The 72,089-nt window shown below is 45.1% G+C and overlaps 1 protein-coding gene across 1 annotated transcript; it reads right to left on the reverse strand.

The window, feature by feature from the left end:
- Positions 1-6,967: 6,967 nt before the first annotated feature.
- Positions 6,968-59,836, reverse strand: LIN28A (lin-28 homolog A). The gene is made up of 4 exons (XM_054999731.1): positions 59,806-59,836; positions 58,791-58,981; positions 10,077-10,261; positions 6,968-7,181 (listed from the first exon to the last, which is right to left on the reverse strand). Exons 1-4 carry the CDS (start codon positions 59,834-59,836, stop codon positions 6,968-6,970), a joined length of 621 nt encoding a protein of 206 aa, XP_054855706.1.
- Positions 59,837-72,089: the final 12,253 nt, after the last annotated feature.

Here is a 72,089-nt window from a genome sequence, read left to right on the forward strand (position 1 = left end):
TACTCAATGCGAGATCACAATTCATTGCCAGTGCAAAATGCTGCATATTCCCAGGAACACTGCTTTTCACGCATACAGCGGAGGCTGAGTTTATTCAGAACAAAGCTGACATGAACAGGCAAAAGTCCACTAGAGTCCTTCAAAGCAGTTTGCCTAGGTCTGAGGATATCCTGTCTTGGAACTACTCTAAATTCCAGCACTCAGAGATTATACCAAACATGCAGTGGATTTTCTGAAGGTTCCAGCCGTCGGTGACGGGGATCTGCCAAAGGAGAAGAGATTTGGACCCAAGCAAAGGGGAGAGGGGAAATGAGTGCACTATCCAGAGAGCCAGTTTGGTGTAGAGGTTCAGAGTGCGGGATTCTAATCTGGAGAACCAGGTTTAATTCCCCACTCCTCTGCTTGAAGCCAGCTGGGTGACCTTGGGTCAGTCACAGCTTCTAGGAACTCTCTCTGCCCCACCCACCTCCAAGGGTGTTTGTTGTGGGGATAACAACAACATACTTTGTAAACTGCTCTGAATGGGCATTAAATTGTCCTGAAGGGCTGTATATAAATTGAATGTTGTTGTTGTCATCTCAGCATCAGTTCTGACATTTATCTCATTATAGAAATAAAACAGAACAAGTTGAGGGACCCACAAAAAATCACTGGCTAGAAGACATCATTTCCCCCTTGATGTCAGTTCTATCTTCTTTCACATTGCCAATTGCCATCTTTCTCCTGCAAGCTGCCTCCATTGTCATCTCATTCTGGTGGCCTTCTCACTGTCAGCAGCAGTTTTCACACTGCATTATGAATCTGTGGAGTAATTTAAGAGGGCAAATGTTGCCCCTTAAGTATTTTGGGGAGGGGTTTACCCCCAAATTAGTAATTTTTTAAAGGCAAGCAGATGTTCCTACAAGCCTGGAGGCCCCACCAGGTTTACAAAACCCTGCATTCTAGTTATGGCTGGCCACTCAGTGTGGATTTTATTAAGCTCATTTGGATGTTGGACAGTGATATTTTGCTTTCAAGACTCATGGGTTTCTCTCAAAGTACACATAAGTAATAAGAAAGAGAAGAAATAGTTTATAGTCTTATATTATATCGTTTGCTCTTTACTCTTATGTAACTGATTTTCATTTTGTTTGTATTACTCTGTGCACTGTTTATTATTCTCTTGTTTATCATCCGTAATAATGTAAAATCATACATGGTTTACTATTCTTAAGGTTACTACAATATTGTCCACTATCTCTTCTCCTTTTAATAAAATTTAAATTAAAAAAAAGACTCACAGGTTTCTCTCAGAAAGTTGTTCCAAGCTGTGTTGTGTGTCAGGTCAAAGAAACTAATTCTGAGCCCCAAGAAAGCACACTCACTCAATTCAATTCACACAGATGCACGTTTTGCTAGGAGATTAAACAACAGACCATTCCCCCCCCCTTCAAATGGTACCACTCCCCTCTGCAACTGGAGGCATAGTGACTCCTCTGGTCTAATGGTCAGATCAGCTTTGTGTTCCTCTTCGACTCCACCAACCTTCATGGTTCCCAAAACTCATCACCTGAGATAAGTGTCTCCCCTCACAGCCACTATCTGTCCACCGATGGACAATGTTTGCACAACTTGGTCCCTAAAGCTACCAATTCAATTCATGGCTGAGCAAAAGTCTAAGACCATGGCTTGGATTCTGCCTAGAATTTCCATTGGTTCAAACAGAGGGAGCTTTTTTTTTACTGATTCCGCCCTACCATGGCAGCCCACAATGCCCCCCCAAAAGCTGCTTCTGGGGGATGGGACCTTTTGGTATAGTTTTGGGGGAATCAAAAAAAGTTTCCTGTGGAATAGGGAAATCAACACAAAAAAATCACTGCTTCTTCCTTGCACCGGTGAAAATGCCAAGCAAGACTCAAGCCCAGGTCCCAGTCCTTCATTTAGTGGCCCCATATGCCCTCTTGGCCTCAAGGAACACTTTGAAGAAAGGAAGGAGAAGCATAAGAAGCCATTATTCATAATCTTTATTAAGTTCCATCGTTTTCCATAACTGGTACAAGAATGAAAAATCAGGAGTTGGGGGAAGGAGAAACATACAGTGATTTTGGCCTCACCACATGACATAAATCAGCAGGAAAGCTGCTTGCAAGGACAAACGTCCAGCAGCCCAGACAAGACCCCTTTTATTCCCCCATACACACAGAGCACCACACAGACACCCCCTTATGCACCCCCCCTCCCAACCCTCTTCTTTAAAAAAAAAAACAAGAGTTTGACACAAAATCAAGCTTTGGTTGCTAGCAGTAAACATGGAGTTACATTCGTTTTGTCTCCTAATATACAATCATGCGGCCACTCAAGAAGTCCTTGTCCCCCCTCCCCCCAATACATTCAGTGCTTCCTAGCAGTCCACAGTGACCCTGAGTGCAGGCGGGGCGTCACACCCTGCCTGCAATTCACACTGTTTACCCCCAATGCATAGTGTCCACGGCTGGCAAAAAAAAAAAATGCCCGTTCCAAGCAGCGATTTATTTGCAAGAGCAAGCAGGCAAGAATTCTAGTCACCATCTGCAAGCCCTAGAATTACTGACCTAACAGTTACAAAGTCATTCTGCAAGCTTAGAGACGTTGCGCTCAACCTACCCTCGCCCCCGCTCACAGGAGGGCTAGGAAAATGCCCCTCCTGCCCCCATGGCGCCTTACTGATGTAGCTCTGCCTTTGGTCCTAGGAAGAAATGGGAAGGGGGCTTTTGAGAACATCACCAGTTTTCACTTAGCAAAGTTGCAAAGAGGTGAGGGGCAAAAAGGACTCCCCCCACCCCATGCAAATGCCATTTTTTAAAAAAGTTTGTAAACAATCATCAAGAGGAAGCCAGAAAGAAAGCAGAAAGATTCACGTTAAGATATTTACATGTACTAAGCTTCTAGATACGGGCTGGTGTCTGTGAGAAAATTCTACTTTATTCTTTAAAAGAGATTTAAAAAACTAAGAAGGGGCAATATTCTTTAGCTTTTGACATATACCCTGGGGGGGGAAATTAACCTTCCGATAGTAAACCAAGAAAAGCTATGTATGTGAATGCTTTCTATTGCATTTGGCCCCACTGACACAAAGAAGTTATCTTGAGGTAGATATATAGAGAATCCCACAGCAGTTTCAAAACGAACAGCCTGGATATGTCTCCTCGCCTGACTTCATTCTCTCCTCCTTCAAGGCAGGACACAAAGGGAGACAGCACTCTCCCCACAGGAGAAATGAGGATACCCCTTCTCAGATTTGATTGCTTGGCTCTGCAGCTCCCAACAATTTTGGATCCTGAGCCTGCAATCAAATGCAGCCCCTCCTTAGCAAAGCACTGGCAGTCCACACAGCAAGGGACAGCATATGGAACTCTTGATGGGAGCTAGGAAATATCCACGTGACTCTTTTTTTAAGAGAGAGCAGTGCACTAGATATTCAAAGGGGCTTGACCATACCGAGGGACATTTGGCCATACGGCAGTTGGCTAATGCATCATAAATCAAAGATGAACCAGAGATTTAAAGACCCACTTTTAAAAAAAGCATCTACTCAAGATCTTTTATTAAAGTCATCTCAACAGCTGTGGCGACGCTGATCACTCCAACCCCAGATCTGACTCCACCCTAACCTCAATTCTCCTCGGGTATGGAAAAGTCCAAATCGGCTCTCACTTTATCCTGAGCACCACAAAGCTTCTCAGACACTGAGATACCAGGAGCCTGCCCAACCACTCACAACAGGCATATGCAGCACTATCCATGATCTGCCCGATATGTGCGATAACCATGTTACGTGAAGGGGACAACATGCACATTTACCATGTGCATACAGCCTCAACATGCATCAATGCAACCCCTGAAAAATCCAGTGATCAGTTTGCATGCACCACGGCTGTACACACATGGTAACTATGTGCATTGCCCACTATTCACAGCACATGATGACCATGTGTATCAAGAAGGCCGCGAGTGGCTAGGGGGATCTTATCTGTTACTGTAAAATCTGAAAAGCCCTCATGTCAGCTATCATTTCCTACATCAAGCAGTTACCCTATACAGTGCTGAAGTTAACGCCTGCAATGCTACTGTGGTTCATCTGTCCCTTCCTGTTTGGGACTATGTACAGCTCCATAACTCTGAAGTACCCCTCATTGCCAGAAGCATCCAACAGTTCCTTCTAGTGTTTTTAGAAACGGAGACGCTATGCCTTCATTGGCTTTGCAAAGTCTCTCCCATTCCTCTCTCAACTCCATCTCCTAGGAGGACCCGAAGGACAAGTGAAGCTGACAAGCATCATGTGTCATTTGTATTAGGGGACCTGTAAAGGTAATTGTAAGGGTATCTAACTTTTGCTTCAGCTTCATTCCCACTGCAGCTGGTAGAAGAGATGGACGGAACCATCAGAAGGTCAAGGGAACATCTTCCCATTACCACCTGAAGGTTCTCATTAGGAGGAAACTCAACTGAGAGGGGACAACAAAATAAGTCTTGACTCACAATTCTCGGCCATAGCGGTGAGAATGAAAAGGAATGAACAAAAGCGATATGCCCCAAACCTGAAGCAGCTTAAGATTCAGAGGAACTGTTCATTGGTACATCTTTGGCTACAAGAATACACTACTCTTGAGATATTTTTAATGGTGTTTCACTACAAGAAAGCACCCAAAAACCCTTGGATTGCTCAGTTACTTGAGCACGAAAGAATGAAAGACAATGGGGTGATATGGAGAGGCAGCCCAAGACATTTTGGACCATGAAGGTAGAAGTCCAGATCACACACTAGTGAACATAGGACAAGTACAAATTCTCCAGTGCAAGGAAATGAGAGCTGAAAACTACCCTAGCCAATAGCTTTAATGACACTTGTGCTGGAGAACTTCCCCAATAGAGTGGGCCCGTATGTCTGAGAGCCTTTTTCTCACTCTGCCACCCTTCAGCGGGGACCCAGATTTGCTGCCCGATCTTGCCTTTCAGGAGGATCACGCTTGGGAAGAACTATCAGCAACACATTTTCAAGATTTCATGAGGGTAGAAGGATTGAGATGAGAGTATGGCATGGAAAAAGATGGGATGAAGATATGTCTACCCAGTGACGTGACAGCAAGAGAGATGTTAGAAGTCTTAAGAAGGGATGGATGTTTAGGAGGAGAGGAGACACTGTCAAGGAACAAACTCTGGTGCAGCATGGATGTCCAGGCTCTCAGGCCTGTCGGCTATGCATTTCTCCCTGCAGCAAGCAGATTTAATCTTTATCCACTGACAAGTCCAGGCAAACAAGCCAACAGGAAGAAGTCCTGCACAAGCCCCTTTGAAATGGACGAGGCTTTGAAATAACCACACAGGACAAAATTCCTACTGGATCCAACCTTAGCCCTCTAGTCTCCATGCAAATGCAGCAAGAGGGGAAAGAACAATCTGTTTAAAATACAGTGTCTAAAAAACATCAGGTAGATGTCAAGATGGAGGTACAATTTTAAAAACACCATCTTCTCATACTTTGTGCTGTTCAGCTTAACAATGCCCAACATTTAAAAACCATATGATTCCACTCTGTCCTGCCCCAGAAGCTACCGGGGTTCTTCCATCCCTGAGATGTTTGAGAATACCTGAGAATACATTGCAGTAATGTCCTTTTTTTTCTTCTTTTTTCTTCCTTTTTTTTAACTCTTAAAGATTAAAATATACAAAAATACAAAACAGAATATTTATATTTTAAAAAAATCCAACAAACATGAACGATAAAGAAAAACGAACCCAAAGATACGTCGTTCGCGCACGTCATAGTGCAGGTTTTACTTTGCGTTGGCTTCAGAGCAGGTAAGGATGCCCTCCCGTGTCTCGCACGGCAAGTCCAGCTGTCCGCGGGGAGCAAAATAAATTAAAGGCAGAGGCAGGGAGAGCAGGCACGGGACAGAAGCAGCAGCTTTTTTTAACCAAATGAGTTACAGTTTGGAAACAAAACCAAGGGAATACTCAAAACTCTCAGTCGTCGTGTTTACAATTGGTATTGTGGGTTGTGTGGACTAGAGAATTCTTGGAAGCAAACAACACCAAACAAACACGGAATTGCCCTGTTGACACTGGCATGCTTTTTTTTAAATTGTGGTCATGGAGGGGAGGGAGAACACCAAAGACTAGCAAAGTCGTGGGACACATCCTCAGGTCTGTTCTAGCAATGAGGCTAGGTTTCAGAGCCTGAGAAAGGAAGTGTTGGTAGGCCCAATACGTATGTTAGTTTCTGGAAAACTCTTTCGCAGCATATGCTCCAAAAAGCGGCCAGTTTCCTCAAAAGCCTCAGACATAACATGGACAAAATGAAATCCAGTTCAGGTTCAGAAGGAAGAGGATTTCATGGCCACATTTGGATGCAAAATGAAGACACACCAATACCACTTGCAGTCCCCAGAAGTGTGTGAACAGATACAGAAGTGTGTGAACGAAGTGTGTGAACAGATACAGTCCCAGTGGCCTCAAAACCCCTTAATTCCTCAGGGCTTGAAATTTCTTAAAGCTCTCCCAACTGTTTGAGTGGCCCGTTTTGTTACCAATTTTTAATAAATATCTTCCCTCTGACAGCCTCTGGAACCAACTGTGGCTTTGAGTATTTCCCTTTTGAAATGCAGCTGCAAAGGGCTGAGTGGTCCAGATTGGTTTAGCTTTGGTTTTTGTTCTTGGAACAGAAGGTGCTGCCACCCCACTCCCCACCCCCATCCTTGGATTTTTAGCCAGAGATTCACAGACCTCCTCTGAAGCAGAAAACAGACTGAGGACCAACATAACAATTTTGTCCGGACTCCCTGACCTTTTTCCCATGCCAAATTCTTAAGATATTCAAAAGCTGCTGCCCCCATGCCCAGTACCTGCCCTCCAAAACCTGGAGGCAGAAGCTATTCATTGCTCCCCCTTCTTTGCTGACTCGATGCCCTGAAGCCCCAGTGATCCAGTGGCTCCTACTGATTAGCAAACATCATTCCCTGGTTTCGGGAAGAAGGGGTGAGTTGTGCATTTCCTCATCCTCCCGGAAGTAGGCGGGCTTTCCCTGAGAACTGGGTGATTGCTGTGTTTTGATAGGGCAGTTGGCAACCATGTGGGTAATGCTTTGGCAGAAGTGGCATTTCTTTGGCTGAGGTGGGAGCTTGCATTCTTTGGCATGATGATCCAGGCCACCACAGTTGTAACATCTAGAAGGAAGACAACAAAGGTGGGAAAAGGTAAGGCTGCAGGAACCCTGTAACGATCTCTTTTGTAAATACAAGAAAACAATAAAAAAATAAAATTGAAATGCTAAATGTTTTGGAGGATTTCCTGTTCCTTAGCATGATGAGGTGAAGTCAATGATTTCCAAGAAGCAGGAAGCCTTTGGAGTAGAGGCACTCTCTGCATGGAACTTCTTGCCAAAAGGGCTAGTTTCCTTTTCGCAAAGACTTTATCAACTGTTACTTGAAGGACTGCCTTCTCCCATATGAATCCACCCATCAATTAAAATTGGCATCTGAACCCTTGTCTTTGAAATAAAGCAGATGGTCAGACACAGAGCCTTCTCTGTGGTGGCATCACAGTCGCTGAATATTCCTTCCACCCTCACAGGATTTTCACATCGAGTTTTTAAAGTTTTATTTGCTCAGATTTTTTAATGATTCCCTAGCATATCCAGGGCTTTTTTTTCAGCGGGAACGCGGTGGAACGGAGTTCCGGCACCTCTTAAAAATGGTCACATGGCTGGTGGCCCCACCCCCTGATCTCCAGACAGAGGGGAGTTTAGATTGCCCTCCGAGCTGCTCGAGGGCGTGGAGGGCAATCTAAACTCCCCTCTGTCTGGAGATCAGGGGGCGGGGCCACTGGCCATGTGACCATTTTCGCTGAGGGCAATTTAAACTTTAAAAAACTCCCCCCTTGTTCCAGCTGACCAAAAGTGATGTCATTGTGTGGTCTTGAGTTCCATCACTGAGTTTCACCACCTCTTTTCCCAGAAAAAAAGCCCTGAGCATATCTATGTTGTTTTTGCCCCTTTGTTATACAAATAGTTTGAATGACAGTTACCGAATTTATTTTAATAGAGTGCTTTTTAATAGAGTGCTTGTTCTTTTCCTGCTTCTAAAGCATTCTAATTTATTCATTCAACCTCCCCTTGACTTAAGTGGTTTGTAGTATGGTGCTTTCTGCTACTGGTTAACAATTTCATTTTTCTTGATTTTATTGCCTGATTGGGTTTAATATTTTTTTGTGCCATATGTTACTTTGGATGCTTGCTTTGGAGATTTTATTGTAATGCAAGTAATAAAGCAGATCAGGGAGGAGCTCGTGTGGGAATGCATAAATGCACCGTTTTCTCCCCAATCAACAAGACAATGTTTTTAGAATAGGTGGAAAGCACACAGCTACACCACCAGAGGGCAACCCTACTCTGCCATTATACTGTGAGCTGTTGGATCCTGGCTGTTAGAATCTGCTAAAGAAAGTCAAAAAACCTAATTTGGTCACTCTCATGTACTAGGGCTCTTTCTTCGTAAGGAGGGATCACAACCCAAGAGTACAGTGCATGCTTACATGCACTGGGATATATTCCCTGCCATAAGAAAAAATTTTGAATAGCAAATTTGGGTAAAGATGATGGACAGCCACTGGCAGTCATAGCAGACAATACTAGGCTAAGTCGGACAAATATTTTAATTCAGTTGACGGCATACACGGCTAGATCTCTCTAATACACACAGCTGCTAGAAGCGTCTCTTCTGAGCTGCATAATCTAGCTGCACAAAGGGATTTTTTTACTAGAGAAAACCTACCAACCAGCCATGTGGCTCCACCCTGCAGACACATGGCTCACAGAATGGGGGCACTGGTCCATGCTATTCAGCCCCGGGTATTCTGACCTCTGACCTTTCACTCTTGAATTTTTGGCTCTTTCCCTGGAAATTTGCATCTGTGCTTATTTTATAAAGGAAGCATTGGGCGCACAGAAAGGGCCGCTGCCTGATCATCGCCCATAGGAGGGAGCCATGGAAAATCTTGGCTGTACAGCAACCAAACTAAAGTAGAGTTGGTAATCTCTAGCTGCAGGGCAAGAAGACAGGGAACAGTCTTCCTGCCTGTGATCGTGCGAGCTCTAACCACAGAACTGCCAGGGTTCTGTTTGTGCCTGGGTGTAAATGCACACAGGGCCAATTACATCAGCCCAGCAAGAAATGTGGTAACTAGAGCTAAACCTGACATCTTGAGACTCTCGTTTCTTAGCTGGTGGGCAAGCCTGTAGTCAAAGGCAGTGCAATGTATCTTTTCACCTCATCAATTTGCCATATCATCCTTCTGCACATGTGAACCAGGCCTAAAACTTCACTGACAAAACAGAAGCCTCACCCATGACGGTTCGCCCTGACCTGGTGAGCCTGATCTCATCAGATCTCAGAAGCTAAGCAGGATCAGCCTGCTTAGTAATTGGATGGAAGACCTTGCAAACCACCTGTCTCCTGCCATGAAAACCCCACCAGGGGCCACCATAAGTAAGCTGTGACTTGAGGGCACTCTCCTCCACCACCACCCATGATGATTTAATACAGTGATTCCCAGTGTGGTGCCCATGGGTGCCATGGAGCTCACCAATATGTTTCCCAGTGCCCATGCTTATCCCACAACACATATCTTCCCTAAAGCAAAGAGCCGGTTCTGGCTGTCCTCCGGCCCCTTGGCACAAGTGGTGCTTCAAACAAAACCCCAGGGGGGTTGTGTCTGCAGAGAGCACCTATTCAGAAACACCTGCCTACACCATAAGAGGATTCTTGGCTTGGAACCACCTAACGTTTTGTGAAATCTTCCCATGTTTTGTGACAGGACTTAGTCCCCATGGCAGCCATCTTGTGATTGGTTCCTCCCACCCTATAAGAAGCCATTTTCTTGTGGTGCTCATGTCCCGCTCCCAAAATTCTAGAAGTGCCCCAAGAGGCTCTAAGAGGCTGGGGGCTTCTGGCCAAATATAACTGGTCCTCCAGCCTGAAAATCATGACCCATCTGTCTTCATTTCCTAGTAACTCACGTTCCTTTCCTTGAATTCTGAAACACGTGCCTGGCTCAAGCCTCACCTATCTCCTTTTGACCGGCGTTTCTGGAGGTTCTTGCCCTTCGGTCTCCTCTCACTGCCAATACAGAACACTCCTCCTGGACCGGTCACTCGGATGGACTCCAAACCCTTGGAGGATTTCTTGAAGGTGAACTCAACGGCTTCTCCTTCCTTCAGGCTACGAAAACCTTCCATGTGCAGCTTGCTCTGGAAACCAGAAAAAGAGGCGAGATTAACTGCAGCAGAAGTTATGAAGGAGAACATCAAGGTGTGTGTGCAGGGGGCGGAAGCATTGCAGTCTTGCCAGGACGAGGAAGGCAACTTCCAACAACCATCTAGGGGGTCACTAGAGGGAAGAAAGGAAGCAGAAAGAAAAACCTGCATCAAGCTTAGGTCAAAAGCACACTTCCATCGTTAGACTTGTTTGCTCTTAGAGAAGACCTTCAGGACTGTGGAGGGGACACCCACCAGCTTGTATGCCCACCATCTTGTATGTCCATGCATTACTAGTTTTGTGCATGGGGGAAGGGCAAGGTTTTGTAAGCTGCCTTGAAGGCCATATATAAAAGAATAAGGGGAGGGCATTTCTGGAACCAAATTAGAAACCAACGAGGGAAACCCTTCCGGAAGAAATCAACTAAACTATGTACAAGCACAAACAATATACAATTTTTAAACAAAATTTTAAATGTTTATAATTATGTAATCTATTATTAAAGTGCAAGGTGCTCCAAGTGTTGTGAATAAATAACCATTCTAATAAATACAAGAATAATATGGTTGGATTGCTGCACCAACTAGGTGATCATGAAAGAATAGGCCGTATGAGTCTTTGGATGTCTATTATATTGTTATGAGCCTGTGAAGAAGTGCTGGACGAAACAGGATTCTACAAGCTGGCCAAGCCCGTAGGCTCAGTTCTGTAGGTTTTGGACCAGTGTGACCTTCTTGTTCTGAGTTCCTATTGCTGGATATCCCAGGTTGTCAATATACATCCATATCTAGAAGAAATAACAAGTGATAGCAAAAATTACGACGCTGAATGATTGAACTGGTTTTTGTTCTACTTACCTGTTTAACTTCTTCCTCACCAGTTGGACTACGTTATACATTGCACCTATTGTGGATATTTTTGTAGACTGGAAGGACTGTGGACTGATTATTTTTGTATTTATTACTGTAATTATTATTGCACTTATTGGAATGGTTATTTATTCACAACACTTGGAGCACATTGCACTTTAATAATATATTATATAATTATAAAAATTTAAAATTTTGTTTAAAAATTGTATATTGTTTGTGCTTGTACATAGATTAGTTGATTTCTTTCGGAAGAGCTTCCCTCGTTGGTTTCTTGAAGGCCATATATAGCAAAGGCCAGAAACTCTTGGGAACATCCCTGTCAACTGCATAAGATCTGGGCTCACCTGGGCTGACTCACTGTTTTCCTTCCTGTGACGGGTATTTAACCTTGGGTGTGGTCAGAGGTGTATAGCCACAGGCCTTTACAATCAATCATAAGCAGGGTTTTTTTTCAGCAGGAACGTGGTGGAACGGAGTTCCAGCAGCTCTTAAAAATGGTCACATGGCTGGTGGCCTCGCCCCCTGGCCATGTGACCATTTTCGCAGAGGGCAATTTAAACTTTAAAAAACTCTCCCCTTGTTCCAGCCGACTCAAAATGACCTCAGTGTGCAGTCTTGAGTTCCACCACTGAGTTCCACCACCTCTTTCCCCAGAAAAAAAAGCCCTGATCATAAGGAATATAAAACATCATTAATAACATCATTAAAAGAACCAGCTCTAAACACACTTATATTGCTAAAACATATCACCCTTCAGTTACAACTTCAGCCCATATTTTCTTGGCTGCCAAGGCAGACGACAACACTTTGAATAAGATGAGTGAGTCTGCACCAGAGAGAAAAAAATTAGCTCCTCTGCTTCTGAGGAAGAGTTTAAGCCCTTCAAGCGTGCTACAAGAAATTTGGTTCTAGGCTCTGTGTGAAGAGGGCAGGACAGACTATAATGAGGCAAATCTTCCAGAATTGGGGCTGCACAGAATACATAAATGTGAAGCAAACAGTGATGGGAAGGAGCAACCATCAGGCCAAGCTGTTGGCATGGTCTGGACCTGAACGGATGTAAAGGGTTCTTCTGAGAGTATGAAAGGTGATGCTGGACAGATAGGAGGCTCTGATGTGGTCCCTTTGAATCAATTTAAACCAGAGATAAAATTTCAGAGCTGGAGACTGGCTGTGAGTACAGTGGATCCAGAACTAGACCAGGCTGTTGTTTATTTGTACTTTAGGAAGCTACTTTGGGTTCCCACTGGGACCCTAATTAGCTATATAAATAAATACATGGTGGGAAAGGAAGGCAGGGTTTAAAAAAAACACTTTGAAAGAAGACAGACTCATGCTTTTTACTAGGTTCTTCTATGGAAGTATGACAGCCAACCTTTTGAAAATAGACAAAAATAAGATGTAGCACTTTGGTAGCCCTCTGTGCATGCATACAAATCCAAATGCCTGCAATAACTTCCACCAGTATGAACCATATTATCTTTCACAATCCACAACAATGAAGTGCACTTTTTAAAAATGGAATTTCAGAGTGGGAAGGGGTCAGGGAGGGAGAAAAACCAGCCATCTCATGTCCTTTGCGGAGTTTTTGCTTATGGGCTATACAAGCTAAGCTTGACTGAGAGGCAGCTGCAATGTGCCTCTAACCAGGAATCCAGGTTATTGTTTCTGTAGATTCCCTGCTTTGAAAAATGGAATTCTTGCAAGAAAGCCAAAGACGTTTTGCTGTCTAATGCAAAATATTCCAACTTCTCCCATTGCCTAATCACAGGGCCATAATAAACCCTGGAGCTCATGAAATAATATATATATATATTTAAAAATCAAGGCATGCAGTCTGTTCTGCGAGATGGTAAATACAGAAGGGGGGATGAGGAATATAGCTTGTCATAGAGACCTCATCCACAGTTCTAACACCTCAAAACACATTATCTTGAGGCTTTATGGCTTTGATTGTGAAGACAGTTTTTAAATCACTGTTTAAATTCTCAACAAGGCAAGAAACTTACAGGACAGTGAATATCTTGCATAACACATATAAGCACTGAAACAGAGACCACCCTGCCTCTTCTTTATATGGTACAATAAGAGCACACTTTTGCTCAGCTACAACATCCACAGTATACAGTGAGTGGTGGGTCCATCCCAAAGAAACACCTCTTGCAGGATTCTTTGTAAAGCTGCCTTTTATAAAATCAAACTTGTGGTCCATCTAATTAAATACTCTTTTTTATAACTGGCAGTGGTTCCAAAAGTATTTGGCAGAGCTGTCTTGCTCCCAGATATTTTTTTTAAAGAAGATGTCAGCAGAGAAGGAATGAGCTACAACCAGGGCTTTTTTTCTGGGAAAAGAGGTGGTGGAACTCTGTGGGTTGCCCTCGGAGAAAATGGTCACATGGCTGGTGGCCCCGCCCCCTGATCTCCAGACAGAGGGGAGTTGAGATTGGCCTCCATGCTGCTCAGTGGCGCGGAGGGCAATCTCAACTCCCCTCTGTCTGGAGATCAGGGGGCGGGGCCACCAGCCATGTGACCATTTTCAAGAGGTTCCGGAACTCCGTTCCCCCGCATTCCCCCTGAAAAGAAAGCCCTGGCTGCAACCTTCTCCTAACATGCAATTCCAAGAAAAATTCTGATGTGTTGATGAACCATCGCCGATGAAAAACTACAGGAAGAACTCTCCTATCGTTCAGTGGCATCGCAGATGCAATCTTTTGCAGTCAAGTTAATTCACACACACAATGAGAGATCAAGCAAGGGAAATATGCACCGGAGCCAGTCCACTCTGTTATGCACACGCATGTGGTGAAGAAGGAAGGGGGGATTGTCCCAGGAGGCTACTGAGCTGGAACACATTGGCAGATCTGACACAGTTTCATCAGGCCTTAATCATGATGGAAGGCTGTTCTTTAACCATTATGAACAGTAATTATGTGTTGGCATGCAAATCCAGCCCCAGCTAGAGATGTGAGAACCTGGGGGTAGGGTAGGGAACACTCAACCCAGGAATTGTTTTTCAGTGTTTTCAATGGAAAATTCTGGAAATCAGGGAAAGCACAGGAAAAAACCTCCAATGATGTTTTTCTTTTTGACTGCGTGGAATTTGATAACATAGGGTGCAGAAGTTTGTAGCACTCTCTTGCTTTGCCATTGGGTGTATTTTCAATTTCTGCTTGTAGAAAACTAAAGCATTTATACCTCTCAATTCCAAAAATACTCCAACACACACCATTTTTATGCTAACTAAATTATAGATGCTTTGATGTTATTTAAAACAGCAAAAGAGGTTTCGGTTTGATAGATATTTCAGAAATCAAGATTTCTTTTTTTTTTTCTTGGAGAAAGATGATTTTTCCCTATGGCTCCAAAGTCTCCAGAAATTTTACATCTCTTGCTCCAACTAACAATGACAAAGAGTACTTTATGGTTTAATCTTTTACTTTAGATGACCAATGCAATTATGATCTCTCTTATACCAGTCCAGAACATATTCACTCTTCTATTTAAACTCTCATCTCTGAAAATAGTGTCTTTCCCATACTGGGCCCACATTAAATTGCACACGCATGCACACACCTACCTCTCTATTGTCTACTGTATGCCTTGGATCAAAGAGGTTCTTGTCATAAAAAGGGTCTTTTGGATATCATAAAATTCTTCACTGCTGCTTGACCACACTCTTCCAGAAATCAAGGGACAGTAACTCAGAATTCCATTAATAGAGTCCATTTGAAGAACGCAAGCAGAATAGCACGCATGCGTGCACACACACTTTAACTAATTAAAACCGAGTACGCTTCATTGAACACTCTCATTGAACAGCCGTATCTGTAACATCTGTGAGGTGTCCGGATCAGGTCTCTAAGGGCCATTTCCTAACGCTTCCTCCGATCCATTTCTAAGCAATAAAAACGAATCAATGAATTTTTGCTGCCCCAGGGCATTCAGTCCACCAATGTGACCCAACCTCCCGCCTCTATTTTTAAAATTTATTTATATTTATATAGAGCTTAGTATCACAACAGTTTTACCTGTGCTGTTCACTCACTGGTTTTGCAAAAAAAGAAAAAAAACATGCAGGCCAAAAAACAAAACAAAATTGTATCCAAATCTTTTTACTTATACATCTCGAGAATTAGAACCGAAATTCTGTAACATTTAAACTTCTTTCTACTATCTTTGGGACGCTGCTCTTGAAAATCTTTTCCTTTCCTTAGAACCCCACAGAAGCATTCAGCTACTCTAGATGACCCAAGGTGACCCAATGAGCAGCATGCAGTGTGGCATTCAAACCTGGGTCTCCCAGACCATAGTCCAACTCTCAGACCACTACACCACACAGGTATAGTAAGGCCCCTAGACAGAAATTCCTTTTCAAGTTATTAGAAGGCAGAGGTCATTGTGCTAGCTTGCAACATCTTAGTTACTTTTTGATAGCAATTGGGAGATTAGACTGGAAATATATGACTTTAGTAGGACATGTCAAATGTTGCTGCTATCTCTATTCTTATCTCCTATGGAGAAATAAAGACATTTGGGAAACTAGCATGGTAGAGGGGATAGAGCTCTGGACTAGGGTTTGAGAGACTGGGGTTTGAAATCCCACTCTGCTATGCCATTCTCCTCTCCTCCATTTTTTTCTCACAAAAGCCCTCTGAGGTAAAAAAAGCTGAGGGAATGATGTAAGTCGCTTAGGAGAAAGGTGGGGTATAAATGAGATAAAAGTAAATAGGCTTAAAAGGTGTAACTCTGCTGGTGATAAACTTACAACATGCTAGATCCTGCAGAAGAATTTCTACTAATTGAAACTTTGTAAACTTTTTTGTAAGTTTACAAGAAAAATTGGCGTTTCTGAACACTGACAGGAAATATCAATAGGATGAAAAACTCAGAAATTCATTAAAACCACTACTGAGCTAATTAGCCAAAAGCATCAAGTGCTCTATGTTCCTTTATACAATATTAAACAAGTCCTGATATATACAATCACATTTTGTAAACTTGACTGAAAAGCGTGCAAGTTAAAAATGTTTTAGACAGTTAGGATTTTCCTTCATTTATATAAAAAATAAACACAATACTAAAAAAAGAACATGTTCCTAATATTGCCATTAAATGTTCACTTGGACATTGTATTGTCGAAGGCTTTCACGGCCGGAGAACGATGGTTGTTGTGGGTTTTCCGGGCTGTATTGCCAAGACCACGGCAATACAGCCCGGAAAACCCACAACAACCACTTGGACGTTATTTTAAGGTGATCAGTTCAAGACATTAGTTCATTAAATGACTACCTTTAATGGGCACATTTAAATGCACTTACATACCTTTTGTTCCCTTTCTTAACCTCAAAACTCAACATTTATTTTTATCTTTTTCCATTTCTCAGTGCCTTTCCTCCTCACTGGCCAAGTATAGAGCAGTAGGGGGCAGCAGCTGGCAGGGACTAGGGAATCACCTAGTCCCAGCAAGGAACCTGGCAATCCTAGGTGGAGCCCAGCACAAAATGGCTGCCACGGGAGGTGGAGCCCAGCACAAAATGGCTGCCACGGGAGGTGGAGCCAAGCACACACACACACACAGAAGACGAAGGGGGACGAGGTATATAAAACACAACACACACACACACACACACACACACACACACAGAAGAAACCCAAAAGAGAAGAGAGAATAACATGCACTCAGAAGAAGACAATCAATTGTGAGAAACGGAGGATAAAACCCAGAAAGAGAGACGATGGCCAAAGGGGGAAAGGGGTACTCCACTGCTCTGGTGCTCCTGAGGCCCCACTACCTCACAGCTGATCTGCTGACTGATGAGAAGGAACCTTTATTTGTAGGAAGGCACCTAGTCACTGATTCTGCCTTCACAACAGCCTGCCTGCTTTCCTGAAGCATTATGGCACCAACAGGCACTACCGTGTTGGAGAACCCAGTCTTCATGCTTCCACTCAGTTTCCCAGATACAAGTATGCAATAGATCTCAATGGTCTGACCTGATCCTGTTAATGCCTTGAAACTTGTTTCAGATTATGATTCACAGCTAAGTGTGGAAAAGAAGCTGCGCCAAGTTCCTATCTTGCGTGCACCTCACCACACACACACACACACACAAACACACACACAAAATCATTTCAGCCCCATGTAAAAAAATCAGCTTTGGTCAACTTTGCCACATAACGCAATTTTTAAAGTTGGCTCATAGAGGTTTCAGCTTGACAAATGAAATATTAACAAATAGTACTCCATCATCACTGCATTTAGCACTTGTACCAATAGTAAGTAATAATGCTAGCATTTATATAGCACTTTATCTCAACAATCCATACAAAATAATCCTATAAAATTAGGTTCATTTATTATTCCCTGACATTAAAGCCGGGGGTGAAACAAAATGACAGAACGTTGACACTTAATGAATTTGTGGTTGAAAATAGATTTAAAAGGGGGTGGGGCAAGCCCAGTACACAAATTTAACATGCCAACTCTACAAAAACTGCAGTCAGCTCAACTAGGAGCTAAAAATAATATTCTAATCACATTATTGGCCAGAGGAGTGACAGAGCACTGTTAAAATGGAGCTTGTGGTCACTCATAATCTGGTTTGGAACTGCAGAAGGAATAAATTTTTGCCTCTTGTGGGTTAACAATTTCCAAGCTCTGCTAAAGCAATTCCTTCTATCACTTCCTTTGCTCAGCCGGGCCATCTGCTGTACACAGCAGTTCCTTAGAATAGAATCCTCTTTTTTCTGAATGGAGCATGCCCACCATTCATGAGTTACTCAGTAACCTGAGTCATGTGACCACTCTTTGCTTCCCTCTAATGCAATTGTGGGGAATGTCACTTTAAAAATTCTGTCTACACTTTCCTAGTACTGCAATTCTGCGCTAACTGCTTCCATTCCATCTACCAGGACTGACCCTAGCTCCTAAATGATACTCGCCAAGGAAAGCATATACCGACTACAGATTTTTTGTTTGTTTGCAAGTTAAAGCAAAATGTAGACATGTTCAGTTAAACTATGTCAAATGTAGGCTAAAAATATTATTTCCAAGCACAGAAAATGTGGCATATATTCATAAAAAAGACAAATGCCCCCATCACAGCTCAGTTTTAAACTCTCTCTCTCTCTCTCTCTCTCTCTCTCTGTATATATATATATATATATATATATATATATATATATATATATATATATATATATATATATAAGCTTTCTTTAATCAAGTGAGGGCTCTTTAAAAAAAAAGCAAGTTCCTAGCCCTTATTATTATGAATATGTTAGAATAGGTAAGCCAAAGCCCACTGATATCTTGGAAGCCAAAGGAAGATTGACTAGGATTTCCTATCATCAGAAGGGCAGGTCTTCAATGTCCTATTTATTATGGAAAGTAGAATCAAGTATGCAAATCCTAGAGATGCATTATCTATACAGGTCAACAAGTCTGGCTTTTCATGGCGCAGTAGTTTTTATTTTCAAAGTACAGCCTTGCCTTCAAAATAAGAAATAAAGGGTACCTCTGAGCGTGCACATTATGTATCTTTCCCCCACCTATATAGTAGCCAAAACTTTGCCCCTGGAATGGGGCTTTCAGATCAGCAGACACTACTCAAGTTCCAAAAAAACCCCTGCTTAAATACATACATCCCCCAAACATATGTTTTGCAGCCATTTTTTTCTCTCCAACTAAACTCAGCAAAACCCATTGCAGAACCAAGCAGTTCAGTGGGCGGATCCTATGAGGTCAGCAGTGGTCATTGCAGACTAGAGGAAGAGCATGGTAGGAAAATGCAAGAACATATACGTGGGATTTTCAGCCTGTTAATGTTTATGAACAACTTTTAAATGATTGCTTGAATATACACAAATGCACACACAGGGACCCATGAGACTGAGGGCCAAACTACAAGTGATGAATGACACAGGTTGGACACTTGTCAGCTTCCCTCAAGTTTTGATGGGAAATGTAGGCATCCTGGTCTTGCAGCTTGGCTCTCCGACTGCTGTCCAATGGACGTTCCAACTGTCACTTGTCCAACATTCCACCAAGCTGCCTGCATTTCCCATCAAAACTTGAGGGAAGCTGGCAAGTTTCCAACCTGTGTCATTCATCACTTGTAGTTTGGCCCTCAGTGGGGAAGCCCACTCTTGTTCCCTGCCCTCTGGATAGGGTTCCCAGGTGCTGACCTGTGGCGGGCAAACTCCCAGGGATTTGCCCCCTTGTCCTTTGATCGCCTAGTGATCGGCAGGAGGGGGCAAGCTCCCGGAGGTTGCCCACCACCGGCAGGCACCTCAGGAGCGTGAACTGTGCGCATGCTCCCAACCAGCACCATGACGTCACATCATTGTGCCACCTGCCTGTTGAGCAGCCAAGAAAATATAAAAGAAATATGATTATTTATTGCACAGTGCATAAATGATTACAATCATGGAACAAAGTTAAAAACCTAGAGACCTGGTAACAACAGTTACACAGAATCACAAAATTGTTGGCACATATAGATAAGCCAAGTCACACAACTGATTGCACATATACAGAAACCAAATGTGTTTCAGCCCTCTGGGCCTTCCTCAGTGGTGTAATTTGTTATTACATACACATATAAAAATTATGGCTCATAAATATAAAATGTTGCTGGTTCAGGCCAGGTAGTTAAAATATGGAACATTTATAACCCTCAATATAAGTCACTTATTGTTAATCTATTTGGGTGGCCTAAAAGACAAATAAGTGGGTACTAGATCAAAACAAGCCTGAATTCTCCCTAGAAGCTAAAATGTCAAGATTAAGGCTATCATACTTTGGTCACATCATGAGAAGGCAAGATTCTCTGGAAAAGTCAATAATGCTAGGAAAAGTGGAAGGCAGCAGGAAAAGAGGAAGACTTAAAACGAGACGGCTTGACTCAATCAAAGAAGCCACGTCCTCCAGTTTGCAGGATCTGGGCAAGCCTGTTAATGATAGGATGTTTTGGAGGTCTTTCATTCATAGGGTCGCTGTAAGGCAGAGGGGACTTGACGGCACATAACACACACACACAGAAGTGGTGCTGAAACAGCATTTGGTCCTGAGCCAGGGTTGCCTTCCAAGTGTGTGTTCTGTTTTACATGGGGGAAGGTGGCAATCCTGTGACCAAAGAGGAATTTGAACCCAAGCCTCCCAGTTCTTACATCCCACACCATATCCACTATATCATACTGGTTCTCAGCGGCATACATGGTTTCCTTTCTACATTTTACCCTAACAACAGCCATGTGATGTCGGAAGGCTGAGAGAGAGAATATGAACAATGGGCCCAAGGCCACCCAATGAGCTTCATACAGTGGGGCTCTGAATCCAGGCTCCCAGGTCCCAGCACTCTAGCCACTACATCTCACAAGCTATTCAAGGGTAATGGAAAGTGAGGGTGTGTGTGTGTGTGAAGCCCCCAGGGGCCAGGCTGTGCTCCCTGGAAGCGCCCATCTTTCCTCTGTGGGGTCAGGGACCAGGCAATACGTGAGCACTGGGGAGGCTGCACTTTTAATGGCTGGTTTCCTTTACATTGCCAGCTCCAGCAGATAACTGCCCCCTGTGGCCCGGCCAGTGCCCAGCTCTTCACCTCCCACCTGCTGCTCGTGCTGCTTTTACCAGTCTGGATCCTTCTCCCGGCTCCTTAGGCTCTTGTCCTGGCCACTGCACCCTTCATGCCAAGTTAAGTCTGAGGTTAGTCTGCCTGCCTGGGTCCAGTGGAGAAAACGCCTCTTGACTTCCCTTGCAGCCAGGGATGCCAACTGCTGAGGCTTCAGGAGGCACTGTACCTTCCTACCTACAAAGGCTTCCAATCTGCCTGCCCACAGCCTTCAGCCAGCTGCCAGCTTACCTCCTCCAGGCCAAGGGTTGCCAGCCTCCAGGTGGTGGCTGGAGATCTCCAGGTGATAAGAGATCAGTTCCCCTGTACAAAATGGCTGCCTTGAAAGATAGACTCTATGGCATTGTACCCAACTGAGGCCCCTCTCCAACCCCTGACCTCCTCAGGTTCTACCACCAAAATCTCCAGGAATTTCCCAACCTGAAGCTGGCAACCCTACCAGTGGGGGCATTTTCTCTTTCTTCCTCTGGCCACCCCTAGTTTCCAATTCTTAGCTCTTACTCTTGAGCAGGGGTCATTTTGTAGAAAAAGAGCTGGAGGAACTCATTAGCATAACTCATTAGCATATGCCATGCCCCTTGACATCACCAGAAGCGTGTCATTAGCATAACTGATTTGCATATGCCACACCCCTTGACATCATCTATCCTGGCTGTTTTGGACCCAATCCTGGCCATTTAGAGCCGAAATTGGGCCCAAAATGGCAAAAGGGGGCAGAAAATGGCTGAAAAGGGGCCCAAAATGGCCAGGATTGGGCCACTGCTGAGTGGGAGAGTGATCCACCACCCATCAGAGGCCCGATCCTGGCTGTTTCGGCCCCAATCCAGGCTGAAACGGGCCCAAAATGGCTGAGAGTCAGATGAATGGGGTCGCCTGACGTGACCTCTTTGGGGAACTGCGTTCCTGTGCGTTCCCCCTCGAAATGAGCCCTGCTCTTGAGCAAGTCTTTCTCTAGGGGAGGCCTTTACCCCCACAGGAGTTCTCTGTCCCACAGGGAGCTAGCACCAGTGGGCCTTCCTTCTGGCTGCCCCACCTGTCTCTCTTCCCAGCTCTGACACTGAGCAGCTGCCCACCTTAGGCCATGCTCCCACTCCACCTCACCCCTCTCCCAGAGGTAGGGTGCCCTGGGCTGTGAAAAGGTGTCTGGGATTATTTTCTGTGCTATCATTACAAAAATAGCTGTCCAGAAAAACAATAGCTGAAACAGGCAATGTTCACAAAGGTCCTCCTTGGATTAAACAGCTTTCAAAGAAATCATCAACACACGGTTGGTTTCAAGAGCCTCAATGAGGAATCATTGTTAGTATACTGGATCTGGGAAGCCCTGGGTTGTGTCAGGTCCAGTGTATATCTAAACTGTACTGACTCCATTTTCTAATGCTTCTAGTGTTTAAGTGCTTTCTTCCCAGGTGCACCAGTTCCCAGGCAGCACCGGAGGCGACTGTTTTGTCTAACACCGTTCCACCAAGCATTGGCCTTGAAGGAGAGCAGCTTCCCAGGACTGAGAGATGTTGTTTTGAGAACTGTGGGGGGAGGCAAATCCAGATGGGTATTGTTACTTTGTACCTCATGCTTTGCCCTTCATTGGTAACAATGACTGTGTACCATCCTGAGTCTCCTATTCAGGACAGTGGACTATAATGGACCTTTTCTGCAGTAAAGTTTCCTTGTTCAATCAATGGACTCCTGTTTGCTTTTGAAAGGGAACCTGTAGGAAGAGCCTTATCTAGCCACAAGCTGACATTTTGTTACCAATCATGCCTGAGTCGGGCCCAGCGGAATCCAAGGTAGTCCCGGACAGGGATCCTTTGTTTGATCCGTATGCGTCCCCCGACAGTCAAACAGTGCAACCCCAAGAATCTCATGTGCCAGCCGGGGCTGGAGCTTCGACGTCTACACCGCCTCTCATCGACCTCAGCAGTGAAGGGACAAGGCCGACGGCTACCGCTCTCCCCTTGATCTCGCTACCCACCCCGTCGGAGTGGGGAGCCAGACCCCGAGAAACGCGAGAGCGCAGGGCCGGAGGGCTTCATCCAAGAGTTTCGATGGACGGACGCCGAAGCCTAGAGACTGTCCCTGAGCTGGATAGCAGCCAACCGTGGCTGTTTTGGAACAGGACGGCCGAACAGACGGACGGGAACACATCTCGCCGCGGCGCCCTGAGTTGGGATTATTCGGAACTTGCCCCATGGAAAGAGCCAACGGAAGTTCCTGAGCATAGTTGGGTGCAAATGCAAAGTCGCACCCATGCTGTAGATTCCGGCATCTCGGCAGTGACGGGCCTAGCCAAAGGAATTCTAGCAGCGAGATCACGAGTCGATCAAGGAGATCCTCCGCCTTGGGGGCCGTTTTCCCCGGTGAGTACAACCGAAGGAGGTTCCGTGATGGGGCAACCGGGTCCTAGCCGAATGCAACAGTTGGAAGCTAGGCTGATTGATATGGAGGAAAGTTTGGCTCATGCCATTCACCTAATCTCAGCGATGGGGGCAGGGGAGAGAATCTCACCTGAAGAAATGGCGGTACAAATCGCCACCCTCCAAAGTGTCATGTCCTATCCAGTGGAGGACGCCCCGCAGCAGCCGCTGCCTTCGGGAGAGGAGGAATACTATCCTGGAGAACCGGGAGAGTCGCCCGCGGAACTCCCTAGAAAAGATGAAACCCCGCCGCACGGGGATACTCCAGCTGAGGTACCTGGAGAGACTCCGACGGAAACCCCTAAATCGGACGGGGATCCATCTCCCAAGGAGACTCCAGCGGAGGAGCCTAGAGAGGAGGAAGAAGGGCCAACCCGTCCAACCGAAACGACGGTGATACCCCCTCCCGCTTCTCCAACGACAGTTCGGCCGGATCAGACGGAAGAGCCTCCGGCCCCTTCTGAGGAGGAATTACCGCAACGACCGCTAGAAGTGGTTCCCATTCAACAAACCCCGAGCGCCCCGACGCCACAAGACCAGCCTTTGCGTCCCAGAGACACGACGCCGAGAGGGGCAAGCCCGCGCGGCCCACAACCCATCAGGCCTTCGCCGCTGCGGCCCCTTCCGCTTCGACCGCAACTAACTCCTTCGCAGCAACCGATACGTTTGCCACTTGAGCAGCCCGTAATACCACCTCCGAATCAACCGGTGGGGCCTACACCACTACGACCCCACCAACCCGTCCCTCAGCGGCCGGTCATTACTCAGCCGCACCGGCCACCTCCACCTCAACCGCTACTGCCAGCACCTCCTGTATTGCCACCACCAGCCCGACTGAGATTGCAGCCGCCTGTCCGACCACGACTGCAGCCACCGGCCCAGCCGAGAGCACCACCGCCAGCCCAGCCGAGAGCACCACCGCCAGCCCAGCCGAGGCCGCCACCCCCGGCTCAACCGGTGATGCCGCCGCCAGCGCAACCAGCACCGCTACCACAACCGGGTCCCCCCATACCTCAAGTGCCATTGATGCTTCCGACGGACTTCTACCCAGCACCGGCTCCGAGGCAAGACCTCCCGATGGGTTGGGTGAAACTGGAAGCTACTTTTGATGGGGATCCCTCCAAACTGGGATTTTTCCTAGTGCAAGTCGTGCAATTCTTCAACCGGTGGGGACACCTCTTCGGCAGCGAGGCCAGTCAAATTGAACATCTCGGCTCCCGCTTACAAGGCAAAGCAGCGGACTGGTATGTAGGACTATACAATATCGGGGCCCCGGAACTTAATACTCTCCAGGGGTTGGTGGATGCTATTCGAGCGCAATATGAAGACCCCTTAGAGGAAACCAGGGCCCGAACAGAATTGCAAGCCATTAAACAGGGCAGCATGTCGGCGAGAGACTATATCACGAAATTCCGACAATTGGCCGCCAAATGCCCTAGGTGTGAGGAGTCCACCAAAATCATTCTGTTCAAGCAAGGACTAAACCCGAGACTTTTGGACAGAGCCCTCATGCAGGACAATCCCCCTACGTTGTTAGGTTGGATCCAACTTGCATGCGAAGTTGAGAATCGCATTTTGGAAGTCCGTTTGGTTGAACAACAACAACAAACGGGACAAAGAAGACCCTTGACTTTACAGAAGGGAGGACGGGGAGCTGGGTACGCCACCCGTGGAGCGAGAGATGCTAGATGGCAACAAGGGCTGTGTTTGCAATGCGGACAAGCCGGTCACTTTGCAGCACAATGCCCCTACCGGCCTGTGCAAAGACCTCCGCTTCAACTACGGCGCCCAACCCTTGCTCCATTTCCTACTCTCCAACGCCCGATTCCCGCGCCACGCGCGAACAGAGGCCGCGGCGCTTCCCAAAGGCCCGCCTCAGAGAGAGGACTGGAAGCGGAAGAAGTTATGGAATACGACCCCGCTTCCCCAAACGCAGAAGTCAATCCAGAAAGCCCCCAGTCGGGAAACGAGATGGATCTGTCGTAAAAGGGCCCAAACGACAGATCCGCCCCAAGCCCGTCCCTGCACGGAACCGGCCGCCTGGGTCCATCTTATTCATGCCAGTAACTCTAATCAACCCAGAGAGAAAAATGCACATCCGAGTGCAAGCCCTTATCGACTCGGGCTGTTCGAGAGACATCATCGCCCCAGCTCTAGTCAATGGACTAGTCTTACCAACTCGGGAATTACAAAATCCAGTAATCTTTGAACAAATGGATGGCACCAATATGAACCCTGTTACCACTGAGACCATCCCAGTGATCACAGGCATGGGACAACATTGGGAAAAGAGGTCTTTTGTCATCAGCTCCACTGCCAAATACCCGTTAATTCTAGGCAGCAAGTGGCTATGTGATCACAATCCCTACATAGACTGGGCACAAGGATGTATCACCTTCAGTCATGCCAACTGCAAAAATCACCGTTGGAACCAAAACTGGGGCAATGATCCAACTCATACTGAAAAGGCCCTTCTTACTCAAGAAGAAATCAACCAAATACCCGAACCGTATTGGCCTTTTCTAAACGCTTTTTCCGAGGAGGAAGCTGATACTCTACCCCCGCACCGACGAACGGACTGTGCGGTGGAAATTTTACCCGGAGCCTCACTGCCCAAAGGACGACTCTATCCCATGAGTCTCCATGAACGAGAAGAGCTCCGGAAATTCATCGACACCAACCTCCAACGAGGGTTCATCCGCCCAGCCAACAGCCCCCACGCCGCTCCGGTTCTCTTCGTGAAAAAGAAGGATGGGGGACTACGACTGTGCACGGACTTTCGAGGACTTAATGCAGTGTCCACCAACAACGCCTATCCTATACCACTCATCCGAGACCTTCTCAACGTCGTGGCCCAAGGTAAGATCTTTACAAAATTAGACTTAAAAGATGCTTACTTCCACGTCCGTATCAAGGCAGGGGATGAGTGGAAAACCGCATTTAATACGCCCCTCGGACAATATGAATACCTAGTTATGCCTTTTGGATTGACGGGAGCCCCGTCTGTATTTATGTCCATGATAAACGAAGTTCTGCACGAATTTCTGTACAAAGGGGTGGTGGTGTACCTTGATGATGTCTTAATTTATTCAGACACAGAGGAAGAACATATTCAAATGGTACAAAAGGTCCTGGCCACCTTGATGAATAATAAACTACCCATCAAGTTGTCCAAATGTGAATTCCATAAAACCGAACTCACTTACCTTGGGTATTGCATCTCCCAAGAGGGTTTAAAAATGGATCCAACCAAAATACAAGCGATTCAAGAATGGCAAACACCCACCACCCGTAAAGAACTACAATCCTTCCTGGGTTTTGCCAACTTCTATAGAGACTTTATAGCAAATTTCGCCCAAATCACGCTCCCCTTAACAGAATTGTTGAAAACAAAAGATAAAGGGGACCAAGCTAAAAAACCCTCCTCCAAACTACAATGGACCTCCGATTGCCAAACTGCTTTCGAATGCCTGAAAAAGCAATTTGTAACGGAACCCATCCTCTCCCACCCCAACGAACAGTCCCCTTTCGTAGTGCAAGTCGACGCCAGCGATACGGCAATAGGGGGAGTTTTACTGCAGAAGGGGGAGGATGGAAAGTTGCGGCCTTGTGCGTTCTTGTCTAGAAAATTTTCGGAGGCGGAAAGGAATTGGAATGTGTGGGAGAAGGAGGCTTTTGCAGTAAAAGCAGCCCTTACTAATTGGAGACATTGGCTGGAGGGGGCGCGATACCCCTTCGAGGTTTGGACAGATCATAAAAATCTGGAGGCCCTCCGAAGCCCACGCAGACTGAATGCCAAGCAATTGCGATGGGCGGAATTCTTTTCCAAATTCAACTTCACTCTAAATTATCTCCCGGGCAAGACTAACTTTTTGGCGGACGCCCTATCGCGCATGCCCCAACACAGGAGCAAACGGGAGGAGACTGTCGACACGGTCTTCTCGCCTACGCAACTTGGGGGCGTGGTGACTACTCGCAGTCGAGCCAAACAGCCCCTCCCGGCCAACCAGGAGTGGAAATCGAAACTTAAAACTGAGGTGGAAAAGGAGGGGGATAAGGCTCCGCGAAACAAACTGGTCCAATCCCCACAGGGGGATTGGCTAGCTGGGAGCAAGTTTTATGTCCCAGACAGCCTCCGGCTGGAGGTTTTGCAGCGCTGTCATGATGCTCCCACTGCTGGTCATTATGGGTATCTGAAAACATTGCATCTAATCCAAAGGCAGTTCTGGTGGCCGGGCATGCGCAAAGACATTTCCCAATATGTTAGTTCCTGCCCCGTTTGCCTCAGCGCCAAAACCAGAAAAGGAAAACCTCCGGGTCTCCTGCAACCATTGGAAACACCCAACAGACCTTGGGAAATAATATCTATGGACTTTATCACTGATCTACCTGTTTCAAAAGGACATAATTGCATTTTAGTCGTGGTAGATCTGTTCTCCAAACAAGCTCATTTTATTCCCTGTACTGCTATACCCACCGCTCGAAAACTAGCAGATTTATTTTTAAAACACATCGTAAAATTACATTCTTTTCCGTCCAAGGTGATTTCGGATCGCGGCGGACAATTCGTTGCCAACTTCTGGCGGGAGCTTTTGAGAATGTTGAATATTGAGCAAGGCATCAGCTCAAGCCACCACCCACAAACCGACGGACAATCCGAAAAAACAAACCAGATACTAGAACAGTTTCTTCGTTGCTACATTAATTTCCAACAAGATAATTGGGTAGACCTTCTCCCTCTGGCCGAATTCTCATATAACAACAGTGTACACGCTTCAACTGGAGAGGCCCCTTTCAAAATTGTCTATGGAGCTCACTTCAATCCCTTCCTGTTGGACGCTCCCCCTCTCCATTCCTCTAATTTGCCAGATGTATCTTCGTGGTGGGGGGAGGCGGCGCAACAATGGACTCTTATTAAGAAACATCTTGAAAAAGCCAAACTGGATTACAAAAAATACGCAGATCGCCATCGTGTGGCCGAATGGGATTTACAACCTGGAGATCATGTGTATATTTCCACAAAGAACCTGAAACTAGCTCAGACAAGCCGCAAACTCGCTCTGAAATTCCTGGGACCTTTCCCTGTGCGCAAAATAATAAATAAAGTGACTGTTGCTGTAACCTTGCCCAAGAACTTACGCCACGTACACGATACATTCCATGTCAGTCTTTTAAAAAGAGCTCCTACCGATGACAAGTGGCACATCAAAGCTCCACCCATTCCAACTTTGATTGACGACCAAATACACTATGAGGTGCAACAAATTTTGGACTCTAAACTCAAACGAAATCAGCTTTTTTACCTCATTAGATGGAAGGACTTTGATTCTGGGTACGATGAGTGGGTGAACTCTGTACATGTTCATGCTCCTAGATTAACCAAAGCTTTTCATACTCGCTACCCATATAAACCAGGGGGGGATCTGTTTTAAGGAGGGCAGAATGTCAGGTCCAGTGTATATCTAAACTGTACTGACTCCATTTTCTAATGCTTCTAGTGTTTAAGTGCTTTCTTCCCAGGTGCACCAGTTCCCAGGCAGCACCGGAGGCGACTGTTTTGTCTAACACCGTTCCACCAAGCATTGGCCTTGAAGGAGAGCAGCTTCCCAGGACTGAGAGATGTTGTTTTGAGAACTGTGGGGGGAGGCAAATCCAGATGGGTATTGTTACTTTGTACCTCATGCTTTGCCCTTCATTGGTAACAATGACTGTGTACCATCCTGAGTCTCCTATTCAGGACAGTGGACTATAATGGACCTTTTCTGCAGTAAAGTTTCCTTGTTCAATCAATGGACTCCTGTTTGCTTTTGAAAGGGAACCTGTAGGAAGAGCCTTATCTAGCCACAAGCTGACAGGTTGAAGTCCTTGGGGCAGTCCCTTTGCTCTGCCAGGTGTTGGGAGGGTAAAATGGGAGGATGAGAGAATGATATTGTAGGCTGCTTTGGGTCCCCATTAGAGTGAAAAGGGGGGTATAAATATATAAAATAAATCACAAGAAAGCCTCTTTCCTAGGGCAAGAGTGAGTGTGGTTTACAGAGATGTGAAGGCCCAGGGGAAAATCCTTTTTGCAGTTTTTCTCAAGGACTTTTAAAAATTCCAATAGAAAAACTGAGAAATTTGGGCTATTGCATAAAAACCATTGCTAGGAAGTTTAGTACTGTATATATTTCAATCCTCCACACCCCAAAGCCCTACAGTTTTTTCATGGCTTCAGATTTTCTGGAAACTTTATATCTCTAGCGGCATAGCAATTGCTAGAGTGCTCAGTAGGACTTGGGAAATCAGGGATCAAACTCGGACTCAGCCATTAAGCTCACTGTGTGACCTTCGGTCCAGTCATACTGCCAGCCTACTTCATGATGGTGTTATGGAACTAAAATGGAGAAGAGGAGAGCCATGTTTGCTAGCCTAAGGTCTGTGGAGAAGGGGAAAGATAATGGTGTGAATGAAACATCCCACTTTTGCCCACAGAACTACACTATTCCCACACAGCCACATGGAATCACAACACAAAGGGGAGGGGAGTTCCATGCACACCAGTGAGGCTTAGGGATGTCCGCCACCCCACTGGGGTTAGGGACCCCTGCCACTGCTCACATGCACTCACATATAGCACTGGCAAATTACTATGTTTTGGGCTGATTTTTAGAGCATCGGCTCCCAGCACAACCTATTACTTGTACATTGCACCAGAAATGACATCATTTGCTGGCATCCTAGGCAGACAGGTGAGTCCCCCTGGCCCCACAGGTTGCCCTTGGAGGCTGCACGCAAAAGGAGGCTGATACCACAGGGCAAACCTGGGAATTGGGACCATTGTATCTTGATAGATAACTTGAGCATGGATGCAAGCGGTGAATCAGATAGCAGACGTGCCTACTGACGTGCAACAACAAAAGTCTGTTAAATAAACACAACTCCCTTTTGGCTTTCTAGGAAACTATAATAATCTATATTATAATTGGAATGGGTTCACATCAGCATTTATAGCAGTGCTGCTGATGCAACTTTGTTGTACAGGATTAGTCTCACAAATTGATCTAAACATTTATATCCACATTTATTTATATTGGATCTTAACATATTTATATCTTGCTTACCTCCCCACCTCAAGTTCAGTTTCATTATTATTTGCACCATAAAATACCACATGCATGAATATTCTTGAAGGGCAGACATACCCTCCTCCATTTTATCCTTACATCAACCCTGTTTGGCTGAGTGAGTGAGTGAGTGAGTCAAAGTCAACCAGCATTTCATAGATATAACCAGGGTTTTTTTTCTGGGAAAAGAGGTGGTGGAACTCTCAAGAGGGAAATGAGGAAGAAACATATGGGATTCTTTGAAATCACATTATTTTCAAACACAATTGCTGAGTATTTTCAAGAGGTGCCGGAACTCCGTTCCCCCGCATTCCCCCTGAAAAAAAGCCCTGGATATAACCTCCTATCTTTTGGATGCTAGTCTGACATTCTAACCATTACACTGCACAGCCCGTGCCATACTTCTGTTTCATGCTGATTACTATGTTCCGTTTTCTAACACACAGCCATTTCTTTGTAAACACATCAAGCAGACGGGTATTGTGAATTAAGATTGTTTTCTTTAAGATTACAGTATATTTTAACGTGTCTTTTTTGTTCATAATCAGAAGCTTCTGTTACAAGGCAGGAGAAATATAATTCCAATAGATGCCGCAATAGGATCAGGCTCTGCTTATAAGGAGAGCCCTGAAATGCCAAACACCCAGATGCATTTACACATTGGGAATTAGTGAAAGGAAAAGCGCACTCGTGAAATTTGGTAAGATATGCATGACTAGGAGGGTAAATACAGTATACTTGTAGGGGACCCTTTCTATTTCCTTATTTGCTAAGGAACCTCTGCAAGTTGCAAAGGATTCTGGACCATGTCGCAGGGCACACTGCCAAAACATGTGGGAAACAGGCCAGTTCCAGATGCACTGAGCATGAACACTATAATGTACGCACACTAGCCAAGCACTGCTGCAGGATTGCTAAGAAACTTCTTTTCAGGGCACGTTCTCTCCTGTTTCCTCATTGAGGACTCCTCAGTAAGCCTCAGTAAGCCTCCTCTAGGGATCCCCAAAACCAAGTATAAAAACCACTGGCCTACAGTAAAGGTGTATGTGAACCAGTGTGGTACAGTGGTAGGAGCATCAGGCTCAGAAAACCTGATCCTAACACTGCAATCCTCAGCAGAGTTACACCCTTTGAAGTCCGCTGACTTCTGCTCTGCTTAGGATAGCATTAGTAGCCGCAATGCTTGGGCCAGTCAGTTTCTCTCCACGTATCCTACCTCACAGGGATGTCACAAAAATTAAACAATGGAGGAACAGATATGCTGCTTCAAGCACCCACTCAAGTCATGGAAGTTCTCTGGATGGCCGGCCAGTCATACATACTCAGCCAAACCTATCCTACAGGGTTGTTGAGAGGATAAAATGGAGGTGTAGAGAATGATGTGTAAGCCATGTTCGGGTCTCCAAAGGGGAGTACGGTGTGGTATAACTGGAGTCAATAAGTAAATAAATGCAGAGATTTAATTTTGAGGAGACACAGAAGGCCCAATGGACATCAGTGTGCAAGATTCTAACCTATTCTAAAAAGATATCCCCAACAAATGGTGTGTGTGTGGGGGGGGGGGACAATCCCAGAAAATAACTGGAATGCAGGCCGAAGGAAAAAGCGTTGAGAGATATCCAAAAAATACGGCTGTTTATTTTGAGGAGCCCTTGAGAGATTGACAAACTAACACCACACCACCCCCCACACACCACCAAGCAATCTTCTCTTCCCCAGGGGAACAGGAGGGAGAAAATTGCAGGGAAGGCCCTCCCTGCCCTCCCTCCTCTCACCCCCCTCCCCCTGGCCCAGGGCCTTTTGAAGTGATCTGGAAAGAAGCTGGTGGTCTCCGGAGCATCCCAAGCCCTTCCCCCCTCCTTCCCAAAACACACACATTGTTCGAATTCCTCTGTTATCAGATAGGTAATCAAACTGAAGCCCATTGAATCACTCAAATAGCCCCCCTTGCATCTGAAAGGAAGAGGCCCAAAGCCCCATCTCCACACACCACACACAAAGCAAGAACATTCCCAGGCCTTCTAAAAAAAAAACCTTTCCCCCCTTCCTCCTCCTTCCCCCAAAAAAGGAAAGGGGGAAAAAAACAGAGATTTTGGATGCAAAGGGGTAGGGGGAAGAGATTCTGCTTTCAAGTTACCAGGAATGGGCACCAAGAACAAAGAAATGTCCTTCCATAGAGGGAGGACCAAGTATCAGGAGTTCTAAGGATTTGGGAAAAGAGAATCTCCAGTGAAGAGCCACAGAATAGAAACCCTGTTTTCGCCTGGCAAAGTTATAGATGGTCCAGCCTGCCTCTGCCACTGTGGGGCAAAAATGCAGTATCAAAAGTATACAGCATTTTAATATCCAGAGGAGTTCAAAAATGCTTTTTAAAATCTGACGAAGAGAGCTTATGCTACAATCAAGTTGGTTAGTCTTAAAGGTGCTACTGGACTCTTTAGCATTTTAAAAGATATTTATACTCTGTTTTTCTCTACTATGGGGACCCAAAGTGGGCTATAGTATCATTCCCCCCTTCCATTTTTATTCTTACAACACTGCTTGTGCTGAGAAAGCATCACAGGCCACCCAGACAGCTATCCTAGTTATTTACTTCATTTATATCCTGCCTTTTTCCCTACTAGGGACCCAAAGCAGCGTACATCATTCTCCTCTCTCTGTTTTATTCTTACAACAACCCTATGCAGTAGGTTAGGCTGAGAGTGTGCAACTGGACCAAGGTCACCAAGAAAGCTTCCAAGGTAGAGTGGAGATTCTAACCCAGGTCTCCCAAATCCTAGTCCAACACTCAAACCACTACACCACACAGGCATCCAACACAGTGCCACTGCTGCACACTGAACACAATCTAATCCTGATGCCCAGGCGCTTACAATGAGATGTGGAAAGTGTCGTCAAGTTGCAGCCGACTTACGGCAACTTATGGTGGTTTGGCATTTCCTGCCTCTATGGGGCAACCCTGGACTTTCTTGGTGGTCTTCCATCTAAATACTAACAAGGGCCAGCCCTGCTTAGCTTCTGAGATCTGACAAGATAGGACTAGCCTGGGTCATCCAGGTCAGGATATTTGCAATGTGCATTGGAGGGGGGAAAATGCTGTCTTTGGCTGATTCCGCACACGTTGGATAATGCACTTCCAATCCTCTTGATAGATCATTTGGAACTGATTTTTTTTGTGTGTGGAACAAAAAATCCACCTCAAATGATTGATAAAGTGCATTATCCAACGTGTGCGGAATCAGCCTTTGTATGTTCTTAAAGAGGCAAGTGGCACCAAGGAAGTGTGTAGTGCACACTAAGGATAAATGGGCAGAGCCCTTTGAAGAAACAAGAGACTTTTGGATGGCTCATGGTGGCAGAGATTTGACAAGAACTTAATGCAATAATGCTCTGATCCAATAAAGAGATATTTCTGCCTCCCCCCTGGGGGGGGGGCAATATGGCTCAGTGGTAGAATATCTGCTTCGCCCTGGAAACAATCCCTTCAGCAAGTTCAGAGCACCTCAAGTGAACATCGTAAATATCTCTAGAACAGCATACTTGTTTGAAGGCCAGCTTCTGTGTACACATCTCCCCTGCAGAATTCAGGGGTGGGTGGAATAAAGGCTGCAATATTTTGTGGTTGTCATACTCCTTGTGATCAAACTCCATGTTGCTCTGGAGGAGGAATGAGATGGTGCACTGAGAAGTAAGACGCTGCCTCCACTTGGCAGGGGATAGAAGGAAGTGGTAAGAGATGGATCTTGAGTGAACGTGGGAGGCTGGCCTTCTAGTGAGGCAGTATTGTCTACTCTGGCTGGCAGCAGCTCTCTGGGGTTTCAGGCAGAAGTCTTTCTCAGCATCGACTGATATTTTTAACTGGACACCACTGGGGATTGAACTGGGGAATTTTTGCATGCAAAGCAGACGCTCTGCCACTGAGTCATGCAGGTAGACTACTGCTTCCAATTCTCTAACGCACCAACTTCTCAGCCACCATGCATGTCCAATGAACTGCCTCATATTTCCCTCCTAGAGCTGTAAGAGCCAATCACATACATTGCCTAGATCGCAAGGCTGCTTTCCCACATATGTACGGATGCCCCAGTGAAGATGCAGGGCTGCTGTGGCATGCAGTCACCAGTCCAGGCAACCCATATCACAGGGATAGCATATGAACCAGGCTTGAAACTGCTACTCAGTTATAGGATTGCAAACCTCCAGGCAGAGCCTAGAATTCTCCCAGAATTTTAACTGATTTCCATGAAAATACACATCAGTTCCACTGGAGGAAATGGATACTTTGAAGGGTGGACTCCATGTTTATTATTTCCTGCTGAGGTCCCTCTCCAAGTTCCACCTCTCATATCTCCAGGAATTTTCCAACCCAAAGATGGCAACCCTACTTGGCTGTGCTACGCAAAGAACAAAAACTTTATTAAAATGGAGATCCATTTTTTCCTCAGGCCACACGTGATAAGGGGTATGTGCTGATTTTTTTTTTTAAATGTAACCAATTACAAGAGCTCCATTTGTTTCACTCATATATGTAAACAGAAATTAATTGGGGAGGGTGGGGGGAAAGAGTCTTAATGGGAAAGAAAGATCTCATTTGTTTAATATTTTTAACTCATTTGGCCAAAATGAAAAGAGAGCAAAGGGGCAAGAAACAAATGAAGTTAAATGAATAGGTGCTCATTCATACAGCGTAGCATGAGAGCCAGAGCAGTATAGCTGAGTGTTAAATGAGGGTCTAGGAGAAACAAGTTCAAACCCCTACTCAGTCTAACCAACCCTACAAGGTGGTTGTTGTGAGGATAAAATAAAGGAGACAAAAATATAAGCCACTTTGGGTTTGCCCATTGGCAAGAGAAGCAAGATATAAATATACAAAACAAACAACAAAAAAAGGAGAAAAGATTTTCCTCCCATACTCACCCATCCATAATGGCCAGTGGACTAGAAGAAATCAATGAGGTCTGAGTAACATTCATGGATGTAAGGCTCCGAAAACAGTAATAGCCGGAGGATTTCTGGGACTTGTAAGTATTGCAGATGTTGCAATCTTAGAAGCAAAGGCATATATATAAATGAGTGACTCTGTTCCAAAGAACGGAGGTAGGGAGGAATTTTGTTACCAAGTGGAAGTGAAAGAAGTGGCTAAATTAAGCCAATTCATGAGCGGTCTTTTTATTCATGGTATTCTTCTTCGGCAGAGCAGGAATGTAAGGGTAGCAAGGAGTGTCAAACCCGACAGCCCTATCCCTAGATTTTTAAGTGCTTTTCTCTTTGCTCTTCCTTGATCTGCATCACCCCAGGGATTTATTTCTACCTAATGCATTTATGTGCAGGATGTCGGTATCTTTGTTTACTCTGGTCAGCGTGGAAGGGCACAGAGAGCCTGCTGACTTGACAGGTTAGGAGAAGAACACCAGTCCTCTACTAAAGTCACTACCGATTTCCAGAAACAGCCCATATTTCTGGGGAACCCCCCCCCCCTTTTTTTGCAACTGAACACCATGATGCACACACATCCAGTGTTGGGGGAAACCAAGAGTTGGGGCCTGCCTTGGATCCAGGGCTGCATGTTTTCCACAGGTGCACAATCTAAAATAGACATGGCTGCCACATACTGGAAAACCTCAGCTTTTGTTCTGTGCAGTTAAGAAATCTCACAAAAGCCAGATTCGAAAGGGCATCGGGAAGCAATTTCTGGCAAAATCACAGAGGCAAATGGGGATCTAAGCAGGACTCCTGACAGTAAGAGGAGAGCGCTTTGATCCCTGGAACAATTCCTTGCCTCTCCTCATGATTAATGGAAGCAGAATTATGTTTAACGTATCATTTCATTCAGGGCTTTTTTTCTGGGAAAAGAGGCGGTGGAACTCAGTGGTAGAACTCAGGACCACACAATGACGTCACTTTGGATCGGCTGGAACAAGGGGGAGTTTTTTAAAGTTTAAATCGCCCTCAGCGGAAATGGTCACATGGCCGGTGGCCCCACCTCCTGATTTCCAGACAGAGGGGAGTTTAGATTGCCCTCCGCGCCTGCGGAGGGCAATCTAAACTCCCCTCTGTCTGGAGATCAGGGGGCGGGGCCACCAGCCATGTGACCATTTTCAAGAGGTGCCACCGCGTTCCATCTGCAAAAAAGCCCTGATTTTATTGATGCTTCTTTTCTGTGATTCACACAGATCAGCTATTCTTGGAGCATAGTTTGCTACAAGGCCACATAACAGAAGGCAGACACATGAAGCTGCCTTCCACTGAGTCAGATCCTCGGTCTATCGAGGACAGCATTGCCTACTCTGACTGGTAGCTGCTCTCCAGCATCTCAGGGTGAGGTCTTTTCCATCACCTCCTGCACATATCAGGTCTTCAGGCCATATCAGGGGTTCCGTGCAAAAAGTACACTCTCCCACTGGACCACAGTTCTAGCCCATAAAATATGCATATAAATACATGAAGTTGCCTTATGCTGAACCAGACCATGGGGCTATCAAGATCAGAACTGTCAACTTGTGACTGGCAGCAGCTCTCCAGGGTCTCAGAGATCTTTCACATCATCTCCTACCTGATGTTTTTTATCTGGAGAGGCCATGTATGAAACCTGCGACTTCCTGGTGCAGGCCAAATGCTCTGCCTGCTAAACCTCAGCACCTCCCATTGTCTAACAAAACCAAGTCTCCCAGATGAAGATTTCTCTCTCCCACCCTCCTGGGCCACTCATATTTTAAATAAGTAATCAAATGCAATCAAGGGGACTAATTAAATACAATTCAAACAACTTTTAATATCAGTCGCTGGAACGGTTTTGCAAAGAAGTCTAAAGCACACGTTGAATAATGCACTTTCAATGCACTTTAGTAACCCTTTGGAAGTGGGTTTTTTGTTCTACACATGGAAAAGCAGTTCCAAATGTTCACTAAAGAGGATTGAAAGCGGATTATCCAACGTGTGTGGAAGCAGCCAATGACAGCCTCAAGCAGCAGTTTAAGACCTCACAAGAAAACACTGTTTATCTCAAAGGGCAGGGGGAGAAGAGGGACTTGAAATGAGGAGAGAGGTTTTTCCAAACTCCTTTTAAAGGCTCAACACCCACAAACCCACTTCTGTCCAAGGGCATGGAAACCCATCACACCTTGGCATGCTCTCTGCCCATATGACAACCACTTACATCAATCTCTCATCTTTTTGTACTGTTTCTTCCACTGGAACAGCAGAGGACAAAAATATTTTTCCTTATTAGTATTCTATACGTTGTTCTGTATTTTCAGGTGCAAGACAATTCACTGCAATATATTCAAAGGAGAATTTACACAGTAGGGGAAAATAGAATTTCTCTGCAGTTTCAGCCCCTGCATCTTGTTTCTTACCTCCCTCTTCTCACCCCTCCCCTCCCTTTTATCTTACTCTCACAAACCACCACAGTATAATTCATGAGGCAATCAAATGATATTGTACAAGATCAAGCATGTAAGAATTCTGCATTCCAAACATACACAGAGTTTTATGTAGGGATGCCGGGCCACTGCCTGGCACCCTCAGAAGCTTTGGGGTGGGGCAAAGGGTGGAGATGACACCATACTGGAAATGACCAGTTGACATCCGCTCCAGGAGAAAACCCGAACGTGACATATGTCAGTCAATGTTCTAGAAACTCTATAGTTTATAGAAAGTCAGCTGACACGCTGACATCACATCTAGGTGACATGTAGTTATTTCTGCCCCCCCCCACTGTTCCCCCACCAGCCCCAAAGGTGAGAGCAGGCGCAGGGGCTCAAGGGCAGGAGAATACCTGCACAAAGTGGGCATCTGGAATCCCTAGTCTGAGGTGAATTTCAGCATTTATACAAACAAGCCACAGTTCCTCCCCCCTCAAAAAATTCAACACTCAACAACATCAAAATAGCCTCATGACTTCCTGTTCGCCCTCTTGTCTGTTTACTTCCAGCCAGCTTTGCAATGCCACAGGAGTATTAAGGAGCTGCATTTCCACACACAAACACCCCCCAAATATCTTCATATTCCCCTAAACCAGCCCTGCTTGTGACACAGCAGGTCCTTGGTCCACATGTCACCTCAGCCCACAACTCCAGGTAATCAGCCCTTCTCTCAAACCCAGGACCCCCTACATTAATGGGCCTAAATTAATGATCCATGACACGGCAACCAATGATGTATTTCTTGGTGCCAACATCCACGGGGCCAATACAAAGAACCAATCCTGACTCTCCTGACCTCAATGGAGCAGGAGTTGCTTCAGAAGAACCTGGGACTTTTCTTTCTTTCAGGTACACCTATTCAGAAACAGATGCCTTTATCATAACGTGACACTTGGCTTAGAACCTCCCAACATTCGGTGATTTGCCCCTAGCCACCACAGCAGCCATTTTGTGGTGGTGCCCACTGTCCAGTCTCAAAATTCCTGAAGTTTCCACGAAATCGGGGGGCCCAGGTCACTTGAAAGTAATGCTGATGGTGTATTCAAAGTACCCATGGTATAAATGTGGAGTATTATCAGCACTGGACTTTTTCATCTTTAGACAACACCAACAGTTTGTCATTTGGGAGCTGCATGCCTATTGATGACAAAGAACCAGCAATCATTTAACTTGGATAGTTTAAAAAAAATGTTTAAAATGGTTGCTTGTTGTGACCCCAAGTGAACAAGATGGGTTAGAAAACAAAAAACCTTAACCAACTTTGTCCACATTAAGTTTGCCTTCCAGTTAAGATCAGCATCTGCTCTGTTTGCCCCCACCAAACCCCTCAGAATAGAAAAGTGGTAATGGGAGACAGGGCCACCTCTGATGTGGCACCTCAACCGTGAAACACCCTCCCTACAAAGATTTTCCTGCTGCTTACTTGTTTAAGTTTTAGGTGCCAGGCAAAAACACGTTCTATTTTCCAGCCCTTCTTGTGGGTATTTTCCACAGAACTCTCCCACAGAAGTGTGGCTGCTCCTTCCTTATAGTCCTTCACAGATGAAGGCTTTAAAAAAAATCCAGCATTTCAGCCTATGAGACAAGCTTGACTTGGCTTCTCGCGGCATCACTATTTGGTACTTTCAGTCTATGCTACTGTGGCTTTAACATGTTCATAAGCTGCCTTGGTGCAAAAAGCAGGGTGAAAAACATTAAACCAGCTGTTGCTGCCTTAATTAAGGGCAGTTTGTCACTGCAGAAGACGCAAGATGTGGGTGCAATTATGTTTGATGCTTGTTATTTTGTGGCTACTGAGATGATATTTTGAAATGGGGAATTAACGCTCCAGATTACCCGACTGATCACAATTGAAAAAACTCATTTCAAAAGGATAGTGAACCTATTTGGACTCTTTAGGATACAATCATCTGCTTATGAATTTGTGGAAGCACATTCCCCAGTCGATTTGCCTGAATAACTGATTGTATCTGATTATTCAATATACCTTTTGTGAAAGATTAATAAGCACCAGAACTTTATTGTTTAGGGATTCTTTCGATGTACATTGGAGTCTGAAAAATTGGATTGTTTGCATTCTGAATATTTTTGGTTTGACCTTGTCTGAGTATAGAGGAAGATATGATATTTTGTTATAACTAACTGATCTAGGCAATAAATGTGATTTTGTACCTTTACTATATAAACAGCCTTGAGTCAGCTTAGGTGGTTAAGTGTGCACTGCAGTCTGCTTAAGGCATTCTTTGATTGTTTCCTTGTTAGTTTTCACAGCTACTGTATTTTTTGTTACCAAAAGCAGAACTGGCGAATTGTCTTGCTGTCTGAAAGGGGAGCCAATCAGGATTTACATAAATGACATAATCTCATTGAAGCAAGGTTGGTTTAAGGAATCCCAGCCACAAGGCCACCACAGCATCTAAAAAATTCATCATGACACGCAGGGCTTTTTTTCTGGGAAAAGAGGTGGTGGAACTCAGTGGGTTGCCAGCACAGGGGGCAACTCTTGGTGGGAGGTAATGCCCCTGGTACCACATGCGCGTGCACAAAGTGCGCACATGCTCCCAGGACCACACAATGATGTCACTTTGGGTCAGCTGGAACAAGGGGGGAGTTCTTTAAAGTTTAAATTGCCCTCGGTGAAAAAGTTCACATGGCCGGTGGCCCCACCCCCTGATCTCCAGACAGAGGGGAGTTTAGATTGCCCTCTGCGCTGAGGGCAATCTCAACTCCCCTCTGTCTGGAGATCAGGGGGCGCGGCCACCAGCCATGTGACCATTTTCAAGAGGTTCTGGAACTCTGTTCCACCGCGTTCCAGCTGGAAAAAAAGCCCTGATGACACCTATTTTTTTACAAGATGCTAACTCAGGTTTTTTTAACATTCCTTTAGACTTGCTGCTGCTGCTCACAACAGCTCTTGTTCAGGTTCGCTCTCATCTTCCTGACCGCAATTAAAGTGACTCGGCTAGATTTGGCAAGCTTCACCATTTGGGATACAAACAAAGCTGGATCCTTCCAGCACCAGTTTAGCAAACCCTCCAACAACTCACCAAATTATGTACCTTAATACCTCAGGATGCCTGCAATGTTCAGCACAATTAAAATACCAACAATAAGAATTAAACTAAACTGAACTGATAAAAACAAATAGGGGACTGAGAAGCGTAATAGAACGGACCAGGAGGGTGCCTCTATAAAGGAATAGGCTTTTAGTTTACAGAAATATCACCTTAGATGGCAGAGAAAGGACACCTCTAGCAACTAAGTTTGCCAATTCTAGCTTCCCTCCTTTCAAAAATGCTCTCGGATAGATCCTGGGACATAACATATAAGGTTGCCAAATTTGGCTGGTTGGCAATAAAGAACAGGAGATTGTTCATTTCTAAATAAGGTCTTGTATATGGTTTTATGATATCTGGTTTTATGATATACTAAATTCTAAATTTAAACTTTTTAATGTAATGTAATCTAATTTATTATTATACTGATGTCCCTTTTAAATTGTACACTCTGTTTTTACTCTTGCAATACCCTTGCTGGTCTAGGACCATAATAAATTTGAATTTGAAGGTTGCCAACTCTAGATTTGGACGTTCCTGGAGGTTTGAGGGCTGTGCCTGGGGAGGGCAGGGTGTAATGCTATACAGCTCACCCTTCTAAGCAGTTTTTTTCTCCAGGGGAATTGATCTCTAATCTAGAGATTAGTTGTAATTCCAAGATATCTCCAGGGCCCACCTGGAGGTTAGCAACCTGACTGGTTAAGGAGGTCTCCAGTTCAATGACCATCTCTGCCATAAACTCACCCAGTGTGGCCTTAAACAAGCCATTCTCTCTGCAACTAGAGTATAACACTGGCCTATCTTGTCTCCATTTTACGCTCAAAGCAACCCCTCTGTGAGATGACTTAGGCTGAATGAGAAGTGACTGGCCCATATCACTCAATGAGTTTCCATGGCAGAGAGGGGTTTCGAACCTGGGTCTTCCAGATCCTTCTAGTCCAAAACCTAAGGCGAGTTGGATGCTGTGGACTTATTCTGCTAGTGGGAAAGCTCTTTCTGCCCTCTGACTAGTGAGACCAGGGCCCAGCAGGATCAACTGTCCTTCCGCCGGGCCTGTAAGACAAAGATGTTCCGCCAGGTGTATGGTTGAGGTTAGGCCAGGCCTCTGCTGGCCTGACAGAGGACAAGTGAATATCTGAGCCCTCCCTATTAGAGTCATCCACCATCTAGTTTTCCGGATTGGCAAACCAACTGCCTCCAATTTAGGGTTGCCAGCCTCCAGGTAGTGGCTGGAGATCTCCCGGAATTACAACTGGTCTCCAGGCCACAGAGATCAGTTCACCTGGAGAAAAGGGCTACTTTGGGGGGTGGACTCTATGGAATTATGCCATGCCAAGGTCCTTTCCCTCCCCAAACCCCACTTTCTCCCCACTGCACCCTCCAGATCTCCAGGAATTTCCCAACTTGGAGCTGGCAACCCTACTCCAATTAGCGAATCTGATTGCTGCTATCTTGTATATCTATATTTATGTACTGTTTTGATACTTTTAAGACTAACCAATTTTATTGTAGCATAAGCTTTCGAGAATCACAGTTCTCTTCGTCAGATGCATCTGATGAAGCGAACTGTGATTCTCGAAAGCTTATGCTACAATAAAATTGGTTAGTCTTAAAGGTGCTACTGGACTCTTTTTGATTTTGCTACTACAGACTAACACGGCTAACTCCTCTGGATCTGTTTTGATACTGTTGTTTTAAATTGTTTTAGGATGTAAATTATATGGGGTTTTTTTTACACTCAATGTAATCCACCCTGTGCCTGCTTCACGGGGAGGGCAGAATAAAAATCCAAAGTAAATAAATAAAATAAATAAAACAAAGAGCCTTCCTCTTGAGAAAAGGGGTGCAGAAAAGAGTCACTCGCTACCAGCAGGATGGGATCCAGCCCTGTGTGTTTCATTTCAAAATTTAACCCCTTCTCCTCATTTCCAGGGGATGGGGGGGTGCTTTACTCAGTTAAAGGAAGTGTTGGTTCAATTGCAACCCTCAAGCTTTTTTAAAATCACAAATCAGTAATCCAATTCACACTGTTACACCTCCTCCCCCCATAAAAAGTGCTCGTCTTCAAGAATTCTTCAACATTCATGTGTCTCATTCTAGAAATGTGTTTTTGCACTCAAAGACAAAATCTCAAGTTTCTTATTGTTACATCTCCCTGAGAGGTAAGAGAAGAGCACATGAAAACAGATTCCTGATTAAATGTCTAGATCTGGGTGTAGATCATGCCTTTTTTAAAAAAATACAGAGAGAGAACAAAAGAAGAAATTTCTTCACTCTCTTCCAGGCCAGGCCCCTTTTGGGGCAGGGGGAAAAAATCCCCTGCTAATTGTTGGAATTAGCATATGCAGGCCTTTGAGATGCAGCAGCAGCATTCCAGGGTCACTGCAGTGGAGTTTTTTTCCATTGCCAGAGGGAATCTGCAACTCTACAGGGAAGCCACCAAACAATCCACTCCCTTGTATCTTTTCTGTTCCCCCTTCTGCAATGGTTCTCTAAGATCCTCTGGACCCCCCAATCAAGCGGGGGGGGGGGAATGGTCAAGAGTTAACAATAACCAACAACAATCTATAATCAAAACACTAGTTACCAAACCTTACAGCCCAGATACAGAGACTGAGCTTCAAATCCCCATTCTGCCATGGGACGTCCCAGTCACGTTCGCTCAGCCTCACCTACTTCATCTGGTGTAAGGATAAAATGAAGGAGGGGAGAAAGATATTGTAAGCTGTTTTGGGTCCCCATTGGAGGAGAAAAGCAGGGTACAAACATCTAAATATGAATACCTGGGGAAACAGCCCCTCTGCGTGCTGCAAAATAGATTTAGTGCTTGGCTGACTCATGAAATTATATGGCTTTATTTCAGACAAGTAGCTGTGTTACTTGATTATTGCAAAAATCAAAAGAAAAAAGAAACTTCTAGTACCCTAAAAGTCTAACAGATTTATTGTGGCCGAACTATGGATTGTCCAGCAACTCATGGTGTGGGTCCACACCATGAAGTTTCTTCTACAATAAATCTACTAGTCTCTAAGTTGCCACAAGATAAATATCCCAATAATACGTCTCCACTATTTCTTTTTGACTTTGATATCACTGGTAAATAAACCTTACAAAAGTAACTACATGGAAAAAAATTACAGTCAACCTATTTACATTGGAATCATTCCATTGCAAAAAATACATTCAGAAACATTTCATTCACAACATTGACTCATTCAAAACATTTCAGACTAATTCATCTCACAGGACAGATCAGTTCTCCTTTGGCTATTCCAATTGCCCTCTTGAACGGTCACTCTTTTTATACAGTCTCTGCTTTCCTAACCAATAAATGCATATTGATGGACATTTAAGAAGTTGCTCCATCAGTCTGAATCTCAGGCTCCATCAAGCATGCATACTGTGTCCAAATAAAATGGGGGGGGGCGGAATCTAAGAAACTTTAAAGGAGTGGAGTAAGGTTTTCAAAAAGAACAGAGCTGCAGCACCACAGACTTTCTGATTTACAATGCAAGCCGATATGCATATCTTCTCAGAAGTAAGCCTTGCTTCATTCAATAGCACTTACACTCAGGTAAGCGTGTGCAGAATTGCAGCTGTCTTGTGGCACAACTGTTACAGATAAGGAAGCTCCGTGCATGAGATCTGAAGTTCTTCTCTCTCTCTCTCTCTCTCTCTCACACACACACACACACACATAGAGTCTACTTACGGGGAAGGGACACAAGCAGGAAGGTCAAGAAGCCACAAAATACTCAAGCTACAGCCTGTGATATTTCTCTGCAATGCTTCAAAAGTACACAAGACAAGTACAGCAGCCCCAAAACATCGGCTTGGATCCCCCAAGTCTCGCTCCTGCTGGCATTGCCCGCTTTCCCATGGCAGAGGGAATTCTCCACTGCAGAACACATTCCTCTGGCACTAGAAGCTTGTGTTCATGCAAGGCAAGTGCCTAACATGAGCCTCAAAGACCCAAACGCCAAAGAAAAGTGTTGCACAGTGAAGGACCTATTTTGGATCCAAGTAGTTGGAAAGATGGATAAAACTCTCAAAATTGGTCTCTCTTGTTTCCCAGCCTTGTGGATATAAGGTAACCTCCCCCTCTCTGATGCCTCCCCCTCTCTGGCACCCCAGACCAGGGCTTTTTTTCAGCAGGAACACGGTGGAACGGAGTTCCGGCACCTCTTGAAAATGGTCACATGGCTGGTGGCCCCACCCCCTGATCTCCAAACAGAGGGGAGTTTAGATTGCCCTCCACGCCGCGGAGCGGTGCAGGGCAATCTAAACTCCCCTCTGTCTGGAGATCAGGGGTCTGCTTAGCACCCAGGTCTAGAGGAACTGGCAGCCCTCCTGAGGCCAGCAGTACAAGCCAAGGCAACCAGCTCCTCCCAGATCTTCACAGCCAGCGGCAGAGCCCAAAGTGACACACCAAGATGCTGGCACCACAATGGGAGCTTGGCTTGCTCCAGAAGCGTCTGAGCAAGTGCCATCCACCCACCTACCACACATTCCAACATCTCATGAGCAGATCTTGGATTTTTTCAGCACTTTTGCCAAAAAGGTTGCCTATCTTTGATCTAATGTTTAAACACACACACACACACACACACACACACAGTTCATGTTTTTATTTATTCATTTCTTTCTTGTATATTCCTTTCCCCCCTACTTTCATTTCTTTCATGTATATTCCTTTTTCCCCTACGGGGTTCCAAAACAGTTTACATCACCATTCTCTATTCCTCCATTTTATCCTCACAACAACTATGTGAGGCAGGCTGACCTGAGAAATTAACTGGCTCAAGGTGACACAGCAAGTTTCTATGATGGAGCAGGGGTTTGAGCCAGACACATATCTGATGATGCCATAAGCAATCTAATTAGTCTTTGGGGTGCTGTAAGTCATACATTCATACCCTGACCTACCTCACACGGTTGTTGTAAGGATAAAATGTAAGAGAGGAGAACGATGTAAGCAGCTTTGGGTTGCCATTGGGGAGAAAGGCAGGGTATAAATGAAGTAAGCAAGTTTGCCACTGCAACAAACTCACATTGCTACCCTTCCCCAGAACTTTATTGCCCTATTTTCAAAAACAGTTTTAAAGGGAAGAAACAGGAATCAAGACTCAGAGGATTTCCCCAAATATCTATTGAGGGAGCATAAATAAATCTGACATACTAGGATGCATTTGCACATGTGCACATACTTAAGACATTAACCCAAATAAAAATGTAACTCACATCATGCAGGTCTAACACAGAATACAGCTGTACAAGCAGCAGCATCTATCCCACCTGGTCATTCAACCAGCACACCGAAACTTGCAGTTTATCTCCCCAATCCATTCCCTACCAAGAAGTCCTAAAAGTAATGACACAATGCAACATCTTCAGACATAATTACATGCATATATTGCACAGCTAGAATTATAAGTATATAAATGATGCAATATATACGATATTCATACACACACAATTCATGTTCGTACAAGCTCTCCTGTTCACAGCATTTCAATTGCCATGTACTAGACACCACAGAATTTCACAGTAGAAGTGGGCACCAAGTGAAATACGAACCAAAATTCGGCACAAACCAGGCCAGTTCGTGAACCACCATGAACTTTAGGCTGGTTCATTTGGTTCATTTTTTGGCTCGTCACTGCAGACAGCCTGGCGCCGATCAATCAGTTTCATAGGCAACAAGGGATGGACTTTCTGCAGACCTTCTGCTGATCCGGAAGTGACCTTCTGCTGACCTGGAAGTGATGATTTGCTGTCCCAGATGTGATGTTTTCACGAACCAAACGAACTGGTTTGCGAACCAAAGCAGGTTCATGAAAGTTCGTGGTTCGTGAAATGCAACGAACCACAAACCACACAGTTCGTTTTTTTCCTGGTTCATGCCCATCTCTATTTCACAGAACCAGAAATAAATGTTCATGTGCATCCACATGCAGCAGCAAGAACCCATGCAACTGATGCATGCCTTTTCAAATACACTACCCAAGCTGCTCGAAGCTGATACGAAGCCAGATTTAGGCCTATTGGCACAATAGTACTCAAGCTTTTGAGATCCACAGCCAGTTTATCAAGCTGTTTGATAAAGAATTCTGTGTTAAGTTAAAACTTGCCTATGCAAAAGCAACAGTAGATGACAACACTGAGAACTTCTCAATCTCCATGGCACATATCACAATAGCTTTTACCTAAGCAGTTTTAAAGTGTTTGAAGTGCTGCTGGAAGCGGTGGGGGGGGGGGGTTCAAATGTCTTTTAAGGTAACTGGGACCAGTGCTGTATCCACTTCTAGAGTTAGAACAACAGAATCCCTGGTGTTGTTACCTAGCAGGGAAAGCTGGGTTGCCCACAGAGCTGCCACCTGGACCTAGAGGCAGTGTATGGGGATGACAGTTTGGGGAGGGAAGGGAGCTCCGTGAAGATGCAAAGCCATTTCCTCCAGAGAAACTGACCTCTGTAGTTGGGAGATCATTTGTAATTCCAGGACAATTCCTGGCCTGACCAGAGTTGCCCAGTGTGCAGATTCTATCACCTCAACACTGATGTCCCCCTGCATTCCCTTCCTATGCAAGGGTAGTGAATGACAGCTGCAAATGAATACAAGAAGTGAGTCATATCCTTGGACTGTCTGCATAGAAAAAAAGCAAAAAAAATGCAGTTGACAATGGTATGAGATCACTCCCACGGAAAACTCAAAAGTGGCATCAGTCCACTATAGGAATCACCTGAGACTTCATAGTTTTACTGTAGAGTTTCCAGCAAGTCCTAGAGAGGTGTGACATCACTTCTGGGTTTTTCCTGGAAGTGATGTCTTGCCAACAGCATGCTCCCCATGCGCCCCCCCCCCAATTCCCACTTGTTGCCAGGCCATGCCTGTAAAACTTATTAATCATACGAATTTCTAGGTAGCTGTTTAAAATCTTCATTTCTTGGTTCATCAAAGGAAGAGCATCAGACCAGTGGTCATCTAGTCCAGTACCCTGTCTCACACAGTGCCCTATCAGTTATTCTGGAGGCCAACAGGCAGGCATAGAGTACTTCCCCCAATGTTGCTTCCTGGCACTGGTATTCAGATGTCTACTTGCCTCTGAATGCAGAGGTTCCCTTTAGACACCATGGCTAGTAGCCACTGATAGACCTATCCTCCATCTGAAGAAGTGAGCTGTAGCTCATGAAAGCTCACACCCTACCATAAGTTTTGTTAGTCTTCTAGGTGCTACTGGACTCTTGTTCTTTTCTACTGCTACAGACAGGCTACCCATCTTGATCTATCCTCCATGAATTTACTTAATCTCCTTTTAAAGCCATCTATGCATGTAGCCATCACTAGATCCTCTAGCAGGGAATTCAAAAATTTAATCACTCACTAATAGCTACTGATGGACCATCCTCCCCTTGCTTGTGGCCATTATCACTACATTTATTGGCAGTGAATTCCACATATTAACAGCTTGTTAAGGAAAGAAGTATTTCCTTCTGTCTGCCCCAAATCAACTGCTCATCAGCTTCATTAAATGCCCTTTGCAAGGGAGGGGGCAGTGTTGTCTGTCCATTCTGTCTATGCCCTACATAATTTTATAAACCTCTCATGTCCCAGCTTAGTTGAAAACTAAACTGAAAAGTCCCAAACTCTTCAGCCTTTCCTCATAGGAAAGGTGCTTCAACCCCCCTAAGCATCTTGGTTGCCCTGTACTTTTTCCAGCTCTGCAATATTCTTTCTGAGATATGGTGACCAGAACTGCACAAAGGATTCCCAAGGAGGCCACACTACAGATCTTTATTGGAGCATGTTAACATTGGCAGTTTTATTCTCAATTCTCTATCCTAATAACTGCCAGCATGGAGTTTGCTGAGTCAACCTTTTCACTGGGCTACGAACAGCAAACCAAGAACTCTGGTTAGTCTACTAAATGCAAGAAAGAAATCCTGGTTTGTTTGCAAACTCCACTTCCAACCTCCTGGCAGGAAGGACCTCTGTCTCCATTTCTTTCTCTGCCACCAGGCAGCTGCACAGGGCAGTACTACTCAACAAACCAGTTTGAAAATAAGATGCTATTCCACACAACAGAATGCTTTAATAAAGGGAAACAGACTGAACTAACCTACCATGTATAGTACACCTACTGTTTGTTGCAGTATGTATTATCAGTGGCTACTAAAGGAAATGTCCACATTCAGAGGGAGTCAATCTCAGAAGACCAGTACCAGAAAGCAACATCAGAGGAGAGAAACTGGTTGGCCGCCGCGTGAAACAGAATGCTAGACTAGATGTCTGATCCAGCAGGGCTCGTCCTACATTCTTATGTATTGTCCTGTTATGTAATCTACATCATCTACTATTCCATGCCAATACTTATGCTTCGTTTCAGATTTTTACTGGTTTTAATTTCTACATACAAATCCTTTTTTAATGTCCCATCCTATCAACTGCATTGACTCACACTGGGTAATCTACCTTGAGTCTCAGGGAGAAAGGCAGACTATAAATAATGTAAATAAATAAGTAAATAAATTGACAATTAGGACAAACTGATCAACAAGCCCAACTACAAACTTGGCATGAGATCTCAGCTCGACATCAAACAACCAACCAAGTTTACTGGCCTTCTGCACTTTGATTTCAAAACTAAACATGGTGCGATGAAACCTGAGTTTATCCTGTTATCTAAATGCAGCTGCTGGCATCTGCATTTAGCAAAGCATGAAACTGTCCACCAACTTAAGTGGCCTTTCTTTAACCTGGAAGAACTTCTTTCAACCCAAGGTAGGATACGTGCCACTGTTTACAACCATTTCTCTCATCTTTTCCCAGGTCTCATCAGCAGAGGTCAAGCAATCCTTCAAGCATCTTCTGACGTTGCATGTGCTGCACAAAACCACAGGCCACAATGCATCTGTTGGTCTTCAAGGTGCCACAAGTCTCCTTTGCTCTGACTGGCCCATAACTGTGGGAGCTTTCATGATAGACAGGATTGTTCCAGAGGCAGGAGGAGAAAATGGAGGATACTCAGCTACACCAAGAATAAGCTGATCTCACAAAGCAAGTACTGAAGTCACCTCTGATAGGTCTAGCCACAAAACATATAGAAGGCTTATTTTAAAAAAATTCCCAGGCAATTCAAAGCCACATGGTATTGTCCCTACACAACCAAATATGAATTCCTAACTGCAGCATTTCCAACACCAATGGCAGGTTCTTGACCTCCCAGTTCTGGAACCCCCTTCCACAAGCGGAAGACTTGTGAAACTTTGGGCTGGCTTTCAACAGGCCACAATGAAACCAGAGCAGGGAGCACCTCTGTTTAATGGGGTGGAAATCAATGCAATGCAGTTGATGTTGAAGGAGAAATGGACTTGGCCATTAGTTTAATGGCAGCTGTCTGGCTTTTCCTGCATACAGCTCTCCAAATCCCACCCCAAGTGTCCCTACAAACTCTATTTCCTCAATGTTTGCTGTTCCTCTAAAATATCCTTCATTTCAACACCCATTCCTACCTAATCCAGATCTTGTCTAATCAATGCATGGTGAGAGGAGGGGCAGGAGGCAACCCTGTTGGTCCCCCCCCCCCTTGGTAGGCTTTTAATAGCTTTGTGATCAGATAAGGGGAAGGTGGCGGGTAGGGAGAGATGGAGACGAACCCCCTGCCAGGAAGGGCCATTCAAACCTAGTTCCTGTAATAAAGTAATTTAATAGATCTAAAGAGGCCAATTCCCTCCTTTCTCCCACGGTTACTTCCTGCAGTTTATCATTCACATATGTAAATGACCAGGAGAGAATTATCAATGGACCTTGTGACAGTCCAACCTGAGCACTGTTTCACTTTAAGGGCACTGTGCATGGACAAAGGACACTCCATTGACTCCCCCCCAACACATTTGCAGTCAGAAGAGGCCATTTGTCCAATCCATTCTGACCTCCCAGTGCCTTGTTACAACTTGAGAGGTGCTCAAAGTATTGTAGAAACTTCAGATCCATCCCAAAATAATAATACAGCAAGCAGCAACTTTGCATTTACACATTGGATTCCACGCACTTCACATTTACAATAAATAATGCTGCCAGACAAACCACTATTATCAGCCGCATATATGAGAGAGAGAGGTGAAAACCTCCCACCTATGTCTACATCACAAATTCATGGCCGAGACCCGACATAAGAGTCTGCTGGGTACTGAGTCTGGGCCAGGATCTTAGATACTCAGGTTCAACTCCCCGCTCTGTCACGAAACTCACTGAGTGCCCTTAGGCCAATCCCTCTCTCTCAGTCCAGCCAACCTCTTGGGTGAGGAGGACAAAATGGTGAAAGGAGAATCCCATGGACCTTCCCGAGCTCCTTGGAGGAAGGAGGGGCATTGAAAATGTACTAGAAGTAGCATTTGAACTGCAAGCTTCCCGACTCTCACACTCAGCTTCTGTCTGCACCCAGATCTCTCATGTCATTGGACAGAATGAAAGCAGGTGACAGCCTCAGAAGTCACACTTGCAAGTCTCTTTACAGCCCTTGCCCAATCCAATGGGTCCAAACAAACAGCACGGTAAGACCTGAAGGGGCAGAACAAGACTGTACCATTTCATACCAGAATTCCCAAGTAAGTAGTTTCTTGCTTGCAGAGAGGAACATTGGTTACATTCAAGAATGGTACTCTCCACCTGCAATCAATTCTACCACGTTATTTTATTTATTTAATTCATTAATGTCATTTATAGTCCACCTTTCTCACTGAGACTCAAGGTGGATTACTCAGTGTGAGATTAGTACAGTCAATATCAAGACCATTTTGATAAGCAACGCCATAGGGTAAATAGATACAAGTTCACAAAGACATAGCATTAGCAGGAATCCAATACAACTTAGTGGTGAAGTCTATGGCTGCAATCCTAAGGATGCTTTCCTGGGAGTAAGCTCCATTGAGTAACATGGGACTTATTTCTGAGTATGCCCATTTAGGATTGCTCTCTATGGTTCCTAACTCATAACGAATCATCTGAGATCCCCTCCCTATAATAGAGCCCTCCTATCTGAATAAAAAGCCTTTTTGAATAATTCGGTTTTGTTATGCAAAATACAAATATAAAGCCCAGCTGAAAAAGCCACAGTGTGCAAAGACAACTCTACATGCCTCCCTGTGGCATAGCCACAGATCACAGGAATAGCTACCAAGGAGCAATGACGTTGTTACCGCCATACTTCGGGGAGGATCACATGGTCAACCTTGAAACAAAAGCAGCTCTCAATCAAGATTGAAAAAAGGGCTGCGTTTCACCACCCACCAGCTCTTCAATGTTTACACACACTGTAACTGTGCATGTTCGTTTCACACCGATGGGAGGGAGCTATTTAGTTAGTTAGTTAGTTAGTTTATTTATAGCCCACCTTTCTCAGTGAGTCTCAAGGCAGGTTACATTTCCTCCCTTTTTCTTTACTCTGTAATCATACAGCATAAGACACACAATGAACAATGCAATAGAACTAGGAATACAAAATTCAGTGACTAGGTCAGCAACCATGAGAACTGCAAGTGGCCCATAGCATTATGCCTGCCAGCCCCACACCCAAAATGCATTCAGCACATTGTCAACACAAACTGACCCTCCTTTGCCCCTTGATCAGAAGAACCTTGAAAGGCAGCCTTATTGATCATACGGATGGAGTCACAATTCAAACACAGCTTCTGCACGTTAGGATGAATATGTCTAGGCAGAGGATCTAGCGGGTATGATCCAGCTCCCATCACCACCACCCAAGTTTATGTTTAGATAATTTATACCCTACTTTACTCCCCAATGAGGACACAAAGCAGCTTACAACATTGCTTTCCCCTCCTCCATTTAATCCTCACAACAACCACCTTGTGAGATAGGTTCAACTGAGAGTGAGTGACTGGCCCAAAGTCAACCAGGGAGTTTCCATGGCACCGTAAGGATCTCCCAGATCTTAGCCCTGTACTCTTAACCCCACCATGCTAGCTGACAAGGCCTATAAATGGTCAGATTACAGATTTAGGGCTCAAGCCCTCTATTTAGATACAATCACAGCAAAAACCAGAGAGGACCCTGGGAAATTTCTACACCTACATTTGATGCCCAGGATGGATAACTGCAGTTTATTTTTACTCAAGATGCTTTTTCTTCATCCTCTCCAGCAGGCACGGAAGTACCACAGGACATCTTAAAGGATGACAGATTTATTGTTAAAATGAACTTCCAGCAAGAACCATGTACACCCAATACATGAACAGAGAGCCAAAGCAGCGTGTGTTGACCAAAACACCCAAAATGTGATTGAATGCAAACATCTGTGAATGGTGAATTGTTGCTACTAAAGTTAAATATTTTTAAAGTATTGGTTGGACCCATTCTATAGGGGCCATTTCTCACTGATTTACCCTTTCTGGGGCAAACCTCCCCCAAGTTATACCACAGGGTCTTCCTGAATCCAGGAATAGCATTTCACGAAGATCAGTGGGCTGCGGTAGGTAGCAGGAAATGTCCGTTTTGATAATGGAATATTTAGTCTGGATACAACCCATTAACTTTAGTTAGACACACACACCAAAATTGCTTTAATCATGAATGATACATACACTCAGAACAAAAGCCAACTACACAATGGAATTACATTTTTAAAACTTTGAATTATCAGTGTTGAGCAAAGCTTGACAATCTCTCTATAAAACATGAGCGATTCATCCATCAGTTCTTCTCTTTGCCTTTGATTATCGAACACTAGGGATAGATATCCGACGGCTATAACATTTTTTAAAAATGAAATTGAAACAGAAATACTGCAATAGCACAGAGGGAGTTTCAGTAGGAAACAAGTAAGATGGGACTCAAGAGTGGTCATGGACTCTTTGCGTTCCCGCTGGCAATCCTCTAGCTGGTGGCCAGAATCACAACTGGTGCTATGCTGCAAAGGGTTGCTCCCAATTATTGCAAGGTTGGGAGGGACAAGCAAGCTCTACCTCTTGAGTTCTCTAACAAAGGTCAACATGGCGGAATCAAAAGGGTAAACATCCCCCCTGTACAGTGGCAAGTTGGCTTCTTGGAATATTTTACCACAGTCCAAAAATAGATGGCCAGTTGACAATATTGAGCTGACAGGCTGGCCTGCCAACCATAAATTTAGGTGAGTCAACATTCACCAGCAAGTCTTTGAATGTTTAGATAATCTCAAATGTATCTGGGATTTCCAGTCAAATCCAGGACATTCATTGTATTGGGTGAAGGTCCAAGGCATGTATTCATGGGGGGAACTCAAAATTTTACAAGAGATTTCATCGAATTATCTGAATATAAAGTTTCACAGAACCTAGATATGATGGTGGAACTAGATTGGAGAAGGTCATGATCTAGAACCTTGGTGAACTTTGACATGTTGAACTGGACTGAGAAAGCAGAGCAATAAATAACAAAGGCACAGTAGCCCTCAGTTATCCATAAAACGGGCTGAACCTTTTCCTACTCAATTTTTTTTTTAAAAAACACAGATTCAAGGAACACTTGCAATAACAGCTTTCCTGCTGAGACTCCAAAACATCCACCATAGATTTCCTGCATGTGGCACAGGATTTTAGAGCACATGTTCTGTTCACAAAGGCCTGCCTGCTGGACCACATGAACTGAGAAATACTCCATGGGTCACAACAACCACTCTGCTGTATTTAGCATTCAGAAGGTATAATAAATAGGAAGAGATAGGCAAGCTGTCTTTCAGGGAAGCTTGTCTACAATTACTGATCTGCCTCCTGAGAAACCCTGATTAGCTTCCAGGGAAACACACAGTTTCCCAAAATACTGTTTGAAAACCACTGCCTTACTCTTTACAGCCGAAAGATATATAAGGATTGCTCAACTAGGAAGTGCTCTGTCAAATACAGAGTCTTAGACACACACATCCCACACACACAAAATTCCCACAGATGAACAGATCCACACAGTCCAGTTTTCCCACCTTTCCCCTAGAACTCCAGCCCCAAATGTCGTTCCTGGGGAACATGGGACCTGCAGGAATAGCCTGGGGGATAGAGGTCTGCATATGGCTTGAGACTCCAAGCCATATGCGCCAACGGTCCTTATTTACCCGTAACTATCCCAGTGAGCTTGCCCTAGTAAATTGCTATTTTGTTTCGTCCCTAATTTTTCCTGTAAGGGATGTCTTATTAAAATATTTTCAGCGGGAGATGCTAGAGTTGTGCAGAGAGTCAGATATTAATTCTAGTGCACATGAACATTAAGGCACCATACGGTGCACAGCCAGCCATTTCTTGATCAAACATGCTAAGGCAATTGTAGCAAATCTTCATCCTGAAGGACAAATGCCTTCTTGGTTTGTCAAAAATGGTACAGAGAAAATGAGCAATGCTTCAGGAAGTCACGAGCTGAACACTCTGCAAGAAATCAAACAATGTCCCTTGCTACAAGAATAGAGAAGGTGTAGATGTGTTGCGTTCTCTTTCTCATAATGCTCGGAGCACATGGGCTCATCGATGAGCAACATGAGTTCACCAGGTCCCAACCATGCCATTAAAGATGGACTCACAGTAGCAGAGTGAACTGCATCAGTGGGTGGTGGCTAGCACTTTGGAATCCTTTCCACACCAAAAAGAGACACATCATACAAGCTAAAAGGAAAGAAACTAATGTAGGGTTGCATTTTTCCCTAGAAGGGTTGGGGGTGAGAAAGAAAGAGCATTACAATGGCCAGAAATACCCTGGCTAATTATTTTTTGTGCAAGACTATCAGTGGGCAGCAATCAGAAAACTAGACTGTCTGGGGGCAATAAATGCTGGAGAGAATAGAGGTGTCCCGCCCACAGTCTCCATTACCTGGAGGGTCGCACTGAATTCCACAAAATCAACCCAGTGCAATGGATAAAAAAATCCAAGCTCTTTCTTGAAGATAAAACATTGGCACTCGAGATACAGAACCCCGCTGCAAAAATAGGAGCTGCCCCAAACTTCAGTCATACAAATATGACTAAACCTTTAAAGCAATTGTCCTTTCTTCCCTATACTCATACCACAATTTGCATCCCTCCCAAGAGGAACAGGGAAATCAGCATTCCCAGCTAATTCCCTCTGGGCTTTTCCATCAATATAGCCAAGCCCTGAACTGAAGCCATGCTCTGGGGATTGGTGAAGGGAGGGGAGAGAAAAATGCCAAAATCAGGGGTCACATCCATTCATTCTTTTAGTTTTACCATCTGCCTACAGGGAAGCCAAACAAAACCCTAGGGAAGTCCAGACCAGTTGGCGTCAAAAAAGATTTCTTCTTTCTTTATGTTTCCATACGTAACGCAGAAACAAACAGGAATTATGCAGCAGTTTAAAAACTAACATGCGTTTATTCCAGCAAAAGCTTTTATGGACTGAAGTTCACCTTGTCAAACAGCTCTAGTCCATGAAAGCTAAAGTTAGAATAAGAAAGTGTTTGTCTTAAAGCAGTCACAGGACGCCTCCACCGAAGACTACTCTGTAATACACAAAGCTCCACACTTTACACTCCTTTTTCTAGAGTAGCACCATTAAAAGGGGTACTCAGCAATTGGGTTCCAGACTCCATTCAAGGTCTTTTAGGACCTGATTCATCACACATCAACTTTATATAGTCTGGTGCCTTGCTTTTACACCAACACTTTTCAGTGTATCACAGGTTAACGTTTACAAAATTAAAAGAAATCAAGTTATTTTGTCTGGCTAAATAATAACATATGGAGATTTGCACAAGCTTCCCCCCCCCCTTTAAAAAATGCAATTTCTCTTTAAAGCACTAGTAAATCAGATTTTCCCACAGTAGTTAAGCAAGCAGTATTTAGCTCACATTACCAACCAAGAGCCATATTAAGATATAAACAAATGATACATCTCCAAGTTCTATGACAGGAATAAATTTGGGATGGTGGGAAATGGTATTATTCACCTCCCCAGCAAAAATGAGCTTGGTGCTGTATCCCAACTATTGGTAAACTGCTAAAGTTAAAAGACTCCCTTTTTTGAAAGTAAGTTTACATAGTAGCAAGAGTAACTAGTTTAAGTAAGATTGACTCATGAGCAATATTTATTGTTCCATTTTCTACCTAAAATTAAAGTGTGTGCTGATTCCTTGATGCTCAAATTGATGCCTCAAAAAGCGAAGTCCACACCTCAACATCAACTGCAGTGGCTCAGGACAGGGATAATTTTTGAGAAAGCAAAGACAGATCTTCAGATCACAGCAACTTCCTCCCAGACTATATTTTCCTTAGAAGGGGCAAAATGTATATAACAGACTTCTCATTAGCGCAAACACATTTTCCCCAACAAAAGTGATTCCTATGGGGTCCCCCAAAGGAAGCCCAAAAGTAATTTAATATCTTTTCTTAAACACAACTATACCAAAGTGCCCTACTTTCCCAATATAGTTGGTTCAAAAGAGGCCATGGAACATGCCAACATTAAAACTGGAAAATTGATTCTCATAAGAACTGCCTTGCAAGATGAGACCAATATCCATCAAGATGAACATTCCAAAAAGAGCTGCCTTCCCCAAGGCCTTCTCCTGCTTTTGACCCCCAGCAACTGATATTTAGTGGTTTGCTGCCTCTTCACATGTAGGTTCCATTTAGCTATCATGATAGACCACGTTTGTCTAATCCTTTGCATTTCTGCTCGCAATTCCCATCTCATGGGTAGGGAATTCCAGCATACAGAAAAGGGACTCTCTTTCATCAGTCCCAAATCTATTATCCTTTTCCACTCCATTCATCAGCCAACCAGCCATCTGAGCAAAAGGAGCTCTGACTTGCAAGTTCACACCCTGGAAATCTCGTCAGTCTTTAAGGTGCTACTGGGTCCAAGTCTTGCTTTTTTCTACTACAGACCAACACGGCCACCCGGAATGTATTTAAACTTTTGAGTGAAACTACATTACAGCCCTAAAAAGTTGCCAGAACGGAAACCATCAAAATAAAAATTACCATCAGAAACACTTGGCATTGCCAAATCAAACGAGAAACGTTTTTTAAAGGGGGGGGGGGCTTTTTTGTAGTGCAATTCTTCCCAAACACTGAAAGTAGCAGCAAGATCTTTGTGGGGGGTATCATGGGCATGCTGGCTCATACATGGGGAGGAGCAACACACCATCAGGGACAAAAAGGGACATTTCACATTGCACCCTTGGTGGCTTCGACCCCCCTCCCCCATAAAGCAAAACTAAATTAACCAGTAGAAAAGAGCAGGAGTCCAGTAGCACCTATAAGACTAACGAAATTTGTAGTAGGGTAGGAGCTTTTGTTAGTCACAGCTCACTTCTGAAAGCTCACACCAACCACGAATTTTGTTAGTCTTCTAGGTGCTACTGGACTCTTGCTCTTTTTTACCGCTGCAGACGGTTACTCATCTTGATCTAAATTCACCAGACCATTCAGTGAGATGTTTTGGAATCAACATCATCCCCCTGAAATCGGAAACACCCTTTCCATGCTGTTCAGGGGAAGGGCATAAATTCAGGCCATCATCTTTCCTACTTTTCAGGCTGAAAACAGGCAGCACAGGTTGAAACTTCTTTAAGGCAGTCATTCCAACTGGGTCCCATCCAAGTTAAGGTCGTGGCCCAACCACCTTCCTTCCCCTGCCCCAGAATGGAGGAGAGGCCTGCCCTTGACAAGCCCTGGCGTGGCTTCTGCCCCAAACTCCCGCTAAGTCCACCGAGCGGCGCGTCCCCTTTCCAGGGGGGCTCCACTTTCACAACGCGACGCCTCTTTACAGAGTTGCTCCCACCTCCATCGCTGGCTTCAGCCCGCAGAAACTCTGCCTAGGACCGCCCTGTTATGCCCCGGGACCGGATTCCCGAGCGAGCGTCGAGGGGGTGGGAATCCAGCCCAGCTCCGCCGCCTGCAGCCTCCCTCTGGGCCCGGCCCAGGCGCCCTAGCGGGAGAGGCCCAGAGGCGCCACGATCGGGGCAGCTCGGCCCGGCCCCTCGGCCAGCGTGGCGCGCAGGAGGCCCCGGCCCGGCCGCGGCCCTTACCTGGTGCACGAAGACGTCGACGGGGGGGTCGAGCGCGATGCCCTCCTTGGTGGTCATGGAGAGGAAGCCGAAGCCCATCCGCACGTTGAACCACTTGCAGATCCCGGCGCCGCGCAGCAGCGGCTGGCCGGCCTCCTCCGGCCGGGGCGAGTCCCCCGCGGGCTCTTCCTCGCCCCCTTTGGCGCAGCCCCCTGCGGACATACACGCGGATCATCAGCCGGGGCCCAGCCGGGGCTTCCAGCCGGGCCGAGCGCACGGCGGACCCGCACAGACCATCCGGAGCTTCGGCTGCGGGGAGGGGGGAGCGGAGCCCCTGGCCCGGCGTGACGCAACGGGATCCCCGGCCTAAGGCCTAGGAGGGGGCGGCACGCCGGGCGGTTTCTTCCGAGCCAGGCGGCAGTCCCCACCCGGGGGGAACGGGGCGCCCCCGGAGCCACCAGATCCCGTGGGGAGGCGGCCCATTTTCCCGCACGGCGTTTCCAAATTGTGGGAAGGTAGACCGGAGGGGGGGAGGAGAGCCGGTCACCCGTTTTTAAACGCCTCTCCAGACTTTGCTGGGAGTGGGGCGTCAAGCCCCCCCCCCCAGTTGATGCTTTAAGGGAACACACTTCAAAAGGAGCCGGGCAACTTTGAAACCTTTTTGTTAAATCTACCCTCTTCAGAAGCGCCCCAAACTTTCCTGAGCGCCCTCCGCCGCCCGCCCCATCTCAAGCACATGTTGAACCGAGAAAGGGGCTCGGTTTTCTTCTTGCGACCACAATTTTTTAAAACTGTGTTTTCCATTGGGGAGGGGGGATGAAAGCTCTCTTCCTCTCCCACCCTAAAGGGATCTTTTTTTAAGAGCCAAATTTTCCCTTAAAACAAAACTTATGTACTACAAACTAACCCCCCCCCCCAGCTCATTTTCAATAAAGAAATTTTGGAAGGGGGCCTGGAGGAGGCAGAAGGAATGGCAGAGGAGGAGAGTGGGGTTCGAAAAGAATTGAGGGGCGAGAACAAACAAAAATCACTTAACCTTCAAACTGCTGGTTGGAAACGGAGCCCATCCTGCACCCCTGGTGGAAACGGCGGCCTCCCCTCGGCTCTGCCTGCCAGCCTTGGAAGAGGGTCTCAGCAGCGCTCGGCCCCCCAAAAAGAGGGGAGGGCGGGGAGGGAGGGTCGGAGGAGGAAGCTTCAAACAGAGGAGGGGAGACGAGAGAGAGCGAGAGAAAGGCCGGCTACATCTTCACTTCAACAATAGCCGTGGGCAGGCCCCCGGCTTCCCAAACCTTCCCAAATTTCGAAGAGACAATGGCCCTCCTCTTCCCACCCACCCTCGCTGGCCTCCCCCTCCCCCTCGGGCCTCCCCTCCTGCCTCCTTCGCCTTAACTCCCCCCCCCCCAGCACGCCTCCCTCCCAGGAGACAAAAAAGGCAACCTTCTGCCATTCCTGCCAGCGACCCTGGTTAGTGTCAGTTCACACGCGCGCACCCGTCCAACTTTCCCTTTCGCGTTTTATGCATCTCCTTGGAGGGGGCGCTTGGCGTGTTGGGGGGGGGGGCGCAGATATGCTGGAGCGGGGGGGTCCCATTCCAAAGGGGCGGCCTCCGGGCTGCTCGTTTTACATTCTGCCGACCTGCCTGCCCTACCTCCATGATACTGGCGTGTGGGGTGCATTATGGTGCATTTTAGATTGTGGTTTTTAACTTTGGCATCGGCACATTGAAATGGTGCGCTTTAGCTTTTAGTGTGTGTGTTGTTCTGATGGATTGTGTTACTGTATGGTGGTGTAACCCGCCCTGAGCCCACTTGTGGGGAGGCTGGGTAAGAAATCGAATACATCAAATTAAGTGAGCAACAGAAGAGAAGGGGAGGCCAGTCGCACCGTCCCGAGGAACGAAAATGAGCCCAGAAGAAGCTCTCCCAGCTCCGAGTCCCTTAATATTCGGGGGTCTGTTTGCTCGTTTTGGGTTTCACGTGGACCATGCATGCATCCACACCCCTTTCCCACGAGATGCTTGGGGGGGGGGGAGTTGCTCATAGATACATTCCAGTTCATCGGGGGGGGGGAGAGAGAAGTGTACACAATCGTGGAGGAGGGGGGGATTCACTGTCAAGAAAAAAGCTCTCTCATCCTTTCCCGGGCAGTGTTAGCCTCCCCCAGCCCCCCTCCTCTGAGCACAAGCAGCCTAACTCTAAGTGACCTGTTTAAAGGGAGCGCCCCCTCCCCTTCCCCCTCCTTCCATTTTGGCCTGCTAAGCCTCTTTCCTAAACTGTCCCTCCCCGCCCCCCTTTGCCCATTGGGATGAGGGAAGGATGTCCCTGGCTGGATCTGAGAAGGGGGGGGGGGTTGATCGCTTCCTTACCTTCTCTAGTCAATAACTACCCTTTAAAAAGAAAGGATAGCTGAAATTTGGGAAGTGTCTTTCCTTCTTCTCCTCTATGAGTTCAGGTTGTTACAAATTGGGTTGAATTCTTTCTATGGAAAACTCTGCGGCGGGGGCGGGGGGGGGAACTGCTTGGGATACAAATAGTTTTTTAGCACTTTTTTGATTCTTTAAATAGTTCAAAATTATCTTGAGCGGCGAATGGAAGCCTAGCGTCGGATGGGGTGTTTTTGTTGGTTTCTTGAATTTGAATTCTTCGAGGGGTAAAAATGGGGTGGCGAAAGCGCTCTCGATGAAACGGTGGACTTTTTTCCTGGCTGAAACTTTTAAAAAACAACAACACACTTTTAACAAGCTGTAAATATTTTTTTTAAAATTGCAATCCTGTAACAGCTGCAATAAAGCCCTTTACAAGCCAAAATTAGAAAGACGGATATTTAAAGGAATGGGGGGGGGGGAGGGAATCCATCCCTTTTTCCTGACTTCTCCCCATAGGCCGGCATTATTATTATTAATAATAATATTCACTGTACCCCCCCAAATCCTAGGAAATTAAATCAAAGGGATACCCTGATATTTACAAAGCCGGAGGTGCAATCCTAAACAGAGGCACACCGTTCTAATTCTACTGTAACAGTGCAAGGCTATTCCTGTTTACTCAGAAGTAAGCCCCACTATGAGCAATCACTCCTTTAAGGCTATAGACCATTTAAGTACGGATAGGACCGCAGCCTTTAAGCCTCATTATTTTCTCGTTGTTTCTACCCAGGGTGTCAATATTCCCCCCTCCCAAACTCCCCTTTCAGATTAAGAGACTCTATTTTTAAAATTGTTTTCAGTGAATAAGAGGACGCCGTTGTCGATCCGAATACTTTTTCTAAAAAACAAACCCACTCCCAACATGTCTTCATGAAAGCAGAATTTTTTTGGGTGGGGGGACAATTCCAGATTCTTGGGCGAGGGATCAGGGCAGAGAGTGCCACACACGATTTTTGAATACCATTTAGGAGAAGGGGAGTCTGGAGCTGGGACGATTCTCCCCAGTACAGCCCTTTAAATTCCATCTCTTGATACTTTGACAATAACACAGTCGCACCCCGATATTTGTGTAATGATGTCTATATTACGCCCCACGGCAACACGGCGGAGCTGATTGATTGAGCGGGGGCGGCGCCTGGTTGCTGTTTAAATGGCCATCAGATCACATGAGAAGCGATCAATGCCCTCAAGGTGCTGATGGATGGGGGAGGAATGGGGGGGGGGCGGAGCCCAGGAGACCGAGAGAAGGAGCCCGGTGGGGGCGGGGGGGGGGCAATCTTCTCCTTTATCCGAAGCGATTTGGTTTTTTTCCACCCCACCCCCGACTGAGGCAGGGGGCTCTTTTCTTGGTCCTCGCTGGCTGCAGGCTCTCGTTCTCCTTCCAACGATCAACTGATTTGACATTACATATTGGGAGCGGAAATGACCCATGTAAATAGCCTGGTCGGAGTGTGTGTGTGTGGGGGGGGGGCACTAGATCCATCTTGAAATCAGGCTGGTTGCGGGGAGGGGGAGCAGAGTGTTCGTGCCTGATTCTGGGAGCCTGAGACTGGAGCGGATCCTCTAGGACCAGGAGGAGGGGAAGGGCGCGAGTTCAGCTCCCCTCGCCTCCCCCCTCTCCGATTTTGGGGGAGAGATTTCATGGCTGGCCGAGGACAATGGCCGAGTGACCAGTGCGAGCCCGCGAGGCAGATCGCCCCTCCATTTCCGGTGCTCGGTTCAAACTGGACAATGCCAGCGAGCTATTCCCCTGGAGCAAAACAGATCTGTTTAAAGGGACAGCGCTTCATATTCGAAACCCGCTCCTACCTCTCCCCCTGCACCCAGCCCCCTGTTGTCCGTCGTGCAGCCTTGCCCACTCCTTCCCCCGACACTTTTTGGACTCCGATCTCGATTCAAATCCTGAAACCAGAAGATCATTTCTCCCGAGAAAGCCTGATCTCTCGACGTGTCACCTCTTTAAGTTTTAAGATATTCTCACCTAGGCATCCCGCACTGTAAACGTGTGAATGCACCTTAGAGAACACGACAGGGAGGTTCCCGTGGGAAGCCCGATGGGCTGCAACGCACAGTTGCGTGTACACTTAACCTGATATTGAAACAGGCCCCTGAGATCATACTAGGTAGGCAGGTGAAGACAACCGGATTCTTCAAAGTAATGGAGATAAGCGTCATTTTAATGGGGATCGACCACCATCTATACGACCCAGCCCCACATCCAAACCGTGCAAATTCAGCAAAATGTCCTTTCTGTCGTTATAAATCGAGACTTGCCTGTTAGTATAGAGCCTTTGAAAAATAAAGAATTGGGAAGGGTCAGTACATTAGATCTAGTTTTCAAATATACCAGCAGAGAATCAAACACAATTTAGCAGTTTGCCACAATCGCCTCCATACTTCACGGCCACAGAGTTTGGGGTCGAATCATGCTCTCCCTGTGTGCTTGCAAACGAAATGGGAGGGGACTATCAAAGCCTTTTGTACCTTCCCATGGGAGTTCAGAAATCGTTAAAATGAAACTCGTTATTCTCTTCTCATTTTTTAAATAAAAAGTTCCCCTGCCCCTATTAGAAACTGAACTTTTAAAAAAGTTTGTGCTGGGTGTAGCGGGAAATAGGATTGTTTAATATTGTTGTGGCTTAAACGCACTGATTTGGAAAGCTTTTTTAAAAAAATGGCTTATTTTTAAAATATTCCGATATTCAATTGAGGCAGGTGAAAAGTAGTCCTTTTTGAGAGCTGGCTCGCTTGTCCACGTGGGAACAAAATGACCTCTGTGGGAGGGAAACGGGAGTCTCTACACCAGGACAGCCAAGCCATCGCTTGGATTGCCCCTCAAATACATAGGCTGGGCAGCTCGATATAGAAGAATTCCTCCTCTTGGCCGACTCCCAGCCGCAGAAGGGCAGGCTCAGAAAGAAGGAAATCAGATGCCTTCTTCCCCCTTCTCTCCAGTACTGTCCTCAGCCGATCTGAAAGAGGCAGACTGAAAACAGCACCCTCGCCTCAAAGAACTTAGTCGTTTGCAGAGGGGGGAGGGGAATCCTCTCTCTGGCACCAGAGACTTACAGTGCAATCCTAAAAAGAGTTACTCCAGTCTAAATCCATTGAAATCAGTGTGCTTAGACTGGAGTAATTCTTCTTAGGATTGCACTGTTAATAACCTCAGAACTGGTCCAGGGAGGATTGCGCCACAAGCTTGAAAAGATTGTATCCATTTTCTCTGTATTTATTTATGGCTTGCTGAGACGCTGGGGTCAAGGCACTGCTTGGCCCGACCTTTTCCCCGCAGCCTTTTGTGAAGTCTGAGCTGCATTTCTCCTCTGAATAGTACGTAAACGGATAGTTATAGGACTGGCAACTCAGGAAGATGAACACCTGATTTTAAATGACATTTCTGGCTGGCATCTCCAGCCCGCGTGTTTAGCACAGCCTAGGCTCTATATTCTTTTCTGCAGCTCTCTTTGGGTGGTAAAGGAGAGGACTCTGCGAATGGAAACAATGTTGCCTTCATGTAATTCATCATGCAAGACAATGAAAAACTTGCAACACCTTGTCACGTTTATTACGGCATAAGCTTTCCGAGCTAGAGCCCCACTTCTTCAAGTGCATGAAATGTTAACCCAAGTTGACAGAAATACATAGGTGCGATCAGAAAGCGTCGTTATTACATAAGGCCAGAAGGTCAAAAAAAATCCGGGCTGTGTGATGAAGTGGTGCAGAATACTTACGAAAGAAAAACAAGAGTAAACGCGGTCCGGTAAAAGCGGGAATGGATGACTTCGCGTTGGATAAAGAGGGTTCTGGAACAGCACCGTGCTCTGTCCAGAGTGCTGAACCACCCGACGCGCGGGAGCTCTACCTCTCTCCAGGGTCCTGAAAGACAAACTGCGCAGGATTCGGAGAGAACGCATTTAAACCGAAATCGGGAACCCAACTATTACTAAACGCAGCATTTTAATACTTAATACAAAATGAACTAAATAAACCAAATCAACAATTGGTAGGACTTGTTTCATTCTTTAACTAAGCTCGTTTTCAGAATCGCCCCATTCACACAAGTAAATATGTTTAACAGTACCTGGAACCCTTACCAACCTTTCCAGCAACAAGACAACTGGGATGTGTCATATATACATTGACCCTCCTAGGCAAAGGTTATTTATGTTAGGTACAGAAAGACACTAGAGCCAGTTAGAACAATTAAAACAATTAAAATGCCCGCATCGACATGTGGTTGGACTAGATTATCTCAAAGGTCCCCTTCAACTCTCCCAATCAACTCTCCAGCAGCAATTTTAAAAGATCTATGAATTAGGGATGCAATATTACAGTACACTCCTAAGCACATTTACTAGGGCGTATTGTATGTAGAGGACTGGGGAAGGCAATGGCAAACCACCCCGTAACAAAAGTCTGCCAAGAAAACATCGTGATGCGACATCCCCCCATGGGTCAGTAATGACTCAGTGCTTGCACAGGGGACTACCTTTACCTTTACTTTTATTGCATGTATTATTCTGCTCTTACTATATTTCTTCTACTTTACTAGAATTCGAAGACATCCAATGAAGCTGATGGGCAGTAAATTCAGGACAGAGCAAAGGAAATACTTCTTCACACAAGGAGTGATTAAGATGTGGACTTCACTGCCAGAGGGTGTAGTGATGGTCACAGGCTTCAGCAGATACATGTAGGATAGGTCTATTCGTGGCTACTGGCCATAGTGACTCCACATTCAGAGGCAGTAAACCTCTGAATCCCTGGGCCAGAAGGCAACATCACGAGCAGGCCTCGGCCTCTATGCCCTGTTGTTGGCCCTCCATAGTAACTGGTTGGCCACCGTGTGAGACAGGATGCTGGATTAGTTGGACCACTCATCGGAACCAGGAGGGCTCTTCTTATGTTCTTATGTTTTGTAATTCCATTCTCTGTGTTGTTCATTTTTATTTATTTCTTTACTTCTTTTATAGCCCATCTTTTTCACTGGAACTCAAGTCAGATAACAAAATATAAAACAGTTCAATCATACAACACAAAATATCTAATAAACAATGCAGCAGGACGAGGTTTACAGAATTCATGTCCAATACTACTTTTTGTTTACACTGTTTTCTAATTTTGTAACCCTAATCTCATTGCATTGTTTATTAAGGTAAAGGTAGCACCGAGTCATTACTGACTCATGCGGGGACATTGCATCACGACGTTTTCTTGGCAGACTTTTTTTACGGGGTGGTTTGCCATTGCCTTCCCCAGTCATCTATGCTTTACCCCCAGGAAACTGGGTACTAATTTTACTGACCTTGGAAGGATGGCTGAATTAACCTTGAGCTGGCTACCTGAACCTGGCTTTCACCAGGATTGAACTCAGGTTGTAGGCAGAGCATGAGCTGCAGTACTGCAGCTTACCACTCTGCGCCACAAGGCTCCTAGTTTATTACAGTAAATTTTGTAATCTACCTCGAGCCTAAGAGAGAAAGGTGAGCTATAAGTATTAAACACAGGAGTCATTTACCTCTGAGTAACTTTGCATAGGATTGCACTGTTAATCTTTCTGTCTAGTACAGACAAGTAATTTATCAGATGCATAAATCCCCTCCAATCGTGACATATGGTAGCAATAGAGTGCAAAAGTATGTAACAGTCTGTCTCTCTAATCCCCTGCATACTTGGAGGCAACACAGTGGGATAATAATTCCTCCACCATCATTTCCCATAAACCCCAAGTGGATGACATGTCCTATTCATCAAGCACCATGCTATCCAGTGCTAACATTATTGCCAGCCTAGAAACCTATTGGCTCCTAGATGGGGAACAGAGGATGGACTAAGAACTGGAGCCTAAAGCTTTGTAGGACCAGGCAGAACAGAATTGACCCTGGAAATCAGGTGAGGAGTCAGAGCCAAGGCTAGGGTTGTCAACCACCTGAAGAAAAAAAATGCCCTGCCCATTTAACATATGCTTAATGGGATGTTATTTTCCAGGTGAAGCTATTTATCCATGTGCTATGACAAGGTTCACCTGCCCATTTGCACACGTTAAGACTCTGTTAAAGGGGCAAGACATTTTTCTGGTTGATTGTTGGCAACCGTAGCCAAGATGGTAGCCCTGAAATCTTGATCTCAGCAGTTATTGCCAGTGGACAGGCAGTTGCTGGGAAACTCATATACCTCACTAGCATCTGAAAATACCAACATTTGTTTGACACACACAAAGGCAGGCCTCGTGATTTTTTCCACATTTGAAAAACTGCTCTGAGTACAGCAGGTGGTACCTTGGTGAATGAGACAATGGCCAGCCAACCAGCGCATGCACAGAGGACCCATGGCTAAAATGACATCATCTTTGTGCATCCAGTCCCAATATTATCCAGCATTACCCCAAACACAATACATTTCAAGGGGAGTAAGTTCATACATCTCTGACATGCATGCATCTGACATGTGTGTATGCGTACAGTTTGGTGTAGTGGTTAAGAGTGTGGGACTCTAATCTGGAGAGCTGGGTTTGATTCCCCACTCCTCCACCTGAAGCCAGCTGGGTGACCTTGGGCTAGTTACAGTTCTCTGGAGCTCTCTCAGCCCCACCCACCTCACAGGGTGTTTTGTTGTGGGGATAATGATAACATACTTTGTAAACCGCTCTGAGTGGGCATTAAGTTGTCCTGAAGGGCGGTATATAAATCGAATGTTATTATTATTATCTGTTAAATAATGCTTTCTTGCACTGAAATGCATTTAACACTTTTTCTCATGTTCTGAAGTTTAAATCTATTGCTTTAAGTTCCATCCTCAGCAAAGTTACATGTTGTTTGGTTCATACCAGTCTTCTTTCCGCTGACTAAAAATTACCATAGGAAAATGGTGAAATACATCTGTTATGGTTTATTTACTTCATTTATACCATGCCTTTGATCCAGTCAGGAGCCAGAACAGCTTATATCATTCCTCTACTTTTAACTCACAACAACCTTGTGAGGTAGGTTAGGCTGAGAGTGTGTGACCAGCCAAAGGTCAGCCAGCAAGTTTCCATGGCATAATGGAGATCTGAACCTGACTCTTCCAGTCTGATACTCTAACCTCACCACTACACAACACTGGCTCATTTTGAAAACTGTGGAAACTAGAAACTTGATTACTATAGAAATCAGATTTCCAGGACGTGCAAGCATAAATAACATTTAACATGGATTGGTTTGCTAATTCGCTCAGGGAATTTTCTTGGCCTCACCCACCTCACACACAAAATATGAAGATATTAATACTGGCCTCCCTTGCAGGGCTGTAATAAGAATTGCGGAAAGAATGAACATGAAACATTTGGAACACTTAGAAGAGTTATTTATGTGTTTTACAACCTGCCTTTCTCCCTCCCCTGTGAGATCTTGTTCTCCCCTCACAATTACTCTTTGAGGCAGGTTAGGCTGAGAGTGTGTGACTGGCCCTACAACACTGAGCAATCTTCCATGGCAGAGTGGGACATTCAAATGTGGATCTCCGAAATCCTAATCTGACACTCTAACCACTGAACAATGCTGTCTTAACACTGTACAGCAGAGTTACGTAGATCTGGATGCTCCATTTAAACCAGTTTTGAGTCCCCATTCCTCCACTTGAAGCCAGTTGGGGGACCTTGGGTCAGTCACAGCTTTTCCAGAGCTCTCTCAGACCCACCCACTTCATAGGGTGATTGTTGTGAGGATAATAATAACACACTTTGTAAACCGCTCTGAGGTGGTGTTAAGTTGTCTTGAAGGGCGGTACATAAATCTAATGTTGCTGCTGCTGTTGCTGTTGCTGTTGTTGTTGAAAATGTAGGTAAATTGGAAAAGGTTCAAGAGGGTAGGGAAGATGGTTTGGAGTCCAGATAATCAGTCCTTGGATGAAAGATTGAAGGAACAGAGTAGGGTTAGCCTGGAAAAAAGAAGAGAAATATGATCCCTTTTTCAAATACTCAAAGGTACACCCCCTGGAAGAGAGGTAAGATTTGTTCTCTACTGCTCTAGATGGCATGACTAGAGCGATTGTTATTTCAATGTAATATTGAACAGAAGGAATGTTTTAACAATAAGGGTCTTATCATAGTGTTTTGGAGATAAGTGATGATGAGACCCTTAGATAAAGTCAATAATTCTAGGAAAATTTGAAGGCAGTAGGAAAAGAGAAAGACCCAAAATGCAATGGCTTGATTCAGTAAAGAAAGCCACGCCCTCCAGTTTGCAAGATCTGCAAGATGTTTTAGAAGTCTTTCATTCATAGGGTTGCCATAGCTCGGAGGCAACTTGACGGCACATAACACACACATTTAAGGGTGGGGGTAGCTTTTTCTCATGGGATGTCTTCAAGCAAATGTTGAAAACCATCTGTCTGTGGAGCTGCTAACAGGTCTGGACAAAAATGTGCTGTCACTTTAACAAAGGCTTAATTTGTAGAAATGTGCAGTTGAAACTCATCACAGCATGGAGGTCAATAAACATTACCTAGTAAACCATTTCCCATTCTACATCTATTCAAAGAACAGGACATGTTTATCCTAGCAAGTTGGCAATCCTAGTTCAAACTGAGACTCAGTTCATATAGGGGTTAGAGTGCTGAACTAGGACCGTGGAGCTCTGGGTTCAAATTTCTACTGGCTGTGAAACTTACAGGGTTACCTTGGGCCAATCAGCCTCACCTACCTCAGAGGGTTGTTGTGAGGATACATTGAGAAGGTATGCGTACCTTCTTTGATCCTTGGAGAAGGGTGGGATTAACATGCACTAAATAAACATTTTTTAAAACCACTTTCTGCACCAAGAGCCCTGGATATCTGCAAGACTCGGGCTTCCTAGAGTCTTCTATACAGAGAAGTCATTCCAAAGTGAGAACTGTGTTGCTATATGGTGAAAACTGTATTGCCCTCTTCTGGTCCCAAGAAGAAATGCCAGCAACCTCTTGCACTTCATGTATTCTGGTTAAAGTTGAGGTTTCTTCTGAGCATTTCACAGACTGCTTCGTCTTTTATATGTTTACTCAGAGTAGGTTTGAAAAACAGACTAGAGGGAAAAGTCAATTTAGGCTGCATTTGTGCTACTAACAATCAGCCAGAGAAGCTTTTCATGGCCTGAAGGGAAACATGAAAACCTGTAAAGTTAGTGGTTCTGTGAGCCCATTAGAACCTTCCCAACAAAAAAGGGGAAACAAATCTGTAGTCCAGGAGGTGCAGTTGGTACAGACTTAGATTATTTCTGTGATTTATGTTCTGCTTTTCCATCTAGAGTTTTCCACAGCAACCAACAATCCAAAGTCTATTGAAGTTGGTGGGCTCAGTAAGGGTGTAAACTGCTATAGCATACTGGTTAAGTGCCTGGCCTGTGAATCAGTACTCTGCTAGTTCAGCTCCCACTATTGCAATGAATTCTGCAGATTGCCATTGGTAAGCCACTCCTCTCAGCCCCAGCTTCCCAGCTGTATTGTGGGGATAATAATAATACCACATTCGTTCACTGCTGTTACTGGGGCATTAATTTATCCAGAATAGCAGTATATAAGTATTATTATTAAACTTTGCTTAGCATTGCACTGTAAGCACAACACAACTCAGGTCTAATGCAAGACAGTGAGAGCATCAGATTAAATAAATTTAAAAATAGGAATTGAACACATCAGAAATTGTCTTATACTGAGGCAGATATTGGCTTGCAAAGGTCAGTCTGGTCCACTCTGGCTGGCAGCTGATCCCCAGGGTCTCAGATGGTGGTCTTTTGCATCAGCTACATCCTGATCCTTTTAAACTGGAGACACTGGGGATTGAACCTGGGACCTTCTACATATAAAGCAAATGCTCTACCACTGAGCCATGGTCTCTGCTCAAAGGATATCACGAATTCAGGCACTTGATCAATCAAAGCAGGCAAAGTGTCTTTATGATCGTCTCTCTTCAACTCCAGAAAGATGACATCCAGAAAGATAAGAATATTCACACAGATCTTTTCGTTTCTCATATTGGCGTTTTGTTGTTTACAAGCTGGGGAATTGTCTAGGGGGAGATTATTGGGAAACACACACACCCTGAAAAAAATCTCTTCCTAGAGAATTATTTTTTACTTTAATATTCTTAGATTCTGCTTTGGGGCCTTAAAAGGCTCCCAAAGTGGTTAAATCAAAAAGAGCCCAGTAGCACCTTTAAGACTAATCAACTTTATTGTTGCATAAGCTTTCGAGAATCACAGTTCTCTTCGTCAGATGCATGCATCTGACGAAGAGATGCATCTGACGAAGAGAACTGTGATTCTCGAAAGCTTATGCAACAATAAAGTTGATTAGTCTTAAAGGTGCTACTGGGCTCTTTTTGATTTTGCTACTACAGACTAACATGGCTAACTCCTCTGCATCTATGACCAAAGTGGTTAGTAATCTAAAAACCAAAAGTTATAATTGCATCTACTTATGAAGAATATTTATTTCCTGCCTTTTCATTCGAGATTCCTATTCAAAGCATTTTACAAAACAAGCCACACGAAATCACCATACAATAATCAGCAACCACTAAAATCGTTAGTAGTGCCAGAGAATTTTTAATTTTAAAATATCTTAAAAGAGCAACAATATAAAACTATTTACACATATAAACATTAGGTACGATCAGATTAATATATAATTGTCCCACAGTCAGGCAATTCAACTTGAAAGCTGTCTGGAACAAAGAGGCCTGTAGAGACAGCTCCACTCTCATCTCTGGTGACAGGGAGTTCCACAGGTTGGGGTCAGCAGTTAAAAACATACTTCTGCAGTTCCCAACCAACCTCATTTTTGGATAAGGTTGGTTTCCTGCTGGGAAGTACCAGACCTTAAACTTGGGCAAGCTGATATGAGTGGTGACGATCCTTCAGGCACTCTGAATTCAACTCATT

This window comes from Eublepharis macularius, chromosome 15 (assembly GCF_028583425.1).
Source record: "Eublepharis macularius isolate TG4126 chromosome 15, MPM_Emac_v1.0, whole genome shotgun sequence".
NCBI lineage: Eukaryota > Metazoa > Chordata > Lepidosauria > Squamata > Eublepharidae > Eublepharis > Eublepharis macularius.

Coding starts and splice junctions, on each gene's coding strand:
- LIN28A (XM_054999731.1), bottom strand. CDS start 59,836: ATGGGCTCCGTTTCCAACCAGCAGTTTGAAG. Junction 58,982..59,805: donor TTCCAACCAGCAGTTTGAAG/GTTAAGTGATTT, acceptor GTATGTCCGCAG/GGGGCTGCGCCAAAGGGGGC. Junction 10,262..58,790: donor TCGACGTCTTCGTGCACCAG/GTAAGGGCCGCG, acceptor TCTGGTTTCCAG/AGCAAGCTGCACATGGAAGG.